Genomic DNA, 72,089 nt, shown 5'->3' with positions numbered 1-72,089 from the left:
GGTGGCAAAACAAAGGCACAGTCAGGGGGTGCAAAGATTTAATCTGACACTGAGGATGACATGCAGCCATCCCCTGAAATTCCATCAGATAAAGCCAGCAGGCCTATACCTACCCATTTCAATGATCCCTCAGATATTGGATAGGTGTAGGGTAAGACAATCAATCAGGCAAGTTTAGTTACCGTAGCTTCAGTGCCTGTTGACTCTGGCCATAGCCAAAAATGTGGATGAGATTCAATGCAGGAGGGTTGTTAGGGTGCTCTGAGGAGGCCTGCTGTCCATCCTCCACTTGATCCAGGTGTCTCATTCCTTGCCACTCAATGTATGTTTAGGGCTGCAATGGAGGAACAGGCATGTCCCCATAGGTCCTACAGAGAAATGCTTAGGGTTGTAGATGTGACATAGGCTGACATTCATGACTGCCTCCACTATGATGCTAATTCAATGGATTGGATGAATGACAAGTTGGAATGGGTAGTGTCTGTGATGGAACATCTGCTTGGAGGGGGAAGGCATCCTCATGGGCATAGGTCAGCCACATCATCTGCTATTAACCAATGTGGCCATGCCTGATCATGCTCCCATAGTGGCAGTACTTCAACTGCTCCATCAGTGTTTAGGCTGCCCACACCCAGATGTGACAGGCCATGGAGTCATGGTCCTGGGTGTCTTCATGAGGGGAGCTCATCCAGCAGATATCAGTCACATTCAGGTAGCAACAGTAAATCGTACCATGGACATGGATGTGCCAGTACAACTCCTGACAGAGCCGGTTCTCATGGTTGGGTATGATAATGATGAACTGCCACCTCTGCCATGCCTGGCTCACACCTGTCCAACATACCAAGATGAAGAGCTAGCAGAGAGCTTGACTGAGTTCATGCAGACACTCACACAAAAATTTCACTTAGAGGACCAACACAGACACAAACACAACAGTTACATTGTTCATTCATGAAGCTTAAAACTCACTTTGTCTCACTGGCCATTTGTTAATTTATCTGAGTGTCTACCTTTTTCTCTTTCTTACCCACACACACTCACTGACCTTTGTGCCAGCCTAATCTTCCAGCCCCTCCCCCTACACACACACAACCAACACCCTGTGCAAAGTGATGATAACTGTGCCATATACCTGTTTTCTATCTTTTGGATTCAGGGATATATATACGTTTTGTGCCTGATGCTCAGGGTCCCTAGCTGACGTACTGCTTACTATATCTGGATTTGTGATATTTGGTAATTGTACCTTTGACGTATATTGGCTGTAGGAAGTTGACAATTGATAGCTTCAAACATTTCTATCTTTATTGTTAATGATCTTATGAAGGTTGTGAAGTCTGAATTTGAAATGTGTCTCATTAGTTTCTAACTTCTCTCTTTAATGATTTTCCATATAAACATAGTGCTAAATTGAGGGCATGCAGTGACCATCACTACTTTTGAGAACTATGACTGTTTGAATCTTTGATGTCTGAGGTCTACTATTTATTATTATGTATTACTTAACATTTATTTTACCAGGATAAGTCCAACTGGACATCATATGTCCTTTTTTCAGTGGAGTCCTGGGGAGAAAAGCTCCAAAGAAATAACAGTGTACATACATGCTTTAGATAACAATAAAACTGGCATACAAGATAAGAGAAACACTGAAATACAAAAAACAATTATGTAAAATAATAAGATACTCAGGAGTAGTACCATTATTTACAATATATACAAAAAGTACATTTCAGGTGAGAGTATAGTTGTCAGAAAAATGTGTATTTGAATATATGAGAAATGCTAGTTTAAAAGTAAAGTAGTATATAATGCATTTTATTCTATTAATCATATAACAGTACAGATTAATTCATATGTGAATGTAAGTAGTTTTGAAACTGCAGTGTGGCTTGAAGCAAAGCTGATCCTTGACCCTGGCAGAATGCTAGCTTAGCAAGTTTTAATGTTTATGCTTTTCACAAGTGATTATCTGCTGGGTCAGGAAATTAAATGTGTGAAATAATGAAATCTTCTGCTCTTTCCTGTTGGAATGATTTGGCCTTGTATATGTGTTACTGAGATAGCACACAACTGTGTGAGAAAGTGTAACAGAGAACAAAGATGTGTATTAAAAGACTGAAGCTGCTATTGTATTCGAACTGATATGAAACCTTGAAGAAGTAACTTTACAGAAAGACATTATGTCTGACCAGCTGGATAGCAAGGCCATATTGTATCTAGAGGAAAAGTTTTTTTTAAATATACAGCATCAACAGTTTTATGAATAGAGGACTGTAAGCTAAAGTGATGTAGATGCCCTGTGACATATCACATCAGTAAGGTGGGTATAGCTTAAATGTTAAACCTATATAAAATTGTGTGCTTCCTGTTTCATGTCAGACAAAATTCGGTACTTGTACGTTTTTTGCCTCCTGGTGTACACTAGTAAACTTTTTAACCTGAACCTCCTGTGTATTGAAATTTTATTTTATTTAACAGTTTGGTCCTTCGCAGATGGAATTCCCTTGGTAATCCACAGATCAGAGCGTATCGGTGGTGAATACTGCGCAGGAGAAGTTACTGAAATGGTTCTTCTTGAGTGAAAAGACCTCCGACTGAATTGTCGTGTAAAGAGGCTGGCCACTTTCTGATCTGTGGCCGAAAAGCGGAACTTGGACTTTCTCAATAACAGAGGCTCAGGTAGGAAGAATTTGCCTTTTTTCTGTTTTAGATCAGGGACTAGGTTACAGTATATTGTTGTCAAGATTTGTTTTGCAGATCAGGGACAAAAGGAAGTACTGTATATTTGGTCATAGATCAGGGTAACAGAATAAGGTAGGCAGTTATTCTAGATAAACTGTGAACAGGAACTGAGAACTTGATATCACGTGATAAAAAAAAAGGGTTACGTAACATTTTTCTTTGACATGGGTAATCAGTGCACTAAAACATCGCGAGATCTGCCCCTAACTGAAGACGCAAAATACATGCAATTACAACGTTCTGATAACGTTAGATATTAAACGAAATGGGTTAATAAATATGAATTTGATGGTAAACTAGATAAAACTTCACTAGTTAAACTCCTTAAACAGCTCAAATCTGATGTGGAAGGTCAGGCAAAAAAGCAACACCAATTAGGCATTCCTCAGGCACATAGGTGGATTGAGGAAGCAAATCGTAGAGAGCAGAAGCTGAAAAATTCGAAAACATTATTTTTAGACAAAGAGGATAATAACTTGTTAATAGCAACAGCTCCTCCTCCTCCTCCCTTGCCCCCTCCCTTACAGTTTTCAGGATATGAAGCGAGTGGACAGGCTGGTCCGCCTCCGCGTTATCCTGAAGTTTCAGCAAGACTACAACCATTTGTTAGAAATCCTATTGAAACTAGGTCCCGAACACGTAAAACACATAGGGACACATAATCATACCAAATAGAGAGAAATTTACAGGATGAGAGTGAGGAAGAAATATGCCCACTTATAGAAGTTCCAAATCCTCAGGCAGGACAGGAAGGGCAGGACCCAACACTCTTAGTATATAGACCATGGACACCGGAAGATATCTGGAAGGCTACTGAGGGAATCCCCCATCCAAAAGTTAATTTTACGAAATTTTTAGAAGATTTACAAGGCATGAGGTTGAGTTACCACTTGAATGGGGAAGAAGTAGAAAAAGTAGTAAGACAAATTATAGGTCCAGATTGGCACATGATTTGTGGCAACTGGAATCCTCGTAATGCAGAATTTAAACCACTCCCACATAGTGACACAGAGTTAGACAATAGAGTGAAAGGTCTGACAGACCGAATCTCTGAGAAATGGAAACCTAGAGCAGACTGGACTTGCATTAATCAATGCATACAACAGGAAAATGAGACAATAGATGGGTATTATGCTAGATTATTAGAATGTTTTAATAATCATAGCGGTATGTCGGTTCCTGAGAACCAAATGAATGATTCCTCATATGAACAACAATTAAAAAAATGCATTTTTGAAAGGTTGCATTGCACCTATTAGTAGCTTCATTACGAAGCATATGATAGACCATCGAACAGGGAGGCTACAAGCCTTACTCGAATACGCTAGACATGCTGAAAGACACTTTAATAGTAAAAAGAAAAAGAAGGCGCAATTCTTCACTGCTGAAGACGGAGCTGAAGTATTTGTATTACAGTCAGGTAAAAAGGGCAAGAAGAATGCCCAGGGAAACAAACTGTCTGACAAACGATCAGAAGATTTTGAAGAGAGGAAAAAGAGAGGTGAATGCTTCAAGTGCGGGAAAAAGGGACATCTAGCAAGGGATTGTAGGAAAAACAAAAAGGTAATTACAGAAGATAAGGGAGATGAGGACTGACTATATGATAGTGAAGATACATCATGTGAAAGTCAGAAATCATCAAGAAAAGTTACTAAACAGAAAACGAATGTAAATGTGATAGAAGGAGTAGAGGAAGTGCAAGTAGATATGGAGAATGAAGAAAGTGAAATTTTGGACTTAGCATTATTGAGCTTAGAGCTCTACTTAGCAGATAAGAAACCGGAAGTTACACTTCTGGTGGAGGGAAGGGAAGTCAAATTCCTGTGTGACTCAGGAGCGTCACAGACTTTGATACACCCCTCCAAGTTACCAGAACATTCTGAATCACCTGATTATATATTAGTAAAAGCAGCAAACAGACAGCTATACAGGGAACCACTTTCCCATGATATAGCAATAACTGACCCTGTTTCAGGTATGACCCAGAGAAGTAAAATTGTTGTTTCTGCAAAGTGTCCAGTAAACCTATTGGGCAGGGACCTTATGCAGATATTTGGCATAGCAGTAGTTCCAACTGTACAAGGTATGGAGGCACAGAGACAAATGGATACCTTTGTAGTGCGATTGAAGGGTGAAACATTTTACTGGTACAGCCAGGACCTAGTCACGACTGATCCAGGGGCAGTAACCGAGGAACTGAGGAACTGATGAACGTAGCCATCCGTAAAGCCCCCTCCTTTGACACTGATCAACAGCATTTGTTACACTGTACTCTATACTACTGCACTACACCAGGACCTGATAGAGAGTATGAGCAAGAATTGTTTAGAAATCGTGCAACTAGATTGGTTTTGCGTACTTTGTACTGGGATACTGAGGGGAACAGTGTAGTTAGCTGTTCGTTACCTCAAGAAATCCTTGCATTGTATAGATCAAATTGGTTACCACATGCCAGCTTGACAAAGAACAAAAGTGTCAAATGGGCAGACTTAGGAGAAAAAGTAACAAGATGGGAGAAATGGACTGATTTAGAACTATCAGAACAAGGGATACAAAAACAAAAACTGAATTGGTTGACACAGACACATCCAGCTGTACACTTGCAATCTAGCGAGGACAGCTGATTAGCATTCTTATTAGAAGAAGAAGAAAAGGCTTTATGTGAAATTCCAACAACTCTTTGGTCAACAGGCAAGTCAGATGTAGGACTTATTCGAACAGCAGGACCAGTTACAATTACCCCAAAGTCATCTTTTAGAGCACAGAAAAGACAATACCCTTTGAGAAAGGATGCAGAAATAGGAATTAAGCCTATAATAGCAGCATTACTCAAAGAAGGAGTACTGGTAGAATCTCCTGATTCACCATGTAATACACCCCTATTTCCTGTTAAAAAAGCAAGCGGGGAATGGCGGATGGTACAAGATTTACAAGCTGTAAATAATGCAGTAATACCTAGAGCACCTACGGTGCCAGACCCACATACTTTGTTAAACGATTTAGAACCACAACAGAAATATTTCTCTGTGGTAGATATTAGCAATGCTTTATTTTCAATACCTATACATCCTGATAGTTAATATTGGTTTGCATTTACATTTCAGGGTAAAAGGTATACATATACTCGACTACCACAGGGATATTGTGAGAGTCCAACAATATTTGCACAAGAAATGGCTAGCAACCTGGCAGGGTTTACCCCACTGGGAGGTAGTCAAATTCTACTTTACGTAGATGACATTTTGCTAGCAGCCCCCACCCAGCAACAGTGCAGGGAGGATACTGTAGCATTATTGAAATTTTTAGCAACACAAGGACACAAAGTAAACAAGTGTAAGTTACAGCTTTGGAGAAAACAAGTTAGATACTTGGGATATGTAATATCCAATGAAGGTAGAATACTAGATGAGGAAAGAAAAACAGCAATTTTGCAAGCACCCAAACCAACAACCAAGAAAGAAATGATGTCTTTCTTGGGCACAACTAATTTTTGTCAGAGTTGGATACCAAATTATGCTTTGGAATCTGCTCCACTGACTGACTTGATATATAAGACACCAATGGCAGCACAAGATATCTTACAATGGACACTCGAAGCAGAAATGGCTTTCTGCAGGTTGAAGCAGCTTCTTCATTAGTTTTAGGACTTCTGAATTATCATAAACGATTCTTTCAGACCGTAGATTGTAAGCAAGGATATATGACATCAGTATTGATGCAACAACATGGGGATAAGCAACGCCCCATAGCCTATTATTCATCACAGTTAGACCCAGTGGCGCGATCTTTGCCTCACTGTGTACAAGCAGTGGTTGCAGCTGCAATGGCAGTACAGGCTTCGGCCTCAGTGGTGTTATGTCACCCTCTCACATTGAGAGTGCCTCATGCAGTTGCAATAATTTTACTGCAAGAAAAAGTGGCATACCTTTCCCCTGCTAGACATCTTTCGTGTATGACTATACTGCTGAGCCAACCTCATATGACAATTGAACGATGTACGACATTAAATCCATCAACACTACTCCCAACTCCTGTGGATGACACACCACACAGCTGCCTGCAGGAAATTGAACAGTTAGCTTTACCTAGACAAGATCTCACAGATATGCCCTTGGATAATGCCGAGGTGACATATTACATGGACGGCTCATGCAGAAGGGGTCCTACAGGGAAGAATCTGGTAGGGTATGCAGTAGTTACAGACACTGAAATTTTAGAAGCTCAATCCTTACCACACAACTTATCTGCACAAGCAGCAGAATTGATAGCTTTGACGAGGGCATGTACTTTAGCAAAAAACAAGTGTGTAAACATATATACTGATAGTCAGTATGCTTTTTCTACAGTACATGTATTTGCACAACAATGGAAAAATAGAGGAATGATAACATCCAGTGGAAAACCTATTAATCATGCAATTTATTTTGGAGTTATTAGAATCTATTCAGTTACCTACCAAAGTAGCTATTTGTAAATGTGTAGCTCATACAAAACAGCAGGATAAGATTTCAAAAGGCAATGCACAAGCTGATGCAGCTGCAAAGCAAGCAGCCTCAGACTCAGAAACTTTACTTTTAAATGAGGAATTACAACCCTCTGAGATTTTAGATTTAGACATGTTAAAAACAATGCAGACACTTACTACAAAAGCAGAGAAACAAAAATGGGTAAAACGAGGTGCAATTCTTGAGAATGGACTGTACATTTCCAAAGAAAGAAAACCGATATTGCCGTCTAATTTATTTAGATATGCAGCTTTGTTGAGCCATGGGCAGTGCCATGTCTCAACAGGGGGGATGGTACAGTTAGTAAACCGAATATTCCAAACATACAGATACACAAACTACACAAAAAAATTTTGTGCAGCTTGTCATACTTGTAACAAGCACCATGCACAAGGAGCATTTAAAACCAAGCAAGGAAGTTTTCCTATACCACCATACCCATTCCATACTATTTGTATGGATTTCATAAAGTTGAATAAATGTGAAGGGAAAAAGTTTTGTTTAGTTATTGTAGACATGTTTTCTAAATGGGTAGAAGCTTTTCCAACCAAAAACCCGGATGCAGCAACAGTGGTGAAAACCCTGATAAAGGAAGTAATCCGTAGATTTGGCATTCCGGAAAGGATTTATAGTGATAACGGCACACATTTTGTAAACCAGACAATCCACCAACTTGGTAGATTTTTTGGTATCTCCTTAAAGAACCATTGTGCCTACCACCCACATTCAGCAGGACTGGTGGAAAGATACAATGGTACCCTAAAAGGTAAACTTAGGAAGCTAGTAGAGGAAACCCAAAATAATTGGATATACTGTCTGCCTTTAGCACTGCTGAGTATGAGAATGGTTCCAAATGTAAAGGGTTTGACTCCCTTTGAAATGGTTTTTGGGAGAGCATATTATGTGCCTCAGTGGAAAGCTCTCATACCTGCAGAGCAAGAGGCTGACAGTTCATTAGCTAGTTATATGAGGAAACTGTTAACAAATAAATCTGTTTTGCAGTTTAACTCTTTTTCAGATAAGGAACAGACCAGACCGGTGGAAGCAGTCTTGGCCCCAGGATTGTGGGTTTGGCTGTATGTGACGAAAAGGAAGAATTGGGAGAGTCCAAAGTGGGAGGGACCGTACCAGGTTCTGTTGGCAACACCTACTGCAGTCAGAGTGGCCGAGAGGACATCTCCATGCTATGGGAAGGTCTGAATCCATGTTGGGTTCATTTAATGCATTGTAAACCGGTAAAGAACTTTCAACCTGATAAAAACTTTGTGACTGATACACAACCAGACCGAGATGGCCAAAAACAAAGCAAATAGAAATTTAGATCAACCCCAGAGATGTTGCATAATCATTTTGTTGAGTGTACATTTATTGACTGTAATTGTGACAATTTTCCTCTTGTTGTGGTTTATCCTACACACAACCACACAAGTGAAAGTGGGAAGGCATGATGAAACGTCTATAGACTGGCATCCAAATTTTAACACATACCTAGCCATGAAACGTGTATATGCAGAGACTATGAACATTTCAAATTGCTGGGTTTGTACAGCTATACCAACAGCATATGGAGGACTGATAATGTCCGCTGTCCCTTTGGGGATAAATGAGACTTGGGAGAATTTACTTTTCGATACAGGAACTGTGAGATCACAGGACAAAATAGCTTTATTTTTACCTGTCACACAAAAAGGAGTTGTATGTTTTTATAAAAATGACACCCTCCTGTTGGGCTGGAGCAATTGTAATATAACCATATCTTACCGATGTTATATTAAGAATGGTAAAGGCAATACTTTTTGCAATACTAATTATGACTCGTATTTAAACTCATTGAAAACAACTATGAATGACATTCGCAAAAATCCAGTTTTGTTTAAACAATTATCAGTTATAGATCAGAAAATGTTTCATGCAGGGCTGATGCGTATTAGTACTAAAGTAGAAAACTGTTATTTTATTTGTGGGAAAAAAGCATATAAATGGTTACCTGAGAACTGGTCCGGCAGTTGTTTTTTGGGTTATTTGGTTCCGGCAATAAGACATACTGCAGAATTACCTTTGGGTAAGATACGAAACATGAGAGAAGCAGCCCGAAAACCCGAAGGTCCAGTTGAAAAACCTGTGAATCCAGTTGGAAAGATCGAAGCTGGCTGGAAAGACCACAATTCAGTAAAAGACAAAGGCGAATTGACTCATATGGACTTGAGTGACAGTGTTATATCTTGGGCAGGAATATTCCCAGCCTATGGAGCAGTCAAATCGATCTGGGAGCTGAGGAAGTTGTTGAAACTTCTCGAAGTAATGAGTAATGCAACTTTTTCCGCCCTAGAACTGGTGACTGATGAACTGAATGCAATGAGAACTGTTGTGCTACAAAATCGAATGGCTCTTGACTTCACCCTAGCGGCGAGAGGTGGTATGTGCGCGCTTATCAAAGAAGAATGCTGTGCTTATATTCCTGACAATCGTCATGAGATCAATAACCACCTAGAGGTAATTCAGCAAGTATCAGCCATGACTGAACCAGGCCCAAACCCACTGAAGGACTTTTTCCAGAATCTATTTGGGGGGTGGGGTTCCATCCTAATGAATATTCTGATTGCCATTTGTGTGGGTATACTCCTAATAGGAGCATGTGTTTGCTGTGGAATTCCCTGCATGAAAAGATTAATCAAAGATTTTATTGATGTATCTGTTACTGAAACTTTGTACCAAGATATTGAGATTGAAAGATTGATCTCAGATGACATTTTTTCTGAAGTATAGATTGAATGACTCACCTAGCTGAAAATCCTAAGTGGAAAAGGCTAGGAGATGAAATGACACTATGCATACTTCAAAATAGAATAAAAAGTATTAATAGGGGGGGAAATGTTAGAAAAATGTGTATTTGAATATATGAGAAATGCTAGTTTAAAAGCAAAGTAGTTTATAATGCATTTTATTCTATTAATCATATAACAGTACAGATTAATTCATGTGTAAATGTAAGTAGTTTTGAAACTGCAATGTGGCTTGAAGCAAAGTTGATCCTTGACCTTGGCAGAATGCAAGCTTAGCAAGTTTTAATGTTTATGCTTTTCACAAGTGATTATCTGCTGGGTCAGGAAATTAAATGTGTGAAATAATGAAATCTTCTGCTCTTTCCTGTTGGAATGATTTGGCCTTGTATATGTGTTGCTGAGATAGCACGCAGCTGTGTGAGAAAGTGTAACAGAGAACAAAGATGTGTATTAAAAGACTGAAGCTGCTATTGTATTCGAACTGATATGAAACCTTGAAGAAGTAACTTTACAGAAAGACATTATGTCTGACCAGCTGGATAGCAAGATCATATTGTATCTAGAGGAAAAGTTTTTTTTAAATATACAGCATCAACAGTTTTATGAATAGAGGACTGTAAGCTAAAGTGATGTAGATGCCCTGTGACATATCACATCAGTAAGGTGGGCATAGCTTAAATGTTAAACTTATATAAAATTGTGTGCTTCCTGTTTCATGTCAGACAAAATTCTGTACTTGTACATTTTTTGCCTCCTGGTGTACACTAGTAAACTTTTTAACCTGAACCTCCTGTGTATTGAAATTTTATTTTATTTAACAATAGTGTATGCATTAAAGGCTTCAACAGGTCACTTACATATGGAAAAGTGTATCTTCAAGGGGAGGGGGGGTCTTTACAGTTGCAGAGAGGGTTAGTATTGAGGTATAATTTAAGAAGGCCTTTGAAGGTGCCTGTGTGACTTTGTAGGCTGAGTTCAGGTGGGAGGGTGTTCCATGCTTTGGCAACATCATGGGAGAATAAGGCCTCCCCAGAACTGTTATTGCATGGATTTACTTCAATCAGGTTTTTGATACATGAAAGTGGCTCCCTATTAGGGTTGTGAAAGTTTAGCATGTCAGCAAGGGCAGGACACTTCCCTGGATGGAAGAGAATTTGATGGGCTATAATCAGTTGGTGGTAGCGTAGAAGGGTTGGAAATTCAGTGCAGTTTATATTGGGATAGGCAATGGTGGGAATGTGATCTATTATTAGCAAACCTAGCTGTTTTATTGTAGCATGTAGAGAGTTTGTTCATGTTGGTTTTGTTACTATTGGTGAAAACTGGAGAGGCGTAAAGTAGTGTTGATAAGAGATGAGTTCTGGCTATTGTTGTTCTAGTCTCAGGGGTTAAGAATAGTTTGCAACAATACAGGCAACCTAGTTTTTTATGGACTTTAGAGATAATTTGGGATATGTGCTTGTTGTATTTAAGTTGATGATCAATAGTGATGCCTAAGAGATTAGCCTCAGTTACTGGAGTGTTGAGGGTGCCATTGTTAGACATGATGGTAAAGGTGGCGTTGCAGTGTTTGGTTGGGTGGAATAGCATTAGCTGTGTTTTTTTGGGGTTTAGTATTAGTTGGCAGATGTTTAGCCAATTCTCTACCTCAGTGAAGGATTACTGAGCTTTACTTTGAAGTAATTGGATGTTTGTTGCTGAGCAGATTAGGATAGTGTCATCTGCATACTGGACAATGTTGGCTTTACTGGTAGCTAGGTGGATATTATTTGTAAATATGTTGAAGAGAAGGGAGCCAAGGATTGAACCTTGTGGGACACCACATGTGACAGGGAGTGGAGGGGGCGAATAGGGAGTTGCCCATTTGACAGATTGTGACCGGTTGTTTAGGTAACTGTTAAACCATTGTAGAGTGGGGTCATCAAGGTTGAGTTCAGCTAGACAGGTGAGGAGTTTGTTATGGGAAACTGTATCAAATGCCTTTGGTAGGTCTAAAAAGGTGGCAGAGACCAGCTTTCCTTAGTTCCTGTGTGAGTTTATATTATTGGAAAAGTTAATTAGAGCAGTGTTGGTGCTATGGGAAGGTCTGAATCCATGTTGGGTTTTAGTTAGAAGGTTGTTGGTTAGCAGGTGGGTAAGGAGTTGGTGGTGGATACATTTTTATAGAATTTTTGAGAGAGGTGATGGGACGGTAGTTGGAGACGTCAGTAGATGGACCTCCCTTGTGAAGGGGGATGATATATGAGATTTTCCATAATGAAAGAATAGTATGCAGGGCGATAGATCTGTTAATAAGTAGGGAGACAGGGTAGGCAATGGCCTTGGATGCAATTTGTAGATATTTAGCTGGAAGACTGTTGGCAGCTAGGGTGGTAGGTTTGAGTTTAGCTAAGAGCTTTTGAAAGGTAGTTGTTGGTACAGGGGTGAGTGTGAAGAGGTGGAGTTAATCTGGTAGTTTAAGGGTTGAGGTTGGGCTGTGGGTGATATTGCACTTACCAGGTTCAGTATTGAAGAGGTAAAGTAGTTATTGAAACTAGAGGCTATATGTGAATCAATACCTTTGATATCTGGGGGTGGTGTGGTGACTTTTCCAGGCTGGAGGATGTTGTTCACTGCAGCCCAGAATTTCTGTAGGTTGTTGTTATGTTTCCTTTGTAGGGAAATATAGTGGCTTATCTTGTCCAACCTGACCTGTTTTTTGCTTTATGTCTGAGCTCAGCAAAGCTTTGTCTAGTTTCATGAGTTTTGTATTTTTGCCAAGTTAACTAAGCTTTGTCTCTAGTCTTGAGTAAGATTTTTGTGGCTTGGTTTAACCAGGGAGCAGGGTTACTTCACAATCTTATTGTTTTCAGTGGGGCTAGTTGGTTTAAAATCCCTAGGAATTTGTCATTAAAGTATTCTACTGCAATATCCAGGGGAAAGGTTTTTATAGGAGCCTAGTCACAGGATTTTAGGGCTTCTGAGAATTGTACTGGGGAGAAGTTTTTGTGGGAGCGGATTTGTAAGAGAGCGGGGGTGTTGGTAGATTTTAGTTTGTGCCGAAGAAGAAAGGCTGGGTTATGGTCACTGAGGGAATCAGGTAGTATCCCAGATAAGTGGTCAGTATTGGGCTGGTTAGTCAGGATCCAGTCTAAGGTGGATTCATGTTTGGTGGTTTTGTCAATTTTTGTGGGTGAGTGTATGAGTTGTATGAAATTATATAGGTTTATATGGTTGGTGGCTATGGGTGAGTGTATGGTGTTCCAGTCTATGTTGACATCACTTAAGAGTACAGTTTCTTGGGACAGGGAATGGGAAGCCCAGTGGAGTATAGATTCTAGTGTCTCAATGTTGTCTCCTGCTGATATATAAATGCTGAGTAGGTTTAGTTGTTTGTATTGATTTAGTAGGATTTTGGTGAATAGGGCCTCGGCAATGTTGAAATCTGGGGTTTCTTTTTGAAGTAGCTGAACTTTTAAATTGGATTTGTAAAGAAGGGCAATGTCACCACCTTTTCTGTGAGGTCTGTCTACTCTTAATATATTGAAACCAGGTAGAGTTATGAAGTTATCTTTAATGTGGGGTGTAAGCCATGTTTCTGTAATCACTATAATATCTGGGTTATATACAGAGATGGTTCCATGTAACTGTTCTATTTTATTTATGATAATGCGACTGTTTAGGTTTAGTATGAGTAAATCAATGGATTTGTGTTTAAATGGGAGATTGGGGTTAGGTGTGGTATGGGTGTTGTTTGTTGGGCCAGAGTTGGGGTGAATGTCACCTCCTAGTAGTAGTTGAGCTGCAATGCTGGTGATGGTTTTAAGATAGAATATAGTTAGGAAGTGGTATTTGAGGCTAAGGTGTTTTTTAGATTGTGAGGTATAATGGATAGGAGAGATGAGTTGTAAGATTAAAGGGTAATAGATAATTAGCTGTGTGTTTGCAGGTATGGAGGGATTGTTTGTGGTGTATGGTAGGGTGGGTGATTTGATACAGTACATGGTGTTAAGTGGGTGGTGATAAGTGGTAATGATGGAGATAAAGTAAAGACAGATGGATAGAAAAGGCAAGAGTAATGGGATGATATGGTTGTGGGAGAGTGGTGTTGGTAACATGGTAATTGAGTTCTCTGGGTTAGAGGGCTCTGGATGGTTGTAGAAGGAGAGGAGTTATATGAAGTCTTGTGGTTAGAATAGAGGGTGTTTTGGGTTTGATGGAGTGAGAGTGTGATTTAATTTTAATTACATGCAGTATAAACAAAATATTTTAAGTTATACAATAACAATATCAGGCAGAATACAATTAAAATAAATATTTCAATGTCAAAATAGATAAGATAGTAAATGCATACAGTAGTAGGCTTTCTTATACTATTGATATTCTATTCAGATACAGTTAAGTACTACTTAATAATAGACACATATAAGTCAAATAAGTTTCTGCTGTCAAATGTTAATGTCATTTCTATACAAATCACCCATCTTTTACTTGTTTACACTACCAAGTAACAACATGCAAGGATATGACAGCCACTCATATTATTACACAATGCACTCCAGGTTCAACACTTACCTTGTAAATCCAGCAGTTGCAACAGTTTTTGCTCAGGGCTGTCTCTGTCTGATGCAAGCAGTACACAGCCATTACATGGGTATGTAAAGGTTGTGAGAGTTGCCTGGTATTAGTGTTATATGTATATTCGTAGGAGGAAGGTTTTAGGCCTTTAGGTGGTGAGTGAGTGTGCTATGCATTTTCTCCTAGCCAATGCGAGGGCATATTGAGCACACGTACATCTGCCTACACCCACAGCAGTTGCTGGTTCCCCCTCTGACTCTTCACATGCATGTGCCTGTGGTGACCTTGCAATTGGTGGTGGGATGTTTGGCCATTCCCCTTGTTGATCCTGCTGAAGCTGTTTTTTTCAGGATGATATTGTGTAGCATGGCACATACTGTGAATATTTCAGTACATGTATGTGGATTGTACTGGAGGGCTCCCCCAGATATATCTAGGCACCAGAACCATGACTCCAACAGCCGGAACACAAGCTCTATGATATTTCTGTTTTGAACATGTGCCTCATTATGGTGTTCTTCAGCAGTGTGTGCGCATTTCTGATGGGAGTAATTAGCCACTGTTGCTGTGCATAACCTGCATCCCCCATTAAATGACACTCTGGGTATCACCCCAGTGAACATCTGATACCATTGACATGTTTGCCAGATATCTGAGTCATGGTAATGTTTTGGGTTGCCAGCACACATGTTCAAGATGATTCCCTTGGCACTATCTATGACTTGGCAATTAATATAGTAGAAGCCCTTTTTATTAATGTAGAGCCTTCCCTGTTCCCCAAGTGGTGCCTTAATTACTACATGTGTGCAATCTATGGCACCCAGGTCTTTAGGGGAGTGTGCTACAGAGTAGACCTTTTTCATATTTCTGGCCCTATCAACAGGAGTACGGGGAAAATATATGTGGTCCCTAGCATGTTGGAGCATAGTTTTCAGGAATTGATGGAGGATCCTGGATGCTGATGCCTGTAACACCCCTTGCATGTCCCCTATTGGTCCCTGAAAGATGCCTGTAGCTACATTTCTAAGTGTTACATATAACTTTGTCTCCAATGGGATGGGTTCCCCATGGTTAGCCTGGCTCTGAGTTGAGGAAAATGGAGGTTGCAGAGTTCCTGTAGTGTGTCTATCCATCTTGTAGTGCTCTACAATTTCCACATAATGTAGATTGTGATAAGCTACCCAGGGACTGAAAATTCTTCTTCTACCTGGCCTTGGTCTATTAGAAGCAGCAGAATAGACTTCAGCCTGTTGTGAATACACATGAATTAAAGCAGCAGCAGCCCCTAACATTGTTTCTGTGTAGGCTCCTTTCCATGACTGTATTCCAATAAATTTTGGAATTCACAAGGAAAACCAGAACTGAGTCTATACTGTTTCTTTACAGCTTAGTGTATAGCACCTCCAGCTTGGGTTGTTTGATTAGCATGCAATTCAGCTGCTTATGTTGTAATTTGCATGCCACAGTTTTTACATTGCTTGTGCAGCTGCTACGAGTGGCTCTACATACTGTGTAGAATTGCTTATTAAGTTCGAAACAGTGCACTATGCACATATGGTATAAATGGACCATGTAGGCTTTATTGAATCTGGCTGTCCAATTTTACCTGCAATGACCAGAAGGTAAGGCTCAATGCACGATAAAAATAAATATGTGCACAGGGCAACTTTATCATGTCCTGTTCTTATTAAATACACGACCAGATTCAATAAAGCCTATAAGGTCTTTTTACATGGTAGAGCACTGTTTTTGATTCAGTAAGTGGCTCTACATGGTATGTAGAGCCATGCAGAGTCATGTAAACAAGGTAAGCACAGTAACATGAAAATGTCCCACATTTTGACTGTCAGGATCACCTGTGATAATGAGCAACAGACACAAGAAAAAATAATACCTACAATACTATAGTCCAATATATGCTAGCAAAATAATAATGGTGTCACTACTGCAGACAGTACAGCAACAAGAATTTGGATGATAAGCCCAACCTAAGCCTCACGTGTAATCAGTTGGAATGTGTTGTTAACTGTATAAATCTTCAATTCCCTCCAACCAATTTTTTGTTAAACAGAACTAATGCATTAATGTAAAAATTTACTATACAACAGTATTTAACAATTGAGATACAAAAGCCTACCTGTAAGATCCTCCTGAGAAATACTTGCTGTCCATGAAACAGTAGCACCGATGTCAAGTACATGCTGTTTTGCACTTTCCTGGGAGCTTTCTGGATCACTGGCAGTAGTCAGGAACTCTTCATTTGCTGCTAGTGATGACTCTGCAGTAGCCACCCCAGTACTCATCCGATCATGGGCCACTGCAGTTGCTCTCCTCCATGCAGATGAGATCATGTCAGTGGCCCTATGGTTGACCTGATCATATGTCCTGCTGTGGCTGCCTACTGCATTCACATCACTGATTATCTGCTGCCAAATTATCATTCTGCCTGACATATCTCCCCGTCCCCTCCCAAGCACAAAGGCACCATGTTGCCTAAAAGCTTCCACAATGACCTGATTCTCAGGTTCACTGAAGGATGGTTTTGGGAGATTGAGATACTTGGGTGTTATAGTTCTAGGTGTTGGAAAGTGCAACAGAAGGATAATGCACATAAGTATCACACAACTGCAAAGTAACTCTTCCCAGATAAAACAGAAAATGTAGAATTTCAGTATTGCCCACTAGAGAAACACAAAACAGTCTAGATATTTGAAATATGAACAAAAGGCTGGATCCAAAACAAGGCAGACTAACAGTAGCAACATATCCATGTCTGTCCCTTAACAGAGATGCAGCTTTACTCCTCAACTCAAAAAACAGAGACAACTGACTCCTTTTTCTAATAATAATAAACCCATCAGTGAAATGCTAAAAATGTTATCAAATGAAATGTTCCTGAAACATGTCTACAGATTTAACATAAAACATCCCATTATAAAGTATTTCCAATCATGTATACCTGTGAAATGCCCTGACAAACATGCCCATGCCATCAGTACACTCATATGTAATCCATGCAGATGAAAGTGTAGCATTTGCTAATCAAAATATATGTATAAATATTGAACAGATTTTTCTTAATGACATTTCAGCATATGCAGTATATAGCTGAAAAATGCAAGCATACCTTTTCAAATTCAGTAATCCTCTGAACAGATACATCCCAAAGTAATGGCCTCTTTTCTGTGTTCTCTACATAAAACAAGTCTCCTCACCTTCAGGTTCCCTAGCTGCATTTGTTGTCTTTTTATTGTGTAGATTCAGGGCTGTCAGCACATTGAATATGCAAATGAGGTGTTAACTCATTAGAATTGCTGTATCCCAAATACCTGGCTCTGTGTATAAGATGTAAACATAGTGCAGGCACTCCCTAAGTATTTGTTTTTTAATGGATTGCAACTGTAAATTATTACTGGTATAGAGAAGTAAAACACAACAGCAATGCTGACTGCCCTACATCCATTGGGTGTGTCAGGTTAGACTTACAAAGTGTTGGAATAATTTTGTCAAGGTTGGAAATGTAAGTAAGCAGCATAAAATGCACAGGTTCTAATCTTTACCGGGCCACCCCCCTTCATTTGTTAGCAACTGTATATGATATTATTGTCATTTAATATCCTCACACATTTTAAGGCAATGATATAGAATGGCTTACAGACTGTGTGCTTCAGATTACTGGTCAGAAACGACAAGAATGAGCAACAAACACAGAGAGGTAAGAGAAAGTTGCATATTGGAAAGCAATAGTCTTAAATGGTTGTGTGGTCACTCAGTGTACTACATCCAAAATGAATTCATGTACTAATAACTGTTTTATGGTTTCATAGTACTGTAGATGATGTTGCAGTTGGTTGTATGCAGAATGATTGCAGTTCCCTGCTGCAAAGCAGTTTGTTTGGCAAAGAGGGATAAGGCACCTTTACTGTGTTCTAAAGGTTCATTAGAGTGAGAGTTCAAATCCAGATCTATGTTGAAATATTTCATGTGTACTAACGTTTTGTAGTAGTTATGTCATAGGTTCCTTTCCTCAGAAAAAAAATGAATGCCAAATTTGGCTGGACTCATTTGCACAAAGCTTAGCAGTGCTCATACCTAGATTAGTGGCTCTCCCTTGAAACAAGCGGAACACCTGCAGAACACATACAGACAGCGTGTCTGCAAAAGTGCAAAGGTGAAAAACAATATATTGTAGCAATTTTTGCTTTTCATCACACAACTCCGTGTTGCATGGCAGTTAGCAAGGCTCCCAAACACCCACAGTTATACAGCACCTGCAGATAGGATGTGGAGAGCCAAGAATTAAAAATGGATGCATTCAGTTAATTCTGTTGGGCACCATGCACACGAGCTAAGTGGCACTGTGTGGCAGTTAACACTGGGAAATTAAAAACAAGTAAGAAATTATGGAAGTGTCATGTAACTAGCCCTGTGGCAGCAGGTGCAAGTGCATGGCAGAAGTACAGATGGCCCTGGATTCTAGTACAGTATGTGGAACCTATTTTTACTGTTGTTTCAGTGTAGCTAAAAGCAATGAACTGAAAAAATAGACAAGTATTAGCTCAACATTCTTGTGGCAACAGGTGAAAGTGTTGGACTGACATGTACAAGGTCTTGGGTTCTAATACATGATATTCCATACATTTTTCTGTTGTTCCACTTCCCATTATATTCATCCTCACTTATAACACTTATAAGTGGACCTGATATGACTTATATGTATAAGGATTAATACACCTTTATTGTGTTTTCAGGTGTATGACTGAAGACATACTGTCTGCTATAATTATGTAAGTATAATTATTTTTCCTGGACTTTCATGGCCTTCACAATTACATAAAGCACATACACAACTGGATGTATATACAAAAACCTTATCAAGTCACACACATACAAGAGTAACACTGCAACCTGTCAGCTGTATTTATGCATGATTCTGACTATGTCTAACAAGCACTTCCTCTGTGGCAAAGAATGAAAATCAATGCTCTGAAAGAAAATGTTTTGTCCTTATGCCTAGGTTTGAATCCTACTCTTTAAAAATCAATTTTATCAGTATATAAAGCCAAAAACAAACGTGTCAGGTAATGACATTTATTTCCCCAGTCTGCTAATTTATCTCATCTAACAGTTATGTCCCGATTTTCAAAATATATTTTAAAGCAAAAGCAGCAGACACCCCTTATACTAAGGTCAAGTGTCAGATTAATCTTCCTATTTCAAGTATTTATGTAATCTCTGCTTGGCTCTGCTGCTCCCCACTGAACACCATGCAAAAGCAGTTGCATCATTGCTTGGGTTTGCATACTACCAGTAAACACAATATCTGGAATTGGCTGGAAAACATAAGTTTCCATTGCACTAAGTCAGGTGTAATACATGACTGGAGTTAGTGGAGAAGCTGCCAAGTGTAGGGGGCAGAGGTGGGGTGTCCAGTAGTCGAGGATATTTATTGGACTGCTGGTAAAGGACCACAGCCAAAGGTTTCTGCAGGGAGATTATTCTGGCTTCAATTACAAGTCTGAGGAATGCACTAGTTTAGCTCAGGCAGTATCCAGAGCTACTAGCATCCCGCTCACTGGAGAACATTGTACACATCATTTTAATGACCTACACAGGCATAAAGGGGTTAGCCTCAACAGTTGTTTGAATGAACTTGAGACTTTAGACATCCCACAGCTGTGTAAGTATGATAATAAGAGAGACTTTGTAATAGTTAATGAGCTAAATGCAGGCAAGACTGGTATGCATAATGCTCTTCTGTTCTTTTATGTTTTTTCCCCAGCTAATGCCAACATAAAGTTCAACAGACAGGCTCATGCTGCTCGACTGGAGAGACTCAGGGAAGCAAGTGATATGTAAGCAGCTCAAGAGAAGTATTTTTTTTTTGTACAGTTGTAAAAGATTAAGCATGCATATCCTAACTGTAACAGCAAGTATGCATGCATTAGGCTGTAGCACAAATCAACTTTAGGAATGAAATGTAAGACTGCAGGCAGAGGTTCTGGGTTCAAATACCCCAAGTAACAAATACACACTACTGCATTTCTTTAATAATATTTACATTAAATTAAAACTCTATACAACTGGCATAAATTCTCTGCTGTTAACAGTAATCTGTATAACTGGAACACACATATAAGCGATATATGCACATTTCAAAGATTACTTTCAATAATCTGTAGTTATAATGTGCATTTATTAGGACATATACTTAAATGTAACACTTCAGATAAAATAGTTGTATTATTTTGTTAATGCATTGTATGTCAAATATGATGGTACTAATTTTATCATTTTTTTTCCCTTTCACCCCAACCATTAACTCTCTTTTTTATTATATTATATGTTATCAAAATGTCTCCAAGTCATCCATCTTGACCAAATCCCTAAATGCAACACAGCACAGTGAGGTAGGCCAGCCCCAGTGGATCAGCCTGGCATCTCTACACTGGCTGCAGCACCAATGCCCTGCACATCTGGGAACCAGCTGGTAGCACTGTCTCTGCTGACCCTGCATTACCTGTGCCCTCAGGTAGTATTGCCCGGCAGCTAGTGCAGTGGTATCAGCAATGAGGAGTGACAGAGGTGGGGATTTCTACACCCACCGGGAGATGCTAGGGATGGTGGGTAGGGTTGTGCATCACAACATTGCATGGCTATATGCCAGACGGAGAGGCTGCTCTCCCTCATGGTCCATAGAAGGAGAAGATGTCAAGCACTCCAGCTGCTAATGGAGTAAAAGGACAATGATGATAGTCCAGTTGCTGAGGACTTGATTCTCACTGTCTTGATGTTTGATGGGCATGAGCCAGTATTGTCCCCTCCCTCACCTACTTACCTGGTATAGAAATATCTACATTCCTTACCCAACATTCCTCTCTTACTGAATTAAAAAAAGAAAAATGAGCACCTATTCCATAAAAAAAATACTGCCCCATACATAGCTCTCCATATCACACACATGTTCTCTTGACACACTTGATGCGATCCAGTTTGCTATACAACTTGATTACATTGTTGTCACCTCTCTGTCTGGAGGTGACAGTCCAAATTCAGCTAATATTCTGCAAATATTATCAGTTTTTACTGTTGAAGAAATGGATAGCTACAGTTCTTATCTACATTCCTCCTTTGCATTTCTGTATTGCTTTCCCTTTGCTCTTCCCCCTGCTTACTCCCCATTTCACCACTTTTCTATTTACCTCATTGTAACACCTATAATCTGTTTAAAACATGGAAGCACACACAACACACATAAGTCACAGAAAAAAATGAATCCCTTCGCTTTTTGGCCTCTATGTTTGCGCGGAGTTTGGCATCACACACCAATGCCAATTGACAATGAGTGACTCTGTAATGCTGCAGTTACCTTTGCTTAATGACACTTACTGCTGCTGTGCTATGCCAACACATACAGTAACACATGTACTATAAAGAATTAATGTCACTGCATTATCAAACTGTTTAAAGGTATTAGATAATCCTTTATTTGGACTTCAGTATAATCTAGGCTCAAAAACAAATGTATCAGTGCATTTACACCTACTGCCTCAGACTCAGCTAAGCAGCAGGTGTGTTTCACACATGCAGTACTAACTCTCAGAATTTTAGCAATGTGTCTCATGTGTGTGCATTGCTTAACTATGCGCATACAGGGAAAATAATGGAGCAAGCACTTTGCCAACCATCACACAAATCCACGGCTCACTGCTGCACTATGCAAAGTCACATTTAGCATGTATTACTGCAGTTTACTGTCCATTTTATCCTTTATGCCATGAAACTACATGTGAAAACTAATCAAATTGAACAGTATGCCACAAATTTACAGTGCAGACATGTGTTGTCCCCCCCACACCCATGCACTGCAACCCTGGTGTATCCAATACTTTTCACAAATATATCAACTACACTATTTGAATTAATATCAAATGTATGATATGCAATGCACATCAGTCTGGTAACATACAGAACTAGAACTATCTTCACAGTTGAACATGCCTACACATCCGTCAACTGACTCTGGAAACTATTGACCCATAAGCCTTACCAGCCTTATCTGCAAGGCTATAGAAAGATTCATCATGGACCTTATCCACAGGATCATTGGTGACCTTCAACACTCTTGACACAATACATATTGGTTTTGCAAGGGTAGATCTTGCTTATTAAACTTATTGAATTTTTGATAATGTCCCCAAAGACCTGGATGTGGTAAAACAGGACATACTACCTATATTGATTTAGCCAAGGCCCTTTAAACTATCCCCCATTCAGTATCCCAGAGAAACTCTCTCATCTGAGGGTTAACACAAACATTTCTAAATGAGTAGTCAAATTGGCTCACCGACAGAATGCACACTGACAAAGTTTGGGAGTTCACCTCCACCAGTAGACCAGTTACAAGTGGAGTACCACAAGGATCTGCGCTGGGCTCTCAACTTTTTGGAAATTATTTCTATAATGTCCAGGTGAAGGTAGATAGCCTGCAGCTTACCAAGTTAGCAGATGAATGTCATCTGGGCACAATCATATAGAGTATTCAAATAATCTTAACATATTAGAGAAATGTCTGACAGAGATAAATGATTGCTGCCAAACTCATGATCTGAAACTTAATGCAAGAATATGCCTCATCCTCCCCTATGGAAAAAAGTAGCCTTGCTAATTATGTTATACATAGCACCCCTCTAAGCTGTAATTCAGTGGTGTGAGACTTGGTTTATAGCAATCTAAACTTCAATCACTATGTATCCATTGTGGTAAGACACACATTCTATATTGCCCACCTCATAACTAAGGGCATCAAATCCAAGATCAGGGAGGTCAAAGCTCTGCTGTACTTGACCCTTATTGGACCACTAATTGAGTACAGTGCTCCATTCTCTATTTACCTCACCAGACACTTGCAGAAATTGGAGAGACCACAGAGCTTTCTGTGCAAGAAAATCCAGAGCCTCCAAAACATGACATACATGGAAAGACTGAAAACCTGTTGCTGTACTCAGTATTATACAGGCTGCTAAAAGGTCTCCTGGGCCTGGCCTACAGAGCAGTCTCAAACCCTTCCTTAATGTAAAAGTGGGCATCCACAAATCAAATGGGACAAGAATAACTTGCTCCAGGGATTTCATCCCAGACTGTGAGATAAACAGAACCATATATATATATATATATATATATATATATATATATATATATATATATATATATATATATATATATATATATATATATATATATATATATATATATATATATATATATATATATATATATCATTAGGCTCCCACTGCATGTGAAGCAGTGTTCCTCAATGACCCTATTCTTGGCACCTATGTATCTCAAGGACAGGGGCAGTCAGTGCTGATCACAAAATTGTTCTGCTAACAATGACCATCTAACTAAGATACTTGGCTTTTTACATCGCTAGGCATCTAAAAGTACTAGGGCCATTAGCCTAGTATCTTCCTATGAAGCTCTGTTCCTATGCAGGCATCCAATCATCATCACTCCTACATCCAGGGCTGATGTCATGCATTATAACTTATCCTGCAGCCTTGTAAAAATCAGACTAGTGTTGTGGCACTTTCATAAATTACTAAGTTCTGTAGTCTGTTTACTTAGATAGGTAGGGGTTCTGTGCTCACTGCAGTTAAGTGGGTGTGTGCATGTGTGTGCGTGTGTGTGTGTGTGTGTGTGTGTGTGTGTGTGTGTGTGTGTGTGTGTGTCTAGCCAGAAGAGCAAAAGTGTGTATCCTACAGTTACCCCTCCAGTCCAATGAATTGAAAGTATTTTGATAATTGCTCATGCCTATATATCCATTTAATGCAGGCCTCCTAACATCTTTTCTTCAACATGCATTGCTGATGTCATTCACTATAAGTTGGCCTGCAGCCTTGTAAAAGTCAGACTTGTGCCATGACACTTGTGTAAATTACTGAGCTCGGTAGTCTGTGTACTTAGGTAGGGGTTCTGTTTTCATTGCAGTCATCGTGTGTGTGTGTGTGTGTGTGTGTGTGTGTGTGTGTGTGTGTGTGTGTGTGTGTTTGTGTGCACTTGTTTGACATTACCGGCATGTAGACACTGTTATTGATATATTTTCCTCACCAGACGCTGATGACATCATCAGCTATAAAGTGTTGTCTGCAGTTTATGTACTTAGATATATAAGGGTTTTATTGTGCCTGTAGTCAAATGGTGTGTGCGTGTTTGCACTTGCTTGCCATTACAGAGAGCCTTTTACACCAGCATGTGACACACTGCTATTACCATATTCTCCTTACCAGACACTGATGATGTCATCAGCTATATCTGATTTGTGAATGTCCACTATTCCCACCAGGGCAGGGTCAGAAACTTGTCTGGAGGCCAGGCAGAAGTCTCCTCTCTTATACAAAACAGATTGCAGTGACATGGCTTTCATTCTATCAACATATATCATGGCATGCTTTGTACACCCTCTGTTTTCTTGGTGAGAAACGCCTGTGGTCACTCCAACTGTTGCATGTGTCTGGTGAGGTATATGCAAAAGAGAGCATTATACTCTATTTGTGTTCTAATGAGGTTCGAGTGCATACAGTAATATAATCCTCAGATCTGAATACAATGGCATGACTTATGAAGTGCACAACATAGGCTTTCAGTACTAGTGTGAACACTTGGTGGTCGAAGTTCTGAATACTATGTACATATGTTCCCAGTGCTTGCACCACTGGGTTTCAGCATAGTGGGACTGTTGTCAATGTTGTAATCATCAGGGAATTCCACTTTGCAGAGGAACAAAATAAAGATACATTTTTGCATTTATTTGTAGACTGTGTGGTTTTGTCATCAATCATTTGTCTGTGTTAGACCCTAATATTGTAGTAAGTTATCATCATAGGTAGACTCAATGATTGCACCCAGTATGCAAGAATCAGCAAACGTGGTAAGCCAAAGGCTGTATCCTTTGGCCTGAACTGTTGAGAAATAGATTCCAAATAATAAAATACCAAGCAGAGATCCCTGGGCTATGCCAGTGGTGACAGCTCTACTGGTACAGGCTGATTCATCAACATTCACAGTATGTGTTCTGTCAGTAAGCCAGTTCATTACCCATCTACTGACATAAGGTTTAATCCCCAGCTGGGAGAGTTTGTCAATGACAACCGTGCAGGGTATTGTGTTCAAACCCTAGGCCAGATCATGATAGCCTGTATGTACCGTCTTATCTTCATCCAGGCCTATCACACAGAATTTATGGTCTGTGACAACATCACAGATCGCCTATAACCTGATTCATCACATATATCTTCCTGACACAGTCGAATACACACTTTAACACACCCTTCACACAGACTATGTTCCTGTTGAAGGGTGTACATCAACATGAATCTGACTGAGTTGGGGGGGACAGCACCTGATGCATGCATGTATAATCTGATCCTGACTCTCCTCATCTTTTTCTAAATGGACAGTAGTAATATCTCAGCTGTGTGCAACAGACCTATGTGACTTGTTAATACTACATCATGTCTGTTACATATGTTAGATATCCTCAAAGAGGTCATTAAGGGCATGCATGATGACAATAGTATCATCTTTTTGAATTTGACAAGCCCAAGGCATTTGACACAAATCCACACTGAGATATTCACTTAACACTGTCATATGTAGCCATAAATACCTACTTGTATATCATCAAGTAGGTCGACCACTGTATCACATGCATGGCATCTAAATATGCTGAAATGTGTAAAGTGACCTATTTCTCAGGTCCAGTGATCAGGTTCACAAATTAGGGCTGTCTGCTAGACACTCTCTTGTCCACTATTTAAGTGGCAGACATCACAAATGACATACACATCCTGTGTTCAAACAGTTATCTGAAAGATTAGAGATTGTGGGCAATCCCTGACTCCAACTGTAATATTAATATAATACAGACAGTATCAACACACACCAAAGATTGCTGTCAGAGCCATGACAACACTTGCAATGACAGAAAATATGTGGTAATTTGTTACATCAGGAAAACAAACACATAACCCAAGTATAATCTAGGCATCACGTCCTATAATCAGACCAATAGGTATGTGACCTGTGTCCTGGGTTAGATGGTAAGTGGACCATCCACCAGCATGTGGTTACAGTGCTGACTACTTCCGTATATGTAATACAACTACTGGGTATGTTACACCAGATACATGTGTGCTACCTGTTCCAGTGATGCACACAGTACATACATAGCTGGCTGGCAACATTAATGGAATATGTAACACTAGTGAAAGTGTGGATTGTGCCATATATATCTGCCATGCACACCAGTCAGCTAGCATCTATTGATCAAAATGTCAAATACAGGTATAGCAGTGTCACTAACATCTGCAGCAGATGTTACAGTGCCCTGACAGTGTGCATCATTATACCCTTATAGATTGTGGACATGTAATAATAGTTGTACAAGTGTGTTTGTGCAGCATAATCTCTGATCACTCTGAATCAGTTATGTTATGTCAGAGACATGGGATTACTAGTGGTATTATTATGATATTTTCCATGATCGTGCTATCTTCTTTTAATGTTGTTCATACGCCTTTACCTGTGTCCCATTTGCTGGAGACCTCTGCTGAGATTACACTCATATCCAGGAAAATCAGTTTGCACAGCTTCACAATATGCACCCTACCCCAGTTGTATAACACATCCCTGATAGATGTCCTCTGCATTGCTCAGATATGGATGATTATCTCACACAGTCATCTTCCTCATTGTTATGTCACCTTGTGTGACAGTCACATAATACACAATTTCACTGTGCGGTCCCTACTATACCATATTGATATGTGATTGGTGTTGCTGCAACAACTGTCTTCCATTGACATGCCCTCATCTGTTGTACATTAGGTTGTTTCCTCTGTCCTCTTTCCCTGTGTTCATTCCTACAATTCATCTGTGTGTTCCTATTCAATACACATACTTCCTCCTGAGTGTTTATTTTATGTGGCAATCCATGTAAACTTGCAGATCATTTACACAACTTTGGTGTAGAATGCCAAGAATGGGATTTCACAATACTCTGCACTGTACACACTATCCTGTACTATGTTTGGACCATATACTTAACTTTCATACCTCTAAACTGTCCAGATTTTTACAGAATTCCAGATGTGTACCTTATTATATCCTTTGGTGTGTTCCTTATAAAACCTGTGGTTTTCTGCCATATTACTGGGATGATCTCAGTACTGATGTCACTCAATAATTACATATATTGGAGTTTCAGTCTTCTTCAGAAAATGTTTCTTAACACAAACCCTCTTGTTATTCTAGCACATTTCTAAGTCTAAAAGAGCAGATATGTTCTGGGTCACTGTCCCCCATACCTCTCAACTGCACAGATTTTTGCAGAATGTCCTGATTTTTGCCTTATATTTTTGGTAAGTTTTTCATAAAATTGTGGCTTTCTGGCAAATTAGTGGCAAATCATTAAAGATTGAAGTTAGAAAATAATGACAGACATTTGAGTTTTAGACTTCATACCCGTCAGAAAATTCATGATAATGCAAAACCTGTTATTCTATTAACTTTCTAAGCTTGTAAGAGCAATATTTAAAAATTGTCCATATTTGTATCAATTTTTTCATGGCTTTGTCCAGATTTCTTGCACTAAGACATTGAGAGTTATGAGTAATATTATACATTAAGCCTCTATGATCAGAGCAAACCCATTAACCTACTATGCTCTGAGTTAAACAGGTTTGCTATCCGTGTTGTGTTAAATGGTTTCCTGGCTGGCAACACTGCACTTACTTACATTTAAATGTGGTGTGTAGCATGAATATGTAATTAGCCCTGCTGCTCACTGTGCATCACCATGCACACAAGTAAACTGCTTGGGCAAAGCCTACATGGAGTTTACTGAATCCCAGGGATGGTCTTAAAGTGATACTATTGGTAATGGGTCTAGTGAAGGGATGCAAAAGTGAATAAACAGACGGTATTAAGAAGCTGACTTTTTCCTAACATAGAATAAAAAGGTCAAGTAAGTGCTAGCAAACATTTTGGAATATCAATGGCTAATATGAATAAAGTTTAGGAAATAAATGTTTAACGCAAAACAGGGAACATGGTGCTACTATCTGATCAGTAATCTAGGCAGATTTTTGAACACCTGACTGGAAAAGTGAAATGATTTAAGGAAAGACAGTCCATTCTTTTTTTTTCAAATACTGAAGGAAAACTCTCTATGGCTGTATTACCTAATGAGACTGGAAAGTAATTAATTTTATTTATGAGGTATATGAGAGGTTTGCAGAAAATACCTGTTCTTCTATGATTAAGATAAGAGTCAGATGTATTGTTGATTTGTCAAAAAGAAAAGACGTGATGAATTTTTGAATGCCTAGTGCTAAACGTATTCTGATGTATAATAATGCTCTGTGGACATGGGTCTGTAAGTAATAAAATGTTATTTTATTGGTTTAATTACTTATTTTTTTGCTAAAAGTAGCTATGAGCTTAGAATGGCATTTTGTGAGAAATTGATGGATTTTTGAAAAATCTATATTTTTTGAGATCAAGAGGCCTTGAATAAAGTGTTCTGATGATATGATGTCCCAGGCTGTGTGCTCCACGCCCACAAATTGTTTAACTCTACCACAGCTAGGAAAGCTGTTTTAATCATAGTATTAACTGGATTTGCAACCCACTGACCCTGTGACTGTGTACCGCCAGCACTTCACACACAAGTGCCAGATGAGACCCATCCACAGAAGCCAGAGACTGGTGCCAAGCTTAGCTGCAAAGCTATGGAGAGGATCATAATGGACCTCATAAATAAGAAAACAGGAAACCCTGGCTACCATGGATCCAGTAATCCTTGTGTACAGTAGTTATCGGGACCTGGGGACCCAGACCTGGGGACCATCATTCCACACCCATGCTTAGCTAAAAGTAGTTGGGAAGCAGTCTACCCAGGGCCCACCTCATGCCGGGCGCCATCCCACAATACCCATCATCATAAAAGTGGTCATTGCTCATCACTCATCATCACTGTGATTACCAACAAAGATGGGTGAATGGTGTCTGACCCCAGCGGGCAGCAGCTGGAGGAGTTGCTAAAGCCATGTCAGAAACAACGCCTGTGTCTCACAAAAATCCACATGGGCCCAGACCTGTCTGTCCTCTTGCTTGGCATCTACTTTAGACAGCTACTTTAGCACAGTGGACAAGTTACTGCATACAAGGTATGAACATTTTTGATAATACTACCAGAGTGAGAGAAAATGTGATCATTCATGTCTACTGAAAAAATATTATTTGACAGTTTTTCAACCTGTACAATGGAAGCTAAATATTTAAATGATATTTGTGCCCATTCAGAAATTTGATTGTCAGTATGCTGATTGACATAAGTGTTCAATCTATGGTTTATCTTAAAGCTCAGAATTTTTTTTTCTAATGAAGAGAACATAAAATTTCATTACATCAGCTCCCAGTTGCCTTATTCTGGACATGATATTTGATTATTTAAAGATTGTTTAGATGCATTTCAGTATAAATTTCCTCCTTTGGAAAACTAATCAGCAACCTTTAGATAACATAATCATGCTCTTTTGGTCCATCTAGACTAACAGGGTAAAGAGTCTAGTTCTAATGTTTCTGAAATTGAGTACCCGATTCTGAAATATACATACAGAGTTTGTAAGTGATCCATGGAAAATCTTTGAAAGAGAGATCAGCTTATTAAAAATATATATATATATATATATATATATATATATATATATATATATATATATATATATATATATATATATATGTGTGTGTGTGTGTGTTGAAGCTGCGGTGTTGCAGCGGTAGCATTGTCACCTCACAGCAATAGGTTCTCCTGTTTGATTCTCGGCTGGATCGCCTTCTGTGTGGAGTCTGCATGTCCTCCCCATGGTCGAGTGGCATTCAATAGACATGTGTGAATGGGCATGCCTTTGTTGAAGGTTGGGTGTCAAGCTGGCCCCTCGGCAACATAAAAATCTACTGCCAACCATTAGTGGACTGGAGTTCCGCTGTAGCGACCCCTAACTGGGAAAAGGCGAAAGAAGAATATATATATATATATATGTATATATATATATATATGGGTCTACTTTACACGGTTGACATTTCAGAAAGTTGACTTTCATATGGCCGAAACCATATGATTTACTTTCAGAATGTCGACCATGAAAAGTAAGTAAACCTAAACACACAACAAACACTTACCTTAAACTGTTAGCAGGGGGGATCTGCACCCCACACCCCCTGTAACTTTAATATACCAACTCCAAGATCGCACTACAGTGTGGAAGTGGGAAATTTTCCCATTCTGCACCGTGTGGAGATAGGGTTTCCCCATGATAAGCTTTTCAAAAGTCGATCACATGGTCTCGGCCATATGATGGTCGACTTTATGAAAAGTCGACCATGTGAGGGGGACCCATATATATATATATATATATATATATATATATATATATATATATATATATATATATATATATATATATATATATATATATAGAGGTATACAACTAATATTTATGAAAATGGGAACAAAAGGAAAATAAAAATCAACAGGCATGGAGTTAAATGAATGGATCAATTAAGTTAAACATTACAGAACTATTTCAGTTGTATTTGCGTTCATATATTTTGTACTGCACTGTGTAATTTTGTTCATAGGTTCATATGTTCATAGGTAGGTACTAAGCTATCGGCCCTGGGGCCTATATAAACCTAGCCAAAAAAGTTTCCTGGCTTTCGTCACCCAAGAAAGTAATTTTCTGGTGCCCCTGTCTAGCAGAGCCACAGAAGTGATCCTCAGGATGAATTTCCTATTTCCCATTCAATTGTCGAGATTTTTCTTAAAAAGGGCTAATGAGGAGCTTTGCTTGATATGAATGGGTAGTCTATTCCAGAACATGGGAAGTCTCTGGACAGGAATCTATCCCTCAAGCATGTTCTGTTTATTGTGGTGGCAAGGTTTAGGTCCCTGGAGCATGTGGCTGGAATAGATTGGGTTTACTTTAAGTGTAACATATCCAACAGAACTGGGTTTGACATGGCTTTGTATGTTAGGCAGAGGTCACCTCTGAGTAGGTGATAAGCGATGGAGTAGAGCTGTAGTTTTTTGAGACAGTCTGCATATGGCATTTCTTTGAGGCTGGTAATCCTCTTAGTGAGGTATTTCTGTGGCCTTTCTAGTTGTTGTAGATGTCTTGCAAGGTACATGCTAAATGGGGCATTGTACTCTATAATGGGTCTGATGAGGGATGAGTAGAGAGGAACAATTACCTCTTTTTTTCTGGAGGTGAACCCCTTTGTGATGAGGTGCACCACATATAAGGATTTCCTGACTACTGTGGCTATGTGATTATCAAAGGAGAGACTAAAGTCCACCTGTGTCCCAAGGTCTCTTGTCACACCTTCAGTGTTTAATAGGCTACCACCTATGTGCTAGTTCATGGGTACAGTGTTTTTCCCAAAGGGGATGACAATGCACTTCTTGGCATTGAGCTTGAGGCCATGACTATGACACCAAGCATCAGTCTCAGTGAGGCCCCTTTATTGAATGTCCACATCATTAAGCAATTTTATTATGGCACCTTGTTTACAGTTGTCTGCAAACTTTGTTAGCCAAAGACTTGCTGTATTAGCCTGGACTTTTGAGATGTAGATGCCAAACAGGAGAGGACCCAGGACTGAGCCCTGTGGTACTCCACTTGCCACTGGTCTAAAGTTGGATTTTTAGTTGGCTACTTTCACTGTGTGGGTTCTGTCAGTGAGCCAGTTGGCCACCCATCTTGTGACATATGGGATTTATGCCCAGTCTAGTGAGTTTATCTATAATTCCAGAGTGGGGAATGGTATCGAAAGCCTTGGCAAGGTCAAAATAGGCTGTGTGCACCACCTTACCCTCGTCCACAGCTCTGGTGACAATTTCAAAGAAGTCAGTCAGATTTAAGAAACATGACCTACCTTTTACAAACCCAAACTGAGTGGGGTCCAGAGTCTTGAGGTTACCTATGTCCTTGTTTATAAGTTCCAAGATGATACATTCCATGGCCTTGCAGACCAGGGTCATCAGGCTAATGGGGCGGTAGTTCCCAGGGTCCATGGTGGCACCCCCTTTGTGGAGTGGGATAACTGTTGCTGTGTGCCATTCAGAAGGCAGAAAGCCTGAAATGAGGCTATAACTGAACATGGTACTTAGGTGGGGTGGCAGTTCGTTCTGTAGTTCATGCAGAATGCAGCCTGGAATCTTGTCAGTTTCCATGGATGCTGTGTTCTTGGCTTTGGATTGTGTGGTCTTTACTTGTGCAGCTGTGATTACAGGGGCTTTGCATTTTTTCGGTATAGTGATGGGCCCTTTGGGAAATGAGGATGGGTGAAGTTTGCACTGAACCTTTCTGCCAGGATGTTGGCAATATCAGTTGGTTCTGTATATCTAGTGCCATTGTGCTGCAGCTCAGAGCAGATACGAGTGTCGCCATTGAGATTCTTGACATTGCTGTAGAATGCTTTTTGGTTGTCTTTAGAATCAGTGGTGATTTTATTCTCATAACTAGCTTTGGAGGATTTTATGAGAGATCTCAGCTTCTTACTGAAGCTGACTAGGGAGTTCCTGCAATCAGGGGAATGTACTCCTTTTTGCAACAGCTTTTTCCCTCTGTTGTAGGGTTTGCTTATGGCAGGGGACCACCAGATTGGCTTCCTTTTTTGGAGGATAGCATCTTGTTTCTGTTGGTGATGGCACAGTCCATGCACATGTGTATGTTCTTATACAGTTCATTTGTATAGGATTCAGCAGTGGCACCTTTATTTTCCATCTGTATGGGTGTCGTGAAGCTTGTCACTTCAGTCCTAAGAAGCATGAATTTGGCTTTGGAGAAGTTTTTTATGGTGGTTTCCTTAATGGGGGGTGGGGGGATATTGATGTCTAGGGTGATTGACTTGTGGTCAGATCTGACCAGGGAGGAGTTGACCTCTGGAATGGAACATTGGTTGCCCATATTGGTAATGACCAGGTCCAGGATATTGCTGCCCTTGGTGGGGGTATGGACAAGCTGTTCCAGGGTGTTGGAATTCATGAATTCAAGAAAGCAATGAGCAAATGAGTTAGTACATGAGTAGTTTTCTCAGTTGATGGTGGGGTAGTTGAAATCACCCATTATTAGGGTATTGGGCTGTACCTTAATACTACCCAGTATATCGAGAAACATGGAGTGGGCATCCTGAGGCATGGTGGGGGATCTGTAACAAGTTACATCCTGGACTACAGTCTTGCCCAGTGTTAGTTGCACTTGGATAATTTTGGATGCATTGTGTTGAGCAACTAGCCTGGTAGTGTGGATATCCTTATTGAATATGGACATGCCTCCTCCCTTAGTGTTTCGGTCCAGGTTAGGTGGCAAAAGGTGTGGTATGAGTTATAGCCTAGTAATGCAGGGGTGCTTTCTGGAGCTTTGAACTAGGTCTCCGTTACTGCACAGATGTCGATGTTCTCCATTTTAAGGAGTGCCTCGAGTGAGTGCATTTTGAGGTTTAGACTTCTAGCATTGAGTAGCATTACCCTCAGATTTTGCTTGCTTATACCTGCTATGGTGGTGAGTTTGTAATTTTAATCTTGCCTAAAAAAGGCACTATAGGGGTGGCAAGAGCCTTAGTCAGTATCCAGAATTCCAGGAGCTACAGGTGCAGGCCATCTCTGCCAAAGCATCATGGTCTGCCGATCATGTCATCCCAGACAGACAGACACTGGATCCCCTTAGAATGACACCAGAAGCTTAGCCAATTGTTGAAGTCAATCATTTTGTCCTTGTATTGTGGTATCATTCTCAGTGATGGCAGGATGCTACTCAGGGCTAAAGTCATACCTGCCTGGGCTACATGATTTGAGAGCTCATTCATGTCTCTTTTCTGTAGTCCAGGGAGGTACATCTCAGGTCATTCACACCAACATGGACAATGACAGAATCATATTTGTACTTGTTGTGGAGTGACCTTAGTGCTTGCATTATGTGCTTGATCCTGGCACCCAACAGGCAGCTGACAGTATCTTTCTCCTTGTTTAGCCTGGTGAGTGGGACATCAGTGTGCCTGACTATAGTCACCTATGACTAGTGTGTTGGGTATGTTGTTTTGCCTTATGGGCTGAGGTTGAGTGGCACACTGATTATGTGGGCTATGTGTCATTTGGCTAGTGTTGGGGGTGGTGGCTGCTTGCATTTCAGCTTTGGAGGTCTCTGTTGTTTGGGCAGATTTTTTATTGAGAGCCTCCTCAAGTGTAGGTGTGTGTTTTGTGTTTCTTTGTGTGGGTTTATATGGTGTAGGTTTTGATGAACTATGTGTTGAGTGTAGTGTGATGCAGGTGTTTACTTTCTCCTCTTGGCTGTCTAGTACAGTCTTGGCTGGAGAGAGCTTGGCTTCCAGTTTGGGTATATAAGTGCATCTCTCACAGGTTGTATTGTTGGGTGGTAGGAGGAGAGGGTTGGCAGTGTACATGAGGCAATTGCTACATTGGCCCAAGATGCCCAGATTCATCAGGTGGACAGGGGAAAATACCGGGAGCTGACCCTTAGACATGCCTGGATAGGTGCTTATTAATTTAAGTGCTAAAAACTGTTTTCCTCCTAACAAGTGAGGAAAGTTGAGTGTTGCAGTAATTTGCAGATTATTTAGTGCTTGCAATGAGTTTTGAACAAGTGCTGAGCACAAGGAAATAGTTTTGAGTGCTAAAACTAGAAAACTGGCTAGTTCTAAGGGACTATTAGAATAGCAGGCATTCTAGCATTGGGAATAGTTTAACCCTAATTAAACAGTGCTAAGCGATGTGCAAACCCTTGAAAACATGTTCTTTTTAAACAAAAAGATGAAAGGGATAGAAATAACCCAAAATGTCCAATAAAACTACAGATTCTGAGCTGAAACCACTCCTCCAATGACAGATAGGCTGCTCAAAGCTCGCCACTCTCACTGATTAACAGAAAAGCTTCCTTCTATCTTAATAAGGTTTGGTCAACACAGAAACTACAACACAGCTGAGAATGCAGCAAAATCTGAAAATAAAACTCTACTGGTTATAGAAAGGCAGGAAACAAGTAGAGAGATATGATTTTGTTTTAAAAAATTAAAACAGATACAATAAAACAAACACTTTTAAAGCAGAAAAATGACTATCACACTTGAGTGTGTAGCCCTTAACAGCTCAACAGTTAAAAAACAATTAAAAATGATCAGTTAAAGTGCAAACAGTATCAGAATTCAAAAAACAGTTCAAATAAGTTGCAAAGGTAATAAAAATGCTCGGAATAGTGCGGCTAGTGAAAATAAGCAATAAAAAGCAAAACAGAGGTACTTAATCCACTCAAAGTCTTCCTTTTCTCTCTCTGCTCCTGGAGTACTCTGTGTTGAGTAATGAATGGTTGAGTTCCTGTCATTCAGCAATTATGTAATGATTTATAATTGTCTTTAAAAGTGAGAAATTGAGCCAAGAAATAAATCTGTGCTAATTACCCTACATAAAGTCAATGTGGAACTATTGGTCAATATAGCACTGTGATTCTGAATGTAACATAGAAATAGTATGAATAGTATCACAATTTTTTATTGAAGCAGAATATTAGCCAAATGTTTAATAAACACTTTGAAAGTGACAGAAGTTGTGACCAAGACAGTCAAAATATGTGGACTGAAGAAGGATATTAGTCATATACTTAACAGACTTTGAACTTGGTATAAAACTGACTTAAAATAATGAACAAGAGGATCAGAACTTGCTGATTGAAAGAGGGTATCATCTAACCATTTAATAAGAATGGCAACAACTGCTTTGTTTTTTTTAACTTACTGGTAGAAACGTCTCTGCAGATCTAGCCTTTCTAAACATTGGAGTGCTGTTTTTAAACACTCATCAAGATGACTAAACAACTACAACAATCTTTATGAATATCGGGCAAAATTAATTTAGTAGCACTCACTAAATTTGCCCATCTCTGTTCTCAAATTTTGTAATCAATAAATATGCAATCATGTAAGGTTACACACATTAATTAACAAACTATGGAAGATGAGATAGTTGAAACTAATATGAAAGGATTTTGAGTTGTATTCACCTTAGATTTAGGCTTGACAAGTACAACTAATAGCAGTTTTTAAAAATATGTAGACATGCAAAGAGGAGAGCCAGGGATCAAAAACATTTTGCTGGACAGTTACAATTTATCTGGGATACACAAGTAGAAACATAAAGCATCTGCCTGCATCATAAAATGCACTAAATATAAAATATTGAAGTAAATGAAAGTAAAAAAGAATGTTTTTAAAGTACCACTATACCTTTATAGGTTTTTAGGTGTATACTAAGCTAATGACCACTAGAGCCTTCAAAAGTCTTGTCAAACATGTACCTTACTGGTTATTGTAAGGGGAATATACAAGCTAAAGTAAGATTTACAGGCTGCTGCTGTCCAATAGAGATATAGGTGCTACACTCAGGTTGTATTTATAGTCTCTCAGCCACTGGTTTGGGTTTCTCTTGAAAAGAGTTACGGAAGAGACTTGCTTCACAAGGATGGAAAGTCTTCAAGAGAAGGGGAATTCTCTGAGACAAATACATGTCCATCCGACACGTCTTATTTATGCATTAATCAAAGTTTAAATTGTTAGAGTGAGTAATTCTAATGCCATTCATTTTCTGATATGAAAACTTACATCAGAATTGGATGCAGGGATGTCTTGTATGTTAGGCATAGATTGTCTCCCAACAGTCTGTTGGGAATATGGAGAAAAAAGTATAGAGATAGGGCTTTGAAGTGATCTGCATAGAACATGCTGATTATGCCCCATATTCTTGTTGTAAGGAATGTCTGTGTACATTGTTGCATGTGTCTGGTTAGGTACATACTGAAGGGAGAGTTGTATTAAATGATGGGCCTGGTGAGGGCTGAATAAAGTGGAAAGATAACTTTTTTAAACCTAGATACCATGGCCTTCCTTATAAGTTGAGTAAACATAGAATGATTTACTTACTAACTTAGATACAGGTTGGTCGAATGCTAGGTTATTATCTACATATATACCAAAATCCATGGCTACTGGTTCTAGTCTTAGGGGTTTGTTATCAATGAGGTAATTTCCTAGGGTGGCTAACTTCCCAAAGGCTACTATTTTACATTTCTTGTCATTGTGTTTTAAGCTGTCACGTTGGAAATAGTCATTTGTCTGTGTTAGTCCTTCTAGTTGGAAGCTAGTGTCTTGGGGGGATTCTATGACTGCTCCTAGTCTGCAATGATCTGCAAACTTGGTCAACCAGAGACCCTTGACGTTGTCTTTGACTTTCAAGATGTAGATGCCAAAAAATAGCAGACCCGATACAGAGCCCTGAGAGGCTTCACTAGTGACTGGCTTCTTTGTGGAAGTTGTATCCCTTATCCTAACTTCCTGGTTCCTATCAGAGAGCCAGCTGGTTATCCAGTACATAACATAAGAGTGTATGACTATAAGAGTTTGTTTACAATGCCCAAGTAGGGTATTGTATTAAATGCCTTAGCTGGGTCAAGGTAGCAGTATGTACCAATTTGCCATCTTTCACTGCCTTGGTGACCTCCTCAAAGAGCAGAGCACCAGGGTGAGCAGGCATGAATTTCCCTTCATGAAACCAAAGTGGATTAGATCCGGTGTTTAAAGTTTTTATTTATGTCCTTAATCAGTTCCATAATTCTTTCCATGGCTTTGCAAATTAGACTAGAAAGAATTATGGGTCTGTAGTTCCTAGGGTCCACTGATAGCCCACTCTTGTGCAGAGTGATGACTGTTGTGATTCTCTATTCTCATGGTACAAACTCTGGGGGCTATGGTTAAACACTGACTCCAGTTGTCCCAATAGGTCATGTTTCAGGCTATTTAGGAGAAATCCTGTGATATTATTTGGACTAATTGATGCATCTAGAACCTGCTCCATAGTGATACATGGATGTTGTTTGATGGTATTTCTTGAAGAGAAGCTGAGGGAGGAGGCAGATAAAATTGTAGTTGACTTTCTGGCTCCATGTACGTGGCTCCATCTTCAATCAGTTCTGCATACTGCTGTGTGCTGCCTTTGCAAATTCTCCTCAAATAATATATTTTTTTTATTTTCAATTAAAATAACATTTACATAATATTTTTAAATATCATTTTAAACAACTATATACAATATTTACAATAGTCTGACTTTCAGTTATATACACTGTATGTTATTAAATATAGAATTAACGGATCGGTTATCAGAGATACAATATTGATTATTGCAGGGTGTCCAACAAAGATATAACTTTCTTCCAAGGATTATTTGCCAATGGCCTGTGATAGATTCATAGTTCTTTGATTTTTATTTCCATCAATGCAGTTCTCTTCAGTAAAGTGTAGAATTCTTCCAAGGTTGGGGGTGTATTTGAATTCCACCTTGTGGTTACTCATTTCCTAGATATAGAAGTATTGTCCATAACAAATACATATTTGTGTTATTCAGGTAGGGACCTTCATTTATATTTAGTGTTATCAATACTTTAGTTAAGGTAAATGATTCATTAAATAAAGCTTGTAAAAATGATTGATTCCTTTCCAATATGATTTAATTGTATTACATTCATAAACATATGAATCCAGTCTGCTTTATTTGACTTTTCACACCTCCAGCAAAAAAACATTTTTAGTAGTACTGATCTTTTTAATTCTATCTGGTGTTAAAAATGCTCTATGTAAGTATTTCCAGTTAAATATTTTCCAGTACTGTGTGTTAGAGGTGTAATTAACTGATAGCAAGATGTTACTTTTAATTTCTTCTGTTAACTGCAATAACTGACCTTTTGTTAAGAACTGCCAGCATGATGGTTTGGGGATTGTTTTATGTGTTATTAACTCTTTATATTGATTTGAAATGGAATTTTTCTTTTCACAACTATTATATATAAATTCATACAGAAAACTTATTAGATTTGGAATATCTTTAAATGAGAAATTATTAATTAATCTGCATAAATCTTGAGTGTACATTAGAATGCTTTGTAAGGTTAACCAGTCCTGTGTTGGAATATTGTAAGCAGTTTTTATCATATGTATATCTAAAACTTTTAATTTATTTGCACATTGAAACCAGCATAAGAATCCATTTTATTCCCAGGAGGTTATTGTTTCCCTGTATATTTTGTGAAGAAAATTCTTAGTGATGGTAAATGGGGTTAAAAGATCAAATCAAAGTTTTAGATCTATGTTTGCATTGATAAGTTTCCAAAAGGAATTGATGTAATGATTAATCAGTGTTGTTTTAGAAGGCTTTGTTATATTATAGTGTATACTTATGCATAGCATGTACCAGGGTTTGTTTGTTTTGTCTACTATTAAAATTTTTTAACAGATTAAATTCATTTGTTAATATAGCCATTGTTAATTCTTTCCAGTTGGCAAAATAATTTGGGTTTATCTAGTCTATTGTAGTTTTAAGCACATATGCTTTTATATGTGTTTCTATTTCTGGGAAGTTCAATTCTCCTTGTTTCCTGGGTCTAATGTGATGAGTTAGAGCTACTCTATTCTTTTTGGGATACCATAAAAAAATTATTAAACATGAGTTTATTTCTGTAAGAATGCATCTTTCAGGAATTAACTGTATTGCTCATGCTATATATAGTATTTTTCTGGCAATAAGACCATTTTTATTAATTGCAATCTGTCTTCAAAAGTTAATATAATTTTGTTCCACTTTTCTATATATATGTTTTTATTGTTTCAATAATGTTTTTATAATTTTTTAATATTGTTTCATTTATATTTTTGCATAACACTATTCCTAAATAATTTAGTGTAAGTTCTTGTTTTCCTATGATGGATTTATCTGTAACTTGTAGGTCTTTTTTCTTATTTAAGAATAGGAATTTTGATTTTGATCTATTAAGGTGTAGACCTGAAATCTTATAAAATTTATCCATTACTTCTTGTAGCTCTCCTAATGACTCTCTGGAGTTTGATAGGGTTAATAAAATATCATCAGCAAAAAGCATTATTTTAGATATGTACTGGACATAGACATCTATTCCTTTTATTCTTGGATTATTGCATATTATTTCTGCAAGTATTTCTATAGCCAAAGCAAATAAAATAGGAGAAAGGGGTATACTTGTTTAGTATATTTCGTTATATGGATAGATTCTGAGGTGAAAGGACCTAACTTAATGTAGGCTAAGTTATTAATGTATACGTTTTTAGTAATAAGATGACGGGAGGAGGAAATTCAAATAATGCTAAAGTTTTAAATAGATATTCTCAGTTGAGGGACTCAAAGGCTTTTTCTATGTCTAATCTGATTACAAGTGTTTTTCTATCTTATTTTTTCACATAATCTATAAGAGTAAGTATCCTTTTAATATTATCATGTGTGTGCCTGTTATATAAAAATTCAGTTTGATCATTACTAATTGTCTTCGAAAGTGGGATTTTCATTCTGTTAGCTAGGATTGACATGAATATTTTGTAATCATTATTCAGTAATGATATAGGTCTGTATGAGGTGCAAAGGTCTGATGGTTTATGGTGTTATGAGAGAATATTTCCACGAGGGTGGTATTTTTGCTTCTGACTGGACTTCTAGCAAAGTTTTATGAAAAAGGGAGATTACTGTTGAAGGGAAGAGTTTGTAAATTTCCGTAATTATACCATCTGTCCCTGGAGCTTTGTTAGATTTACTTTCTTTTATCTTCTCAACAATTTCTATGTAGGATATAGGTTTTTGTAGATCTAGTTTTAAGTTTTCGGGATTTTTTTTTTTTTTTTTATTGATAAAGTTTGTATCTAAGTTTATTTGGTTGGTATCTAAATCTTCTTTTTTTTGAAGCGTTCCATATAATGGAACCAAAATGCTTCAAGGATTTCTCCTATATCTGATACTTTTTTCTCTTTCTTTTCATGATATATACTACTAATGTTATTTGCTTTAGATTGTATTTTAATTATTGTAGATAAGTAATGTAGATATATGGGGGAGGTGTCTAGTGAGTTTATTTTTAATTTTTCCAAGGCTAGACAAGTTTTGTGTGTTAGAATTTCCATTATATTTTTTTATTTAATTCCTCTATTTCTTTTTTGACTTCTGGACAATTCTGATTTTGTTTTAGATGTTGCTGTCAAGAGTCTGGTTTGCAAGTCTAATGATTCAGATTCCCACTCTCTAACTTTGTTTTTGTACCAGCTAAGGGTCTTACCAAATAAATACGCTTTTAATGAGTCCCAAATCATGACTCTACTGATTTCTGTTGTATTATTAATTTCAAGAAATAATTGTAGTTCTGACAACATCCAGGGTCTGAATTCTTTCATTTTCATGATATATGATGGAATTCTAGTTGAGAGGATTAAAGGTTTAAACTCTATTTGGAGCTTCATTATCAGAGAGTCATGATCTGAGAAGGGGCATGGAACTATTGAGAAGTTGAGGATTTTTGTTTGTAAATCTTGAACTATGAATAATTTGTCTATTCTGGTTTGTGTTCCAAATCTATGGTCTTTATGAGAAAATAATAAGGATTTATCATCTTTTACTTTAAAAGTGTCTATTAAATGAAATTAATCAATCCATTTTTAAGGATTTTGAGATAGTTGCTTTGCAAAAAGATGTCTTGTGGTTTCAGAAGCTTCTAAGGTACAATTAAAGTCTCCTCCCAGTATAAGATTTCCTTTATAATTGTTGGAAATAAAATCTAGGTGTTTTTAACCATTCCTGCTCTAATTCCTGGGAACCAATATAGATTAGCTATTATTAAATTTAATTATAACAAATGCTAGTAGACCTTCTTTGTTTTCATATTTATAAATACCTTTTGGAGTGATTATGTTTTTCTTCCAGAGAATTGATATTCCTTTTGTCTTTGTTCTACAGGAGGATTGAGCTAAGACTGTATAGTCCTTAGGGTTCCAAATAAAGCTATCATTAGTCTTAAAATGTGTCTTCTGGAGAAATACTACTTGTGCCTTATTTAGTTTTAAATATTTTAGTAAGTTTGATTTTTTTATTTGCATTATTTAAGCCATTAGTATTTAATGATAAGGATGTTAAATCCATTTCAAGTTATTGTTGGAAGAAACTTTTTGCTTCTTTGTTTTTTTATTTTGATTGTAGCAGTTATACCATATTATCTGATAACATTGGATGTTATGTTTATGTGTGTAAACTTGGGAGTGTAATTTAATGTTCTTTCTTCTTTAAATATAAGTAGGGTAAAATTCTGGTCAGGCTTTAAAAAAGTACTTCTATAAAACATTAATTCTAAAGTATCAAATACAAGTAAATATAAATTTCCCATTAAACATGGAATGAAAGTCATTCCTAATCCAATAGATAAAGATAGATCTTTTGGATTCTCCTACCTTTAACCAACAATATCAACTGAGTTCCATATGTTAAATTATTATATGGAGAATTTTCTTAAAAGAGATATGAAATTCTATATTATTCTATCATTGTTCTATAGTATTTTATATATCAGGATGGAATGTTAGTAGTGTAAACAATTATCATGTTGACTTAGAAAATATCCAATATTTAGTTACCTTTAAGAGATCCCAAACATGTCAGATATGTCATTTTGGATACATTAAATGCAACTGAGGAACATACACTAAATAAGCCAACAAAAAACAGATTATTACTAAAATAATTTGACTAAAAGGACTCTACAGGAGACAGTGAGTGATTACAAATGAAATATGAATTTACTGTAGGTGTACTGTCTTCCTTTACTTTCTCACTCTTCAGCTCACCAACTTCAACTTACACTTATGAAAAGACATGGCTTATCAGTGGTATCCTGACTCTGAGTAGAGGTGCCCTACATTCTAGTGTGCAGTGCTTTTACATATGTATAGATTTACAAAGCAGAGTCTAAGAATGAACTATGATCACCCTGACAGTTCTCATCCTGCATAGGGCACCTCCTGCTTCCAGAATGGGTAATCACATCAGGTCTAGAATGAATGTGAAGGTACCCATATGGTAATCAAGACCTACCTTAGGTAAGTTTTAATCAAACAGTATTTAGAGCATCTTAGAGAGTTCTCGGGGCAGTTAGCATACTCTTGAGCATCTCCTCCCTTGACCACAAACAGAGATTTCCCTTCCCTTTCTTTCCCTTGTTTTAAATTAGTACTACTAAAAGAAATTCAGCAAACATAGGTAAACAGAAGTAACATTCAGTAGTCTGTCTTGTACATGGCTCGCAATCCATTAAACAAGTCGGTGACTAACATCACTTTAGTAAACATTATAAAGACAAATTAGAAATAATTTCCTAGCTCTTTAAATTTTCTGATAAAGCAAAAAGTTAACGATAAGCTATTTTAACTAAAAGTATAAAGCATTTCATTTTTTCCTTGCATGTATACATTTCTACTCATATTGTAGTGTCAATAGCTGTCTTTGAAATATGTACAATACTTCACTTCTTCAAATCATTCATTTTTCAGTTCAGGCTTTGTTTGGTCAAAATGGCAACAATATTTCAAGGGCACAATTAATATTTAGACTGATGTTTCAAATAAATAGCTTGTCAGTTGTCAATTGAGTTAGTTTAGAATGTATGGTTAGTGCAAATATAACATGTTACAAAAATACTATGCATTTTTTCGTGTGCTCTAGAGACTGTCACTTGCAAGTGACACATATAATATAGCATATATAGAGCAGATAGCTTATGGATTCAGGCTGTTAAAGTAATTTATGCTTATTAATCAGGCAGTTTCATTTAAATTTACAAGTAATTTGGGAACATTTCAGTTGAGTTTCCAGGAATGTGTAGTCCAATGTGAGTAACTGAGTCCACTTTTCCTCATAAACATATGTCACAATTATAAACAAAACCAATGTTCAACAGGTCACCAAACCAAAACTAAATAAAATAAAACGATGACCAAGAAGGTAAAACAATAAAGCATGGACTGGTGCTGACAACACAAGTCGGAGTTTAATAAACACTAAGCACAAATACATAAACGTCACACAGTACATTTTCGTTTATCCTACTTCGTCAGATGTGGACTGATACAATACAAGAACCTTTTATACTATAAGCTATGTCCTAGTTAACCAATCACAATTACTAAATGTCTATACACATAATCAATGTATACTTACAAAAATAAATAAATACACATCACCAACTGTTAAAATTATTTAAAATAGTTTAAAATTAAAATATATGGACTTGTGCCTATTTAATTCAATGATCCTAATGTGAAAGTACATCTAATTTAAAATTACATCCAATTTGAAAGAGATAAAATGGATAAGAATGGGAAACATGACACAGAAGTGTAAAACATACTATTACAAAATCAAAACAATTCATCTAGCACCATCTAGTGGCCAAGGGAATGATAGCAAAAACCTCAGCTAGTCCAAAGACATACCTGCCATATGGATTCAGGTTGTTAAAGTAAATTATGCTTATTAATCAGGCAGCTTCATTTACATTTACAAGTAATTTGGGAACATTTCAGTTGAGTTTCCTGGAATGTGTAGTCCAATGTGAGTAACTGAGTCCACTTTTCCTCATAAACATATGTCACAATTAATTAAACTAAGCAAAGTCTAACATCTGTCTAATAATCATTATAAAGACAAAGAATAGTAATTTCCTAGCTCTTCAAACTTTCTGATATCGCAAAATGTTGACAGTAAGCTATTTTAACTGGAAGACTAAAACATTTCAATACTTCCTTGTGAATATACATTTTTACTTTTACTGTAATGTCAAGAACTGTCTTTGAAATCTATGCATTATTCCACTTCTTTCAAGTCATTCATTTTATATAGGAACATTTATGATTATATATGTTTGTCTGGTTTTCTATCAAATATATATAAATTTGCCTTATATTTAGTTTTCATACAGGGAATGAGCTTTATTGTTTTATTATTTATTTTATAAGTATAGCAATTTATGCATAGAGGAGTAAAGTGTTTTGAATGGAATTTTAGTATACTGTGATATCTTTTTAAAAATTTTCCTAATTTGAAAGGGAGTCATGATTGGGCATTGACTAGTTTGAATTTGTTATATAAACTGTTTTTTTATATGAACTAAAGTTATGTTGATCTGAAGAAGCTAATAAGTGAAAGCGCTCATCATATTTTAATAAAATCTGTGTTTCAAGAGAAGGCAATACCTGTTTTGCTCTGCTGCTTTTATATTCTACAAAGTTTCATTCATTTTATTGTTCACATTATATTTTGTGAAAATGTCAATAGCATTTCAAGGGCACATTTAATATTTAAACTGATATTTTAAATCAATAGCTATCAGTTGCCAAGTGAGTTTGTACAGAGTGTGAGGTAACTGCAAAAATAACATGTTGCAAAAAGTAATATGTATATTTTCAAGTGCTCTAGAGACTGACAGTTTCAAGTAACATATAAAATGTAACTTTTACCATGCAGACAGCTTGTGGAATCAGCATGTTAAAATGAGTAATACTTTTTTAATCAAGTAGCTACATTTCAGTGCACATGTAGTTTGGGAACATTTCAGTTGTGTTTCCAGGAATATGTAATCCTATGAAGATTTGTTTGTATCTTTCGGCTTTTCCCGGTTAGGGGTCGCCACAGCGGAACTCCGGTCCGCTAATGATTTGCAGTAGATTTTTACGTGCTGGCTTGTCGGACCTAACGCACAACCTTCAATGAAGGAACGCCCATTCACGCATGTCGACACACAGAAGACACTCTAACTGAGAATTGAATGGGCAACGTCTAACTGTGAGGCGACAACGCTACCGCAGCGCCAATCCTATGAGGATAAATCATAAAATATATACAAATAGTCCTATTATATATTTATTTTACGTTGTTTAGGTTGTTTTTCATTTTAATAACTAAACAACATTACTTTTTCTTATTACTTGTTATCTGTGAGGCTAAATGCACTTCACAGATTCACAGTGTCCTTAGAAACTGCAGCAATTGTTTACTGTTGCTATTGCAACACAAATAGAATGTGAAGAAAGCTTCACTTCTCTTAACTAACAGTACATTTTTCCCTCCTTTTTTATATATTTGTTAATACTAAAAGGAAATAATTCAAAGGGCATATGTACATGAATGGAACATTTCAGAGTTAATCACTAACATGTCCCCAATCCCAATAAGTATAACAGTGACTATCATTAATCTAACAAATATTGTAATAACAATTAATTAAGTTCATTATTCCAATTAGTCTACTTTAAAACTAGATTATTTTAGACTACTATTTATCTATGTATAGATAGTGAATTATTAAATATATACAGACTATATTAGTATAGTAAATAGGAGAGAATTTAAAAAGGGAGACAAGATGCAGTTAAAATAAATAATTAGAAGAGAGAAAGAAAAGAGAAAATTAAGAGAAAATACACATATACTATGTATGTTGATTTACAGTATAAATATTTTATGTGCTATATAACCCTCCTTCTGTGAAAGAAAAGTACCCTGTTTTACATACCTGAGGTAATGTGAAAACTCTCATGTGTCATCTATTTTCAAAAAATATATAGATAAAGATTCCAGTAGTTAGTTATCTCTGTTTTAAAATTCCAAGAAGTAAAATTGGTCCTTTAAAGTAATGTTAAAACAATTCATATCATAGTAGATGCTTTGAGAGATTTGGCTGTAACAGTATCAGTCTTTTGCTTCTCCTTTTTGACATCTGTCCATACATTTGTTTCTTTTGTTCTCTTGAGAGAAGGTGACATCCAATCCATATCTTCTGGCAAAGTAATCACATTATTAGTTTTAATAAATGAAGAGGCTTCCTCTAAGTCAATAAAAGTCCTCATCTCGTTGGCATACAGTATTCTTATTTTAGCTGGATATGCAAGTTGTGCCTTGATGTTATTTTGTTTCAGAAACTCTATCATTGTCCACACTTTTTTCCTTTGTTCCATTATTCTAGATGAATAGTCGTTATCAAATCTTATCAGGCTCTGTTTATATTTTAGAGGTGCCTTCCTCCAAGCAGATCTTAAAATCAGTTCCTTGTCCAAGTATGAAAGAAATTTGATAATTATTGACCTAGGAGGAGAGTTTGAGTTAGTGGCAGGTTTCCCAAGAGCTCTATGTGCCCTTTCAATGCCAAAAAAAGTCCTTCTTTTAAATTTAAAAAGTCAAGGATCCAGCTTGATAAAAAGGAAATAATATCCTCACCTTCTGTGTTTTCAGGTAATCCGAAAATCCTGATATTATTTATCCTCTCCCTATTTTCCAAGTCATCTACTTTATTAACCAACCAAGTGTTTTGTTTAAGAAGCAGTTCTTTCTGTGTTTCCTCTTCCTTAAGTCTGCTTTCAAGTAATTTAGAAAAACCTCTATTCCTGTTATCCTTGTCTGGTGTTGCTGTAGCATTTCCTTGAGGGTGTCAGCCTGTTTTTGACTGCTTGTTTTAAGATTTTCCAGGTTCTCTTTAAAATCATCCATCTTCAAAGACAACTCCTGCAGGGTAGATGCCATCTGTTGTAGTTCCTTCTTTAAGGCAGCACCCTGGCGAAAATTCTTTGAGTTGCTCATTTTAACAAGTGAATATATCTCCACGCTTTTTGACAGGAAATTATTTGTAAAACTTCACCAAAGTTTCTAATTATGTAAATTAGTCCTTTATCTATAAGATTTTATAATTTGAAGAAAAAAAAAAAGAATATTTTTTCCTGTCTTATTTAACTAGTTATATGGAGCTCTAAAATACTGCTGCTTTCAGTTAGCCATTCAGGCCCCGCCCCCTTTGCAATTTTTGATATAGCTAAAGAAAGCCAGGTGGCTGTCCTTTGCCACAGAGGCTATCTTTACTTCAAATTTGGCTTTAGAAGCCCTGATTTGCTCTCTTGGTTGTTTATTTAGATTGAATGTTTTTATCATTCTGGGTATAGCACTTCCTAATCTTGTCTATAACTTTTTTTCTTTTTTTACAGCCTGTTTGTATTTTGAATCCACCAGGGTGGTGTGTTTTTTGTGTTAGTTCTGGGTTTATTTCTGGTAGGCACAACTGTTTTTATGCATTTATTAGCATGATTATTCTCTGAACAAAGCTGCATAGGTAGTTGTGTTCTCATGGCAAGGGGACTTGAAATTTTGTCAGGTTATCACTTAGTAGTAGGAAGTTTGCCATAGAATATTTAAGTGTTATGAGGTTAGCCAATGTCACAGAACTGATTTTTATTACAAAGGAGACAGCTTTGTGGTCAAATATTACAAGAGATGACAATACACTAAGGGGAGGTGGTGTTTGATTACCAGGTTGAGTATGCTTGCACCCCTAGTGAGTGAATAGAATATCTGGTCCAAGGTGTTTGCGTTGACAAAGTCCAGTCATCTCTGGGCCTGTAGAATTGTGGCTGTGTGAGTATCCCTTTTTATAGTGGGTACTTGAAGTCACCCATGGATATATCATTTGGTTGAATGCTGAAGGCTTCTAGTAAGTCCATGTATGATTTATGAGTTTCTTGGGTCATAGAGAGTGACATACAGTTTGCAAGAACATGATGTGACTTTGCCTATAGAAATCTGAACACTGGAAAACCACAAGTACATCATCCTATCATGTCTGAATAGTCTAGAGGTAGGTTTGTTGTTATAATTTACTGTTATAGATTGAAAACCTATACATTTGGTCCCTGGCTGTTCAGTAGCTAGCTTGAATGCATGGAAGGCATTGTAGCCCTGTACTGCTGAGGTGCTCTCTGTGGCTTTAAACCATGTCTCAATAACTGCACAAATTTCCACATTCTCCAGGATGACAGGAGCTTGGAGGGCAGCTGACATTGAGCAGTAACACCTTTAGATTCCCTTGAGTTAGTTTTGCAATGTTGCAAGGTTTCACCTTTTGGCATTGTCTAAAAAAGTTACTGTGGAGTGGACAATGTTTTAACCAATATTTAAAAGCCTTGAGGGGACAAATACAGATCATCATTGGACAAGCAATGTGGACAGTTGACCATATTCTTTCATGCTGATAAATATTGTACCCCCTTGGAATGACACCAGAAACTAACGCAATTACTGAATTCAATCATCTTTTGTTCACATAATGACATAAACCTTGGTGAAGGTAGAATGCTGTCAATGCTAGGCACATACTAACCTGGGATATAGAGTCTGAAAGCTCCATCATGTCTGTCTTAATATAGGTCAGGGAGGCACATCTCAGGTAATTTACACCCAAATAGACTGCAAGTGAGTTACACTGGTACTTGTGGTCTAATGACTTGAGTGTGTGGGTGTTTTGGCAGATCCTAGCCCCTGATAGACAATAAACCATTATTTTTCCCAACTCAGCTTGGTGAGCAGGACAACTGCATGGATCACAATGGAGTCTCCTGTGATTAAAATACTGGGTAGTGTGCTGGTTTGCATTATAAGCTTTGTATTTCAGGATCCAAAAGCTGTGGCTGTATGTGTTGTTTTGGGAGCTGTTTAGTTGTGGTGCTTTTGGGGTCGCTGAGGGTTCTATTTATAAGGACAAATGTCTCAGAGGTCTTTGAAGTTTAAGAATCTTGCTTTTAAGTACATCGTATGTTGGTCTATGTGTTGGGCCCATACTATGTGTGGTGCATGCAATCCTTACATTACTGACATCCTAATTGTTATCTGAGTGGCATTTTGGAAGAGTCTTGTTTCCAGTAATATTGTGCAATTACATCTCTCTCAAACTGTATCCATTTCTTTAGGGATTAGTTGGTTGTCAGCGAACATGAAACAATGCCTACATTGTCTAAATATTTCCATGACTACCAAGCTGGTGGCAAAAACATTGGGAAAATGTCCATCCATTGTATTAGATCTTTTTTCAGTAATTTATAAAGGGGTGTTACAGCAAGCTAACTTGTGTGCTATGAGGGTAGAAACTCGAACTAGTCTATGTATAACTGAATTCATGAGGTAGTGCTCTTCAGCATGCAAACACATATTTTTTGTGCATCTGATTAATAGGTTACGTTACAGGGGACATTTTATAGAGAAAATTTAGTTTCTAAATGCCTGTCTATACAGGACAATGCTAAGCTCCACAACATGATGAGCAGCAGAATTTAAAAACTCAAAGTAAAGGGAATAAACCAACAAAAATGTCCTCTGGCCAATGAAATGATTTTACTTTAAGCCTCCCTGTGTGTTTCTTGACTCATTCAAATCAGTCTACCTTCCTACTTGGACTTGAATTGCAGTCCCAGACTTTTTAATGAAAAAATTAGCCAAACATATAAATGATCAAACAAATAGTTACAACAAGTAGTTACATGCTTAGAATGGCACATTGGTGCAGCAGTAGCATTGCCTCAGAGCAAGTTGTTATCTGGTTTGAGTCTCAGCTGGGGTGTCTTTTGTTAGGAGTCTGCTTGTCCTCCCTGCGTTCATGTGGGTTTCCTCCAGGTGCTCCAGTTTCTTCCCACATTACAAAGACATGCATTTGAAGCATTTTTCCCTGGGCCTCCACTGAAAATTAGCTTCTTTCCAAGTTGGACTTTCTCGGTAAACAAATAATAAAAAATGTTGATTCAAAGGCTGACAAGCCAAAATGAGAAACACTCACTTTAAGGCAAGTTCAAAGCACACTACCAGCAGCTAGACCAAGGAAAAGTAAATACACTTTACAGGGATGAAATACAGAAATATGCAATGAAATAAAATATAGCAGTAGTCTTCACAAATAGCTTAGAGAAGTGAAACATTAAAGGACTTATCTTAGCTTGGATAGTAAGGGATGTAAGCCAAACACCATGAGAGCAAAGGTGAGGACACCAAGTATTTGAGCACTGTGGAACTGAGCCAGGAGCTGCAAAAGTGTCAAATTTATTGTCTCAAAGAAGAGTGACTAAACCAACTAAAAAGCTCTCTGGCCAATATAACTATCTCACTATAAGTTTCCTTGTTGTGTTTATCAACCCATACAGACTGGACTACCTTTCTTCAGCCACCAGATTGCAGCGCCAATCTTCTTATTGGAGAAATGCAGTTTTAATAGCCAAAAGTGAAAAGTTACCAGAAATAATTCAAATGACTAGCTACAAAAAGTACTCATTATGTTATGCCCCCTGTGTTATTTCCAGTTCAGACAGACCAGGCTATTTTTCGACTGTGACAAGAATTGCAGTCCCAATCTTCTTAATGTAAAAACACACTTTAGTTAGCCAAAAGTGAAAAAGTATCAAAAACAAATCAAACAACAAGCTGCAACAAATAATTCTCACTTTAAGACAACTTATGTATTCCTCAGCTCATAGGTTCGTAGATTCATAGACGAATACAACGCTAATGACAGCTAGGGTCATTTTAAGCCTACCCATGCAACCCAAACATGACCCACAAATCTGATTTATATAGGAGTGATTTGCTGATTGCCTTTGTCCATCAGAGACATATGCACCAGACCAGAGGTGAATTTCTGATTACCCATCCATTGGTCCAAGTCACACTTAAATAGGATTAGGGAGGGACTAAGGACTCTGCGTCACATGGGTGGGGAGCCTATTCCAGAGAATGGGAATTCTCTGAGAAATTTATCGGTCTCTTCAACATGTCCTATTTATGTTGCAAACAAAATGTAGGAATTTTAATCTAGTAGTTCTGATGCTGTTTGTTTTTTGCAGATGTGTAAAAGGTTCATCAAAAACAGGGTTGAGGAATGCCTTGTATGCCAGGCAAAGAATTTTTCTCAGAAGTCTGTATAATACTAAGAAAAGAGGCATGGCTTTGAGGAGATCAGCACAGGAAGTTGTGTTTGCTGTTTGTATTCTTTTTGCATCAATCTTTGTGGACATTCCAGTTCCAATATGTATCTGGATAGATACATACCAAAGGTGGAATTATGCTCAGTGATGGGTCTAATGAGGGCCAGATACAGTGATAAAATAACTGCTCTAGATCTAGATGCCATGTCAATACTTATAAGTTGCGCAACATAGAAGAAATTCCCTACTGCATTAGACACATATTGGTTGAAGGCTATGTTACTGTCTACATGTGTTTCCGGATATCTGACTAGTGAATCAACTTTTATGGGTGTTTTATTGATGATGTAAATACCAAAAGTAGTTGACTTCCCAAAGGGTACTATAATGCATTTCTTTGTGGTCAGTTTTAAGCCATGACCTTTATGCCAACTGTTTGTCAGTGTTAGGCCTTCCTGAATGATGTTCTTGTTTTGGGGATTTAATATCTGTTCCCAGTTTGCAATCATCTACAAACTTCATTATCCCAGATGTCTTTGATACTGTCTTTGACATCTGAGAAGAATCTGACAAAGAGCAGTGGTCTAGGACAGACCAGGCTACCTTTCTACTGCCACTAGAATTGTAGTCCTAGTTTTCTTATTGTAAAAACACACTTTAGTCAGCCAAAAGTAAAAAGGAAACCAGAAACAAATGGCATAACTAGTTACAATACTAATACTAATACTAATAATGCTAATACTAATAATAATTTTCATTTTAATCCTCCCTGGTCATTTCCCCAATTGCATAGACCAGGTTACATTTCTACTACCACTAGAATTTCAGACTCAGTTTTGTTAATGAAAAAACACACTTTAGTTAGAAAAAAGTAAAAAAAAGTACAAGAAACAAAAACAAACAAGTCACTGCAAGTAATTACAAGGTGGTTCAAAGGCTGACAATCCAGCAATGGGAAAAACACAATTTAAGGCAATTTCCAAGCATACTAACAGTCTACTGGGAGGGCCCTCCAAGTTTCGTCTGTCAATACACAGTAAGATAATCAGACAAGATAAGACTGGGAGAGGCTTCTAGATTAGGTATACAGGAGATGAGATCCCAAGCCTAGGTATACAGTAGGATCAGACATCTCAAAAGCTTCCAAGTTTAAAAGCACAACACAAAAAATGGTACATGGGTTAGTGGGAAAATAACTATTTTTTTTAAATGGTATGATAAGTGCATTAGCTTCAATGTACTTCGCTGGATGGAAAATGTAGTCCAAATGCTCTGTTTGTTACCACAAGATCTAGAAACAACTCACACATATGACCCAAGCTGGTTGATTGTAAGTTACAAAAGTGACCAAAGCATAGTAATTTGATAATCAGTGTTGATTAATCCACTTAAGACCCCATAAAATTAACAATAGAAACTATAAAACCCAAATCAATTTATAACTGGAGCTTCAGATTCAGAGGAGAGATAGTAAAAATGCAGAAAAATGAGCTCCTACTAAAAACTGACTTAAATACTTAGACACAGGACAGAAAGAACTTGAAAACCAGTGCTAACTATAAAATACCTTCAATTAACAGCTTTAACTTCAGATTCCTAACAAACACAAGCAGTAACCACAAAAAATATTTAAAATGGAAATAAATTCAAGCAGTTAAAATTTGTTTCACTGGATGCAAAATGGAGTGCAAATGCTTTGCTTGTTTTTATCTGGTGGAGAATCTTTCAGCTTTATGAATCTAAAGACTTTTGGAAATAAATCATAGTGGCAGCTGTAAGTTATGTATAACTAACAGAGGGATTAAGCAATCCCCATTTGATGGAAAGCCAGATTCAATTAAACTACAAAGACAATAAACAAAAGGTTTATCAATCAGGTTTAATGAAAAATGGGGTTGTAGAATATACTGTATGAAGAGAAACCATAAATAATAAAATGAAAAATAGTAAAGAATATTGAAAGGACAAATACAAGGATGAACCACATTAAAAATTAATTATAAGATGTGTTTGATATTTAACTATTTACTGAAGCCAACAGTTTACAGTTATCTTGAATTAGTAAAGGATACATGGAAATCACAAGATAATAAATGCATAATTAGAAAGGAAATTTGATGAAATCACATATTAAGATTAAACTGAACAGAAGCACAGATGAACTGGTAGTCCAGTAAGAAACTTATCCTGTTATTCCCCAATATCCAACAAACAAATTGCATTTAGTTTAGGATATAAAGCAATAAAAGTCAATGTCCAATATAAATAGAGACTATATCTGCATATTCAGAGTCTATATGATCGATACAGAAGAAAATAAATAACTATGGAAAGCTTGTTTTCAAACATGTTTGTTAGATTTATTGACGTGAAGTGTGAAAAAAAGTTTTAGTCCAATCTGCAATGCATGTTAAAGGGGGACACTAAATTATATAACATAATGGTGTGAGCAAAAGAAAAAAGACAAGTTCAGCTCATTTTCAAATTTATAATTGCAGTGCATATACGTATGGTTTAAGAAGCACTGCAACTTAAAGAGGTACTTCTTAAGTGCAGGAAAAATAAAACACTGCAAAAAAAAATTGAATAGACTATCAAATAACCAAGATATCTTAAATTTTAGGAAACTTCAAGATCGTATAGTTGCATTACTTCATTATAATTTTACACTTGCCTGCAACCATGAGGATATAATGGAGTATAGGAATATTACAGTTTTTCAAATGCATGTGATTCTAGTAGAGCATTAAAAATGGCTGAGCACTAATCAGCACTAACACTATTTTGTTTAATAAATCCAAAAAGGAGAATGCCAAGGACCAGAGAATCTAGAAATCCACACAAGTTTATTCCAAAAAGCCAGGTGCTGCACGTACAAATACGAACAAATAAATGCTTTTTTTCATCAAAGTGCTCTAGACGCATTTTCGTCCTGAGACCAAGGACTTCATCAGACAAAATACAATCAATTTCCACAAGTTTAAATATCATACCCAGGATAAATCAATTATCCTGGATCCAATAAAAGCATTACTTAAAAAATTCAAATTGACAAATCACATTACACAACTAATGAATATTAATGCCTATCTCTTAAAGTGCTTGAGTGCTTTACATTGCAGTTACCCTTATAGTTCATTTATTTAATATATAAAAACAATTAAATAAATAAATAAATATTTAAAAAATCTATCCATGAAATTCATATCTAAAATCTTGAATTTAAAATTATGATGTTAATAATTGTGTTTAAGAAACCAACAAGAATAAATGTTTTAGTGTGTATGTTACTAATACCCTTTATACAACTAATATGAGTAAAGTTGTAGTGCATAAACCCCCTCTAGTGTCCATAATATTAATTACATTAAATTTTATTAGCTCTCAGTTTGAGTAATGGAGAGATGGTTAAAAATTCATTCATTCCTGGTTTAGTACTTGCGTCAAGGTTCACCTGCCACCAAAGTTCTTTACTTTCTAAGATTTCTTCCCACAGGCCACCTCTTATGTCAGGTCTTATTTGATCCAACACAAAAAATTCAAATTTAAACCCTGTACAACTAATCGAATGTTTAAAAAGTGCATTGGTGTGTTTCCCTCTCGAGATGTCATATGTGTGCTCATATATTCTCCTCTTTAAATACCTTTTGGTTTTGCCCATATAAAAAGACTGACATTTCTGGCAAATAACCAGGTATACCACCCCTTTACTTTCACAGTTGTAAAAACCACTACTTTTTAACCATCGTTTTCTACTCTCCACATATAATTCCCCTTTATTAATAATGTATGGACATTGCTGGCATCTACCACATTTGTATGTTCCCAACTTATTCCTGTCACTTTTATATATAATACACACACTCCTTTCCAATATGTTCCTTAAATTTTGAGAACTCTTATATACTATTCTTGGTTGTATGTTGGATATTTCATCCATATCAGTAAAGGAAGAAATTTTTTTCCATTCTTTATTCTTGATATCCTTCAATTTTTGATTGGAAGCATTATATTCCACCACTAAGCTCCTTGTAAATAAATCCTGATTATTGTTATTCTTGTTCTTATCAGGATTTGAAATACTATTGTTAACATGACTTCCCCTACCTATAATGGGTTTGAACCTGTCAATTCTACCTCTTTCTACTTCTTCCTTGATATTTTTTACAAATATTTTGGGGTAACCACGATCCAAAAACATTTTTTCCAATATCTTACATTCGTTATAAAAGTCAATATCACAACTGGTCATTCTCGAACCCCTTACAAATTGTCCCTTGACAATATTTTTTTTGCTATGTAAGGGGTGAGCACTATTATAATGTAAAAAGGAGTTAACATAAGTTTCTTTTCTAAATACTTTACTTTCAAATTTCCCATTACTTTTATATATTTCTATGTCTAAGTATCTGAGTGTTTCAGTACTTGTCGTATACGCAAACTTTAGAAAACTTGTGGTTCGACCAATATATTCAATAAAATCCAAAAATCTCGCATGTCCCCCTACCCAAAAAATAACAATGTCATCCAAAAACTTTTGATATAATAGCCAATATTTGTTGAACCCAGAATTGATGATAAATTTCTCTTCCCATTTCGACAACACAATATTAGCTGCCCCATAGAGACCCCAGATTTTTGTTGGTAATATTCACCTTCGAACATAATAAAATTGTACTTTAATACTGTGTCCATGAATGTAACACTAGCTATTTTATCCACTTGACTTAATACTCTGTCTCCAAACACACTCTCCTCAAACATATCCATCCCTTCTAAATGAGGGATACAACTAAATAAATCAATAATGTTGATGGTGATAAAGAGTACATCTTCTTTATACATTTCTGGCTTCAATTTACTCAAAAAATCCCAGGAGTCCTTAAGAATGACTTGGTTATTGACCCATATATGTTTTGTATTATAGTCTACAAATTTGGCCAAAGGGACAGTTTTAGAGCCTTCTGCAGACACTATGGGTCTAAGATATTTTTGTGGATTTTTGGTATTCCAAAAATTGTTGCTATTCTTGGTTTACTTACTTCCAAATATTTTAATGTTTTATTATCAATAAATTCCTCGACCAGCAAATCCTGGAGTAAATTGTCAATTTGTTTGTAGGCTACGTTGACCTCATTTAAAGAGACCACAGAATATGTACTGTCGTCCCTCAAGATGGAATTAATTTTGCCATCATATATTATTTTATCCATTATGACTATTCCACCTCCTTTGTCCGGTTTCATAATTCTAACTAAATGATTATTACTCAAGTCACCTAACACTTCTTTCTCTTTCATACTCAAATTATGGTTACACCAGACCTTGTCATGCTTTTTCTTGACTTCATCTACCAACACATTTTCAAAATTTCTAAGCTGTGGTAGTAAAGGAGGGTTGTATGTCGATTTTCTAGTTAGACCAGGCTCCTTTCCCTTTTCTCTCTTCAGGCCAGACCTTAAGGCTAATATTTCTAGGTTAATTTTCCTTACAAACAACTTCACATCAAGAATAGTTCGTGTGAAATCCCCCTTAGTCAATGGTATATATTTCAACCCTTTACTAAGGAGAGAGAAATGTTCAAAGATTAAGGTTAAGTTACTGAAGTTATAAATGCTAAAATCCAAATAGGTATATTTCACATTGTCAACACCTTTGATGTCATTATTGGAAACATTTTCTATCAGGTAAGGGGGTATTAACCACTAATATCTCCCCCTTCCTCTTCTCCCCCCCTCCTCTGAAAATTTCCCCTATAGGATTGAACTTTAGAATAAATAGGTTTCATACCCACGAGTGGTGGAAAATCCATGTCATATAAATCCTCTTCCCATTTATCTTCCTTCCTGTTACCATCCATCCTTTTATTTTCATAATAATTATTGTTCCATTTCATTTTAAAACCATTTAAATTGTTACCTTGATATACAGGTTTGGGTAATAACTCATACTCATTAATGTCCCTATTTAACTTTCCTATCTTACGCTGTATTATTTCCTCACATTTGCCATCTATATCTCTCCTTATTTTAAAGTATTTGTCCTTTTCTTCTTTGATGCCAACAATTAAATCAGATTTAATACATTTATCTAGTTCATCAATCTCCCTTCCCAGCTCAAGCTGCTTACTTTCATTCTCTTCAATAATTAATTTCATAACATCCAAACCACATTTGTTAAACACTTTAACCAAACATTCATGTAAATGTGAGACAATTTGCACATTATTAGGGTATTTATAAACCCTCAAACCCTTAGGGACTATTTCCCTTCTTAAACACTCTTTTAGATAGGCATTTTCAATACTGTATATTCTATATTTCATCATAATATTATTCAGTTTATCAAGTTTGACCAAATATGAGTTGCCATCCACATGGCTATTATCGTATTTGTTACTGTTGTTAAATAAAAAGTCTCTCTTAAGCCATTCATATGTAGTTTTGGTATATTCATTGTTAGAAACTGTACCTTTCTGTACAACCCCAGAAAATGTAGCTCTGTGTTTAGCGTCCATTTTGTGAAAAATGTCCCTCCTTGACTCAGCGTCGCTGGGTCCTGCTTCCAGGATTCTAGGTGTATCCATGGGGTTGAAATCAGTCCTTGCAGGTTCATCAGGGTCGCCGGTTCCATTACGGTCACCAATAAGCTCCCTTTTTCTTTTCCCTTTAGGTCTGTCAACCTCTTCAGCTCCTTCACTTCCCTCAGATGTTCGCTTACTTCCACAGGCGAGGTTAAAACAAAGGGGCGTAAGCAAATCGATTAACTCAGAGAGCTGTCCAATTAGCCTCCTGGTCTGACCGGCTTCCTCTTGCCCGTCAATGCTCATACTGAGTCAAACTGTATTACTAAGGAATTAGAAGATTCGACTGGTCCGTCTCCTCACCACGAAACTAAAAACAGTACGAGTGGCACTTCAAAACCAAACCAATAAATCCAAAAAGAAGAATGCCAAGGACCAGAGAATCTAGAAATCCACACAAGTTTATTCCAAAAAGCCAGGTGCTGCACGTACAAATACGAACAAATAAACGCTTTTTTTCATCAAATTCTGAGACCAAGGACTTCATCAGACAAAATACAATCAATTTCCACAAGTTTAAATATCATACCCAGGATAAATCAATTATCATGGATCCAATAAAAGCATTACTTAAAAAATTCAAATTGACAAATCACATTACACAACTAATGAATATTAATGCCTATCTCTTAAAGTGCTTGAGTGCTTTACATTGCAGTTACCCTTATAGTTCATTTATTTAATATATAAAAACAATTAAATAAATATTTCAAAAATCTATCCATGAAATTCATATCTAAAATCTTGAATTTAAAATTATGATGTTAATAATTGTGTTTAAGAAACCAACAAGAATAAATGTTTTAGTGTGTATGTTACTTATACCCTTTATACAACTAATATGAGTAAAGTTGTAGTGCATAAACCCCCTCTAGTGTCCATAATATTAATTACATTAAATTTTATTAGCTCTCAGTTTGAGCAATGGAGAGATGGTTAAAAATTCATTCATTCCTGGTTTAGTACTTGCGTCAAGGTTCACCTGCCACCAAAGTTCTTTACTTTCTAAGATTTCTTCCCACAGGCCACCTCTTATGTCAGGTCTTATTTGATCCAACACAAAAAATTCAAATTTAAACCCTGTACAACTAATCGAATGTTTAAAAAGTGCATTGGTGTGTTTCCCTCTCGAGATGTCATATGTGTGCTCATATATTCTTCTCTTTAAATACCTTTCGGTTTTGCCCACATAAAAGGACTGACATTTCTGGCAAATAACCAGGTATACCACCCCTTTACTTTCACAGCTGTAAAAAACACTACTTCTTAACCATCTTTTTCTACTCTCCACATATAATTCCCCTTTATTAATAATGTATGGACATTGCTGGCATCTACCACATTTGTATGTTCCCAACTTATTCCTGTCACTTTTATATTTAATACACACACTCCTTTCCATTATGTTCCTTAAATTTTGAGAATTCTTATATACTATTCTTGGTTGTATGTTGGATATTTCATCCACATCAGTAAAGGAAGAACATTTTTTCCATTCTTTATTCATGATATCCTTCTATTTTTGATTGGAAGCATTATATTCCACCACTAAGCTCCTTGTAAATAAATCCTGATTATTGTTATTCTTGTTCTTATCAGGATTTGAAATACTATCTCAAATGTGCAGGTGAAAGCTGCTCTCTCTAAAGCTAAAAACACAGCATCAATGGGACCGGATGGTGTCCCCAGCTGTGTGCTACACGAGCTAAATGAGGAATTAAACCCGCACATAAGGCAGCGGTTTAATCTCAGCCTTACCTCGGGATACGTGCCCAAGGAGTGGCGGACGGCAACTGTGGTCCCACTCCACAAAGGCGGTGCCTCTACGGACCCTGGTAATTACCGCCCCATAAGCTTAACAAGTCTAGTCTGCAAAGCTATGGAGAGGATCATAATGGAGCTCATAAAAAAAGATATAGGGGACTTGCAGACATTGGACCCAACCCAGTTTGGCTTCATCAAGGGAAGATCATGCCTTTTGAACTTGGTCGACTTCTTCGAAACAGTCACCAAGGCCATTGATGAGGGAAAGGCAGTCCATACAGCCTACCTTGACCTTGCAAAGGCTTTCGACACAATACCCCACTCAGGTATTGTAGAAAAACTTACCAGCTTAAATGTAAACCCATATGTCACAAGATGGGTTGCAAACTGGCTTAAGGACAGAACCCACAGGGTTAGAGTTGCTGGCGCTATGTCAGACTCCAAGCTGGTCACAAGTGGTGTCCCACAGGGCTCGGTCCTTGGCCCCCTATTGTTCGGCATCTACTTCTCAGAAGTACAGGCCAACATGGGAGGACTTTGGCTGACAAAGTTTGCAGACGACTGCAAACTGGACGCCATAGTGGAAAGTGCATCGGACACAGATATCCTTCAGAAGGGACTCACAGAAACAGATAGCTGGTGCCAGAGCCATGGCCTGAAGTTAAACGCCAAAAAATGTATAGTCATACCCTTCGGGAAAAACAAGGTAACCCCAAGCTACCATATAGGTGGCAATCCACTAAGCACAGAAGAGGTTATCAGGGACCTGGGGACCCAGGTTGACAGTGGCCTTTCTTTTGATACTCACGTTGCTAAAGTGGTTAGAAAGACCTTCTACATTGCCCACCTGATCATGAAGGGATTCACATCCAGATCTCATGAGGTCATTGTTCCCCTGTACTCTTCACTTATCAGACCAATGATCGAGTACAATGCCCCATTCGGGATGTATCTGACATGTGCAGCAATTGGAGAGACCCCAAAAGTTCCTCACCAAAAGGATAAAGGGACTCCAAAATCTGTCATATGCTGCCAGATTGAAGAAACTCCAGCTCTATTCAGTTGCATACCGTCTGCTCAGAGGTGACATGTGCCTGACATACAAGGCCATGTCCAACCCGGAATTAATGGACATGCTCCACCTCAAAAAATCCAAATCCACCAAAACCACTAGAGCAAGCAACTTAAACCTTAGCACGGATATAAATAGGACATGCTGGAGGGATAGATTTATCACTCAGAGACTCCCTATGCTGTGGAATAGAGTCCCGGTCCATGTGAGGCAGAGCACCTCGCTGGCTCTGTTCAAGAGAAATCTTGACCTGTGGATGGGAGATTGTAGGTTTACCCCGGGAATCATCTCTGTGTCACTGCTGGACAGAGGCACAACAAACTAATGGGCACAGTATTTTTTCATATAAGGGGTGGCGTAAGCCACACAAATTTGGGCTAGGCTTATAAATGCCTTGGGGCAGATAGCCTAGTATAAACCTATGAACCTATGAACCTATTGTTAACATGACTTCCCCTACCTATAATGGGTTTGAACCTGTCAATTCTACCTCTTTCTACTTCTTCCTTGATATTTTTTATAAATATTTTGGGGTAACCACGATCCAAAAACATTTTTTCCAATATCTTACATTCGTTATAAAAGTCAATATCACAACTGGTCATTCTCGAACCCCTTACAAATTGTCCCTTGACAATATTTCTTTTGCTATGTAAGGGGTGAGCACTATTATAATGTAAAAAGGAGTTAACATAAGTTTCTTTTCTAAATACTTTACTTTCAAATTTCCCATTACTTTTATATGTTTCTATGTCTAAGTATCTGAGTGTTTCAGTACTTGTCGTATACGTAAACTTTAGAAAACTTGTGGTTCGACCAAGATATTCAATAAAATCCAAAAGTCTCACGTGTCCCCCTACCCAAAAAATAACAATGTCATCCAAAAACCTTTGATATAATAGCCAATATTTGTTGAACCCAGAATTGATGATAAATTTCTCTTCCCATTTCGACAACACAATATTGGTGTATGTAGGGGCACAAGCTGCCCCCATAGAGACCCCAGATTTTTGTTGGTAATATTCACCTTCGAACATAATAAAATTGTACTTTAATACTGTGTCCATGAATGTAACACTAGCTATTTTATCCACTTGACTTAATACTCTGTCTCCAAACACACTCTCCTCAAACATATCCATGCCTTCTAAATGAGGGATACAACTAAATAAATCAATAATGTCAATGGTGATAAAGAGTACATCTTCTTTATACATTTCTGGCTTCAATTTACTCAAAAAATCCCAGGAGTCCTTAAGAATGACTTGGTTATTGACCCATATATGTTTTGTTTTGTAGTCTACAAATTTGGCCAAAGGGACAGTTTTAGAGCCTTCTGCAGACACTATGGGTCTAAGGGGGGGTCACACATATTTTTGTGGATTTTTGGTATTCCAAAAATTGTTGCTATTCTTGGTTTACTTACTTCCAAATATTTTAATGTTTTATTATCAAAAACTTCCTCGACCAGCAAATCCTGGAGTAAATTGTCAATTTGTTTGTAGGCTACGTTGACCTCATTTAAAGAGACCACAGAATATGTACTGTCGTCCCTCAAGATGGAATTCATTTTGCCATCATATATTATTTTATCCATTATGACTATTCCACCTCCTTTGTCCGGTTTCATAATTCTAACTAAATGATTATTACTCAAGTCACCTAACACTTCTTTCTCTTTCATACTCAAATTATGGTTACACCAGACCTTGTCATGCTTTTTCCTGACTTCATCTACCAACACATTTTCAAAATTTCTAAGCTGTGGTAGTAAAGGAGGGTTGTATGTCGATTTTCTAGTTAGACCAGGCTCCTTTCCCTTTTCTCTCTTCAGGCCAGTTTCTTAAACACAATTATTAACATCATAATTTTAAATTCAAGATTTTAGATATGAATTTCTTGGATAGATTTTTTAAATATTTATTTATTTATTTAATTGCTTTTATATATTAAATAAATGAACTATAAGGGTAACTGCAATGTAAAGCACTTAAGCACTTTAAGAGATAGGCATTAATATTCATTAGTTGTGTAATGTGATTTGTCAATTTGAATTTTTTAAGTAATGCTTTTATTGGATCCAGGATAATTGATTTATCCTGGGTATGATATTTAAACTTGTGGAAATTGATTGTATTTTGTCTGATGAAGTCCTTGGTCTCAGGACGAAAATGCGTCTAGAGCAATTTGATGAAAAAAAGTGTTTATTTGTTCGTATTTGTACTTGCAGCACCTGGCTTTTTGAAATAAACTTGTGTGGATTTCTAGATTCTCTGGTCCTTGGCATTCTTCTTTTTGGATTTATTGGTTTGGTTTTGAAGTGCCACTCGTACTGTTTTTATTATTTTGTTTAATACAGAAGGAGCACATCACCAGTAACTGCCAGGCATGTTTTAGGTTTCTGTCTCGTTAAAAAAAAAATGCAACCATGCAGAAAATAGATCAGCTTAGAGACAGTTTGAAGAAAGCAAGGAAAATGACAATTATTTATAGGATATATCAATTGTTTCTAGGATACTATAGAGTAAAACACACACTCATAGAGAATATAATATTTCACAAATAATGATGTAGGAGGCACAGAATGAACCTTTAAGCCATAGATATGATATGTGGCCATTAATTGTCAGACACAGCAAAACAAAACACAAAGAAAAGTAAAAAAGATTATAAAAACAAATTATTAGGGAAGATAAAGAGATAATAGATCTTATGAAATGCCCTCTCCACTATTTAAATTTAACAATGTACACACTTTTTTCTGAAAACTAAAAAAAGTATGATATATAGAGTGGTATTCATAGTCCCTAAATTTGAGTTGAGTATCTTTCATCTGAAAAGTGCATTGGGGAATTAATAAAGCGTACACTTTTTTTACTATGTAGGCATTGTGCCACTCTGCTTACATGAAGGTAAACAGGTTTTAGATTTAGTAAACACTGCTGAACATCGGGCACACAGGTTCCAACATGGGAAGTTCCGTGGCATAAGCAGGTGAATCTCATGCAAATGAGTCAGGTAGCAGATCCGGCGAGCAGATAGTCAACCCTCCAGACCCCGTGTCAGTGTCCATAGTGTACACAGACGTATTATAGATAGACAATAGGGGTTGAAAAATGTAAATATATGGACAGAAATGTCATGCCATATGTAGATATGAGTGAAACAATCTTCCTGTGTGTCTGAAAAAATTAAAGGAAAAAAGTTAAATTAATTTTATTTTTTAAATAATCTGGGCATGTCTGCATAATACTCCACAGTGTGCAAACATGGTTTATTAAAAATAAATAAATAAATAAATAAATAAAATTAATATTATGTGACAGAAATATATTACAAGACCTTGAGTGGAGTATCTATAATGGTGCATTGGTGCTATTGCTAACATGGTAGGGCTATGAAGCGTGTAGTTTCCAGGCTGTAAGCACGGATCCCTATGCAAATGATGTGGAGTGACCGAATAGCATAAAGGGGTAATTGTGTCCACCTAGCCCCTTCATGTAGGCAAAGAGCTATGTTGGTGTTTACACAAGAGGTAGCAGCTGACATCATGGAGGGTGTGTCCAATGACTTTTAAGCTTATTTCAGCTTGGCTGCGCCTGTTTGCTCTGTGCACCATGGAGCTGAGTGTGTCCTTTCAGGTGCTGCTTGCACTAACTTCTAAGCTTTGCTTAGCTAAGGGGAGCATGTTTCCATATGTTTGTGCCGCATGCTGCTATGCTGACCATGGGTGTCTGGGGGGTGTGAGCACTAAGTTCTAAGCTTTGTTTACCTACAGGTTGCGCATTTGCATGGTGTGTCACAGTGCTGCGTGTATATAAAAGCCAATGACATATTAATTAGTTTTGACCCCTGTTTAATTTAAACTAGAGTCATTAAATGATGTTAATGATATGCCAGGCAGAAGGACTGCATCATAGGTAGACAATCTCGCAGTCAGCACCTAAAATAGAGCACTGTAAAATATACATATACCCTACAATCTGATTTTTTCCCCATACTCTGCACCAGTGGAGTACAGACTTGGGAATTTTAACTGAGAGAATGCTAGGGGCTGCTGCAGATCTGCTACATCTGTATGTGCTAGATGCTGAATTCATTGCTGCTGTTGTGAATAAACCTAGACAGAGAAGGTGAAGAGTGTGCAGGCCCAGGGTAACCTTCCTGGACCTACATGAGCTGGAGATTGCAGAGTGCTACAGGGTGGACAGGGATATATTATAAGAACTCACTGAGCTCAGATGCCCTCAACACAAACCCAGAGACAACACATCCCATTGGAAACAAAGGTATGTGTAGCCCTTAGGTTACTAGCTACAGGGACGTTCCAAAGCCCAACTGGGGATATGACGGGGGTCTCACAGCCATTGGCATCCAGGGTACTCCAACAGTTCCTGGATGCCATGCTACCACATGCCAGTAAGCACATTTCTTTCCCCTCACCCCTGAAGGGAGGGCCAGCAATATGCAACACTTCTACCATGTACCACACTACCCTGAGGTACTGGGTGCCATAGACTGCATTCATGTACACATCAAGTCTCCACCTGGTGAGGAGGGTAGAATCTATGTCAGCAGCAAAGGGTACCAGTCTATCTACTGCCAGGTTGTGTGCACTGCCCAGGGGAGTATCATGAATGTGTGTGCTGGTAGCCCTGGCAGTTATCACAACTCCAATATCTGTCATGCATCACAGCTGTACCAGATGTTTGCTAGGGGGGACATCTCGCATAAACATTTACAGTGGGATGCTGGCTATGCACCAGATTTGTGGATAATGACACCCATTAGAAATGCACACACACCCACAGAAGAACGTCATAATAAGGCACACACACAAACTAGGAACATCATAGAGTATGTGTTTGGACTTCTGAAGTCACAGTTTTGGTGCCTCAGTATATCTGATGGAGCCCTGCAGTACTCTCCAGCCACATGAGCACTTATGTTCACAGTATGTGCCATGCTATACAATATTATCCTGCGGAAACTGCTGCAGCAGGATCAACTAAGGGAAGGGATGCACAGTGCCCCATCACTGCCTAGGTCACCACAGCCACAGTCACAGAAAGACTTGGAGGAGGAACCCCTTGATGATGTCCCTATAGGCAGAGGTAGGCATGCCCGGTTTGCCCTGGCTTTGGCTAAGAGACAATGCATAGCACATTCACTGACAACCTAGGGCCCTAGGGACTGACATCTTACTCCTGCTTACATACATATATTAAAACTGTTGATGCCAGGCAACCCATACAACCTGTACCTATCCATTTATTGGCTGCATATTGCTTGCATCACACAGAGACTTTCCTGAACTACAGTCCTGTCAACTGCTGCATTCACAAGGTAAGTCCCTAACCTACACACTAATGGTAAGGATTACTATAACACAAACAAGTCCACCAAGAACAAGCAGCTGACAGGCAGGGAAACCAGCTAGGAACAACAACCAACATAATATAACAAAAACCCTCCAAATAACCACGATAACCAAAAAAAAAAAACAATTTATTAACGTGTGTTACTATAACACAGTATCGTATGTGTGGATCTGCTACATTTATGCAAGGAAATATAGTAGGCTATGTGGACAGAAGTAACATACACTTGGGACTAGAGATACCCAGTTAAATAGAATGTGTTTCCTAATATCACTAGGCCTCATGGTTGGAATATTCACTAAATCAGTCAAGGGAGATGTCAAACAGTGGGGTCACATGATATTTGGACTACTGTCTATCCCAGCAGATCATGTGCTGTTATTCCCCTACCCCCAACACAGCAGTGTACCCATATAACTGCTTTAACAGTAAGTCAGAAATGGTATATCAGCAGAACAGGCAATCTCAGGGCTGTAATATAGAACTTGAGTGCACATTGTATGTCATACGTAAAGCAGGAATCACAACGTACATATTTATGCTATTGATTGCGTGATAAATGACTCCTCTCTCTCCATCAGCCTGTGTGGCTCAGTGTACTAGGGAAGTTAGCATAGGAGATGGTGTTGATGGTTCTAATCTGGAAGGTATCACATCTTTTGCATGTGAGTTATTATTACGTTGGTGTTTTTACAGACTGTCAGTCTGTGTGTGGGTAACATTATGAACCTCAGTCACATATGAAGTACAGCAGACAGCTGTGGAATGCTGTGGATATTTTGAGTGAAGTGCAGTACTGCAGAAACAAGGACAGATATCAGCTCCCGTAACACACAAAATCCCAGACTAGAGTACAGGTAGGTGTGGCCTGGAATCACTTTATAAGCACTGAAATTCCCACTGGGCATGCCCAGACACTTAGTTAAAATGAGTGCAATTCCATTGCCCCTTCATCAAAATGACCTGTTATGAATGGATATGTCAATACATACAGATATATAGATATACATATCTGTCTGTCACTATCTCTGTCCCACATACGTATATCTAGCGTTATGTAGAGTCAAATATATATATATATATATATATATATATATATATATATATATATACAGCTATATATATTAAAGTGATACATAGACTCTTCCCATATAACTACATAACATATATGCATATCACACACACACACACACACACACACACACACACACACACACACACACACACACACACACACACACACACACACACACACACACACACACACAGCTACATTTATATATACAGCCTTGTTATATACATAAATATGTGTGTGGATGTCTGTATTGTCCTACATGCCCTAATAATGGTGAGTAAATCTGCACTATCACACATCCATACTGTTGTTCAAAAGATCCAAACTAAGGGTGCAACAGTATGTAATCCACTTACCTACAGGCACCTGTGCCTACTGGATGTCACCACGTAGACAGGCACAGGTCAGTTGGTGGTGTAATGTATAATGTTGGCAATGCAAGCATGGACAGGGCACATTGTTACTGCCCACAGGTTTTCCCATGTAAGTGCAAACAGCCACATATGGCCATACTGGTAACTGTACACACATAGCTATGATAATAGCAGATACAGTGTCTCACTGCTAGGATACTAAATGCAGATAACACTATGAAGCAATATCACTCTGCAGGCCACAGATACTGTTCAGCACAAGACTAGTTTGTGTTATGGTCAAGTATTGTGTCTCCAATGACATATACAATAGACTTAACCTGTGACAGGTGTGATAGATACTGTGATCTATAGTTCTTAAGACTAGAAAGGTTGGGGTTCTAATCTAACTCCAGGCTACCTGCTGCATGTGTGCATATATGTGTGTGTGTGTGTGTGTGTGTGTGTGTGTGTGTGTGTGTGTGTGTGTGTGTGTGTGTGTGTGTGTGTGTGTGTGTGTGTGTGTGTGTATATCCCCCTGCAGAACAGCTGACATTCCCTCATGGGCTATTCACCTGCAATGGTTATGCAGTTTGTGTCCCTGTAACTTGCTGCTGGCTTCCAAACAGCCCTCTTCTACATTGCCTGATGATGACATCCACCTTAAGACTACCAGCTGACAGTCTAGTATCAGATTTAAGCCATGGTGCATGTAATACATACTGTGAGCTATAGTGTATAACACTAGAGAAGAAGGAGTTATAATCTCAGTCTAGGCTACTTGTTGCATATGTATGTGTATACCCCTGGAAAATAACTGGCGTGCCTTCATGGGCTATCCACCTGCAATAGTTATGCACCTTTTGGCTCTATAACTTGCTGCTGACTTCCAAACCGCCCTCTTCTACAAGGCCTGATGATGTCTTCCACTTTAAGACTTCCAGATGACAGTATAACATCAGACTTAAGCTGTGGTATATGCTATAAATACTGTGAGCTATAGTGTGTAAGACCAGATAGGTAAGAGTTCTAATCTCACTCCAGGCTACTTGGTGTGTGTGTGTGTGTGTGTGTGTGTGTGTGTGTGTGTGTGTGTGTGTGTGTGTGTGTGTGTGTGTGTGTGTGTGTGTGTGTATCCCCTGCAAAGCAGCTGATATGCCTCATGTTCTATCCACCTGCAATAGTTATGCACTTTTTGGCCCTGTAACTTGCTACTGGCTGTTTGAACTTCACTAACATAATGGCCATACAGCCTCACATTTATCGACATCTTTATACCCATAGTTACAGGATTAGCACATATTGCCCCAATCCATGATGGACACAGGCAGACTCCCTGTGCTCAGATGACAGTCACCCAGCCAATCATACAGATGGCATGTGGTGAGGTGCACTGAGGTGCTCTATGTGCCATTAAGCAGGGTTCTGTTTCAAGGATGTGTTTATGTCTGCTAGACAAATTCAAATCTCTCCCACAAGCATGTAGTACTAACGTCAGATATGAGGTTAATGTCCTTACATTGAGTTATCCACCTACCATGCCTCCTACAGATAGGCAGCATATGCAATCAAGCAGGGTCACACATTGCCCCATATGCAAAGCACAGATCACCTCTGAGTAGTCTATATGCCACAGGCAACAATGACACTCATTACAGAAGATCCCCACTGAATGCATACTGAAGACGTGAAGTGTCCTTATGAGGCACCATAGTATTTGTGTGCAATTGCCAGTACTGCTTGGAAAGGTGCATCAACAAATGGCCATTGCCGTCAGATATTGGCCTGCTGAGGGAAAAGTACATGGAGGTTATGAATATGTCACTTACAGGTGACTGTAGCCTCAGCTGTGCCATATGATTCCTGCCATACAACTGTAGAGACATGGTGATCTGATGCACATTAGGCATAACCTGTTTGGCCGGGTTTGTGTACCCAGTTCTTTCACCCCTGAGTATGTACATTACATGTTGCTTCTGATGTGCTACTTATCAGATACATAGGTCTAACTGATGGAAATGATACTATATATATATATATAGTTGCATGGAGTTTATGTCCATTAGTATGTCAGCAGGCATGTGTTCGCAATATCCTCTTGCAGGATAGTGACATACCACAGAGACTATATGAGTGCTCACAATTTGCAGGCAACACCAACATTGTTAGCCACAGTAAGTCAGTAGTCATGTGTATTGTGGTTAAATGGATTCCAAGCAGTAGAGGACCTAGGACTGTGCCCTGTGCACTGCTGCTTAGAGATCAGCTATTGGGGGTGGATGTCCCTATGTTGCATATTTGTGCCATCAATGGGCCACTTAGTGACCTCTACAATGACAGTATCATGGATGCCTAAGTGGGGGATATAGTCAGATGACTTGGCTCAGTAAAGGTGGTTGTATGCCCTGATGTACCTTCACTAAGGTCCTTGGTGACTGCCTCGGAAATGTCCACCACATGTAACAGTCAAGCTCCCCTGTCACACATTTAAACTGTATACAGTCAACTGTGTGTAGATCGCATATATGTGTGCTGATCAGCTCCATGATGATTGCCCCTATGGGCATACAGATATGGATATTTAGACAAAGAGGTGTATAGTTATGTTGGCCAGTGGATGATCCACCTCTATGCAAGGGTATCACAGTTGCCATTGTCCACTCACCTGGTGTGCAGGCAGTGGTGTTAGTATGATTGCAAGGGTTTCTCAATGGTGTTAGTAATCCTTGTCAGATCACATGTGGGATGCAGCCTGTAATGTTAGCATGTGCAATAGATGCAGTGTATCTTCCAGTGAGAGACCAGTTACGAACTGCTCTGTAAACATGAAAGTTATGGGACAGGCTGTAGGAATGTCATGTATCATATGTGGTGGGGACAAGGGAGTACAGTTGATGCAGAAAATGTCGGAGTACAGTTTAGCTATAAGTACTGACCCATCATATGTGTCATCATGACATAGGAGGTCCACAACAATCTGGGCTTGTCCTTTGAGGTCGCACATGTAACTACACTGTGCGTTGTGGTTCTTTCTGTGGGTGGCTAATTTTGTCATTTACCATGTCTACACATCACAACAACACTATGTGCTTCTTTTAGCTGAGGAGGTAGTGCCTCCATGTTGGGGGGACACCCTCACCCCAACTGTCACATAGCACTGTCCACCTGCTAATGGCAGTTGTCCGCCAGTCAGGTTTGCTGAGCCATGACTAGCCTGAGTCCCTGCTGTCATGTACAACTGAGTTCATGCAGTTGTAATGCTGCTGACATAATTCATGGGTGTAGATCTCTGCATACTTGCCTGTTCCATCTGAAGAAGGAAGTTCAGTCACGCTATGCCAACCATCCCACAGAAGGTAATAAATGTTTTTTTTAACCATATATGTTTGTATTGTTTGCAAGAGAGGTACATGCTGGTAGTTCTATGGAGACTGATTTGTGGCCAGATCCCACCAGGGAGGACCTCATATTTGGTGGGCTGTACTGGTCACCCATATTGTTAAACACATGATGCAACATGTT

The sequence above is a fragment of the Protopterus annectens genome, chromosome 4.part1 (genome assembly GCF_019279795.1).
Source record: "Protopterus annectens isolate FY-2018-M chromosome 4.part1, PAN1.0, whole genome shotgun sequence".
In the NCBI taxonomy this organism is placed as follows: domain Eukaryota; kingdom Metazoa; phylum Chordata; order Ceratodontiformes; family Protopteridae; genus Protopterus; species Protopterus annectens.
The sequence above is the reverse complement of the archived record's forward strand: the minus strand, read 5'-3'. Positions refer to the sequence as shown.